This window comes from Rattus rattus, chromosome 2, assembly GCF_011064425.1.
Source record: "Rattus rattus isolate New Zealand chromosome 2, Rrattus_CSIRO_v1, whole genome shotgun sequence".
NCBI lineage: Eukaryota > Metazoa > Chordata > Mammalia > Rodentia > Muridae > Rattus > Rattus rattus.
The window spans coordinates 166250722-166322810 of record NC_046155.1 but is presented as its reverse complement, the minus strand read 5'-3'; the positions used below and the strand labels follow the sequence as shown (position 1 = coordinate 166322810).

The 72089-nt window shown below is 42.2% G+C and overlaps 1 protein-coding gene across 1 annotated transcript; it reads left to right on the top strand.

Annotated features, from left to right (window-relative positions):
* Positions 1-61153: 61153 nt before the first annotated feature.
* On the top strand, positions 61154-66578 carry LOC116892342 (zinc finger protein OZF-like). The gene is made up of 3 exons (XM_032893982.1): positions 61154-61924; positions 62391-62477; positions 62620-66578. Exons 1-3 carry the CDS (start codon positions 61891-61893, stop codon positions 64050-64052), a joined length of 1554 nt encoding a protein of 517 aa, XP_032749873.1. The 5' UTR covers positions 61154-61890; the 3' UTR covers positions 64053-66578.
* Positions 66579-72089: the final 5511 nt, after the last annotated feature.

Genomic DNA, 72089 nt, shown 5'->3' with positions numbered 1-72089 from the left:
TCAGGAAAACATGAGAAAGAAATGAGAGACTGATTTTGTTTTTACTAAAATACATCACATGTATTCAGGAACTAACATGAGATGTTTTAATCCAAGGCGACCTGAGGAGTCCATTCAAAAGTGACTGGTACTGGTACTGACTTCCTTTGCTGAGAGACGGTCAAAAGTCTCTCTTCTAACTCTTTCAAATGTATAGTACATTATCATTGCCTTTTTTTTTTTTAGATTGCTTTAGGTGCTCTGAATTGTTTTAGTTATCAAAATGTATGTGGTTATAAATTTGTTGGTTATGATATTAAAAATCCTCTGGGAGAGAGGCGAAGCTATTAAATTGAATCAATCTATACCTTTGATGATTTCTGGTTACTGCAATTTTGGACATGCAATTTTAGGAGAGAGGCTCTGTGTCATGTCAATAGGAGAGAAGCAAAGATTTTGGACCCCTTCAATGGTAATTATGGATCAGGTTTGACAGGAGAAGACTCCCCGAGGATCCTGGCTACAGAAAAGAAAAATTTGAATGAATCAAACGGGACAGGTAACTTGATTTGCTGATCCCTCCACGTGGGAACAGTTCTATAACTAGCTTAGACATAAAAAAATGTCTCGAGCCAAAATTCAGCTAAAATTAGATGATAACTCTTGTTGGTTGTGGAATCCTTAAGATCCCTTGTGTCATCCCTCACATGACATGAAGATTTATTACAATTGGTTATTGATCAAATGAACTCTTAAGATGTCTTTTACCTGCTCAGACAAGAAACAAAAAAAAATTTCATCCTTAACTGATCTGTGCAGCTTACAAAATCCATATGAATATCTTGATAGTGCTGAGATTTTGCTTGTGAGATTCGTGTATTACAGAATGTACAGCTCTGAAAAGATCTGTCTGTGGGGACAGTGAAATGGCCTGCTGTTTCAGCTACCTGCCTCTCAAAACAGCATCAGGAAGAACTGCTGACTTCTGATAGACTCGATTCATCCAGCCTTTCAGACAGTTCCTGTGAGAACTTCAGTTAAGTCCTGAGCCTTGTAAACAAACAGACTGGATTACAGATGCTAAAGCTAGATTTCTTTCTTTTCTTTTTTTTTTTTTTTTTTGGTTCTTTTTTTTGGAGCTGGGGACCGAACCCAGGGCCTTGCACTTCCTAGGTAAGCGACTTACCACTGAGCTAAATCCCCAGCCCCTAAACCTAGATTTCTTAAGGCTAAACAATTTTTCTAGTTTTCCTACCTCTCCCCACCCCTTTAATAAATTTTGTCACCCCAACTGAGCAGGAAGTTGTGGAGAATCATCATCCCCATTTCTTGGATCTGGATGTTTGGTTATGGTTATTTTGTAGATTATAGATAGTCACTTTCTTTAAGGGATAATTTGGAAATGGTCATAATTTTGAACGGGGGGAAATAGATGGGATGACATGGAAGGCTCTTGGGGTCACTTATAGGAATTTGGCAGGAATTTAACATTGGGCTAGGACAAGGAAGTAGGCTCAAAGTCTTGATCATCTTGATAAGTCCCTGGATACCATGCGACTTTGTTTATTGCTTTGTTTGTTCCTTGATTATTTTTATTTATTGCCTTGTTTGTCCCCTTGACCTAGACCTGACCATATCCTTTCAGTATTTTTTTTTTTTTGGTTCTTTTTTTCGGAGCTGGGGACCGAACCCAGGGCCTTGCGCTTCCTAGGCAAGCGCTCTACCACTGAGCTAAATCCCCAACCCTGACCATATCCTTAGAATGATATAAAAGCAGAGTGGATAAAAATAAACCCACTTCAGCCTCAGCGCTGACTGGAGCCATGTTATAATGTTGTCTAATTGTTGTTTTCCTTTCGATCCTCACTTTCTCCCATGAGACCTAGTTGACTGACCGAGCTGGCTTGGTTAGGATGGATTACTAAATTTATTCCTAAGCAAAGCATTGTATAGCCATAATCTTACATTGATAGAAATCTTTCTAAGTGATGCAAGGTTGAAGTTATAATTTCTAACCTTGTTCCAGAATTTATATATTGATACAGATTCAAGACTTTCATTAGTGTAAATCTTTGTGTAGTGAAAAAAATTGAAATTAATATTGTTACTCTTGGAAAGGCATTGTGTGTAGGAGGTGATTCTGAAGCTAAGGTCTTCTCCAGTCAGTTCTTAATCAATCAATAAAGATGCTAGGGGCCAATTGCTGGCCGGAAGGAAAGAGGCAGGACTTCTGTGTCTCTGCAAAGGGGGTGTAAGGAGATGCAGGGAGAGGAAAGGCAACTTCGCCATGCCTCAGAAGGACAAACGGTGACCAGTCAGGTGAGATCTAGGATGGACTGGCCATTGCCCGTTTCCCCAACTGGCCTAGCAACTAAAGCTGAGGGCTGATTTAGGGTGTTGAGGAAGAGCTCACTAGTTGCAGGAGATTAGATGCACCCAGTAATTGAGCCAAAAAGGCAGGTTGAAAATAAGCTAATGTATGTGTGTCTTTCATCAGTGGATCTGAGAGAACCTGGGTGGGGTTGGTAGCATGGTCCATCCAGAGCTTAAAGCAGGATAGCACATCTACATGCTACAAACATGCCTATGCACTCATTTGATAATACAAGGCTTTGACCCTGTCCTTCTATAGCTGCTATTACAAACTGCTTAGAATGATTAATTAATACAAGGTAAGTAACCCATGGTTATATTAGATTCTGATTTAATTATTATATAATAAAGTGTTTTCAAAATTATTCAAATAGAAATAGCCCAGGTTAGTCAATGTTTAACAGTTCAGATATACTTTACATAGTCTTCAAAAACACCAGAAGTCCAAAGAATATGGCATGTAAATTACTTCATTGTTATTAGATTTTTGATTAAGAGACGTATCTGCCCCAGACAGTACCCCCTTCACAGTTCAAAGAAGACATTGAGCATCATAACCTCCATGTGGAGCTGCTCCAGTTGTGGTAAGGTAGCCACTGGGCAAGAATTGCCCTAATTCATTTACAGACAACAATTACTGTCCAGGAAAAGACACATGATATGTCATATTCAACATATTAGCTCTGCCCAGACTGAGTAGACTGATTCTTCATGGTTTCTGCTTTACTTAGGTTCTTTCAGATGCTTTTAAGCCAGAGACTGAAGACAGATGCTCCAACACTTTGAGTAATGGGGGACTGTCCAGGTAGTCAGCTGTCTCTGCAAATAGGTTAAATTTTGGAAGCTATATTTTTATGCTTTCTATATATTCACTTAATATTTAATTTGTTCCAGGATCTCTGATGGGATCGAAGACTAGTTATAGCCTCACAACCAAACTTAATTTGTTTAGCACTAAGGAAGGTGATCTAGATTTGAAAGGATAGTTTTCAGATGGGAATGCAAGTTAAAATCAGAAAATAATGCAGGTATAGAATTGTAAAGAATTTAAGTTAGGTTAGAAGTTAGAATAATGGCCCTAAATTGACAAAATTGATAAGCTGGACATTATTAGTATGTATCATAATTTATAGTTTACATAACTATTATAACTATGCTCATTGTATATCTGAGAGAAAGGGCCTTTTTAATGGATGAAAAGGGTGAGATGTTGTAGATTTTGTTTATTGCTTATATTATGTTAATTCGGTTCCCAAATTACATGGAAATCTGTATGTCTGTGTGTGAGATGCTGAGGGTTCCTGCTCCCAGTTGGTTCTAATTGATAAATAAAGTTGCCAGCAGCCAGTGGCTAAGCAGGGAGACAGAGATGGGACTTTAGATTTCCTGGGCAAGAAAATAACAGGAAGGAGGAGGTGGTAGGATCACCATGTCAGGAAAGCAGTGGATCAGAATTGAGAGCTGCAGGAGAGAAAGCATCCAGCCATGTAAGAGTCTGGGAAGAACAGCCCCAGGGCCCCTTTCCCCAAATGGGTCTTACATATCAAAAATGTAATATAGATTTAGTAAGCAATAATTTAGGAGTATCAGAAGAGAGAGTGTATTACCCATGGGGAAGTTTGGAAATGCCCAGTCATTGAACTGTTTAAATATTAAAAACAAGGCTGGGGGAGCTGGGATTTAGCTCAGTGGTAGAGCGCTTACCTAGGAAGGCGCAAGGCCTGGGTTCGGTCCCCAGCTCAAAAAAAAAAAAAAAAAAAAAAAAAAAAACAAGGCTGGGTATGTGGGTCTTTCTTTCTGGAATCCAGAACATTTTGGCAGATGGTAAACAATTCATACTGCAGCTGCTGACATTATAATTTGAGTAGCATAATTAATTTATGCGATAGATCTATCTCATGGGTGAGATGATGTGACATTTGTCCGTGTCTTGCTTACTAGGATTCTATGAGAGCTATGGAAAATGACAGGTTTCTGTTGTTTTTGTGGCTGTGTTGTTTTTACTCAGGAGATGCAATGTGTAGATTACCTCCATTTCTTGGCTATTGTGAATACGGCTGAATGAGTACGGGAGTGCTCAGATCTCCTTAATTCAGTGATCTCACTGCAGGCTTGGATTTCCAAAACCTACTTTAATAAGGGTTCTCAAAAGCTTCATCCCTCCTTTCTAGCCTACCATCCAAAGGACTGAATATAAATTTGACTTTTAAACTGATGTCTATGGACTTTTGACCACCATGCTTATTTTGTCTGATTTGTAACCTACCATCCCCATCTTATTTGCACCTGTATAGAATGTTGGTGCCTCTGGAATTGGAGTTCTCTTTACAATACATAGAGGAATCCAATTAGTTCTTTTTATAAGCTGTATATGTTTGCTTATCAGATGTTAGTTTTTAATTTCACCCAAGTAATTACTAAAAGCTCTTTCCCAATTCTTCATTGATCACCCATAAAGAATAATCTCAGCATTTGTAAGAGGTACTACAATTTTGGCTAAATTCGTTCCTGACAATTGGCGTAATCTTATTCTACCTTTTGTAATTAATTCAGAAATCTTTTGCATATATGTCTTCAGTTTTTACTTTGTTCATGATCTTAAGAAATCCATTCCATAATACTATCTTCTCTTTGTATAATGAGCCCGGTAGCAGAATTAATTGAAGGCAAAATGATAAAAATACAATCAAGTTTAAGATCAATTCAATTTGGAAATTCAATTCCTGTCATGTCTTGTTTTTTTGGATCATGGGCACAGCTTGTGATTTTTCCTGATTACCCGTATCAATAACTTCCCCAGGAGGATCTACCAAATTGCACTTAATTTTCTCATTTGTTGCCGCCGGAATTTTAGGAATCTTAATTTGTGTACCTCATTATTGTAAAAGATCCCTTCCCTGTAAATTTATGAGTATGTCAGCCACAGAATGTTTCAACTTCCCTGTTTGCCCTTCTAGTCACACACAATTAACTCAATGGACACTTTGACTTATTATTGATAATTTACCAATTCCTATAAACTGTGTGTAAACTTTCTAAAGTGGCCAATCTGAATTCCAAGATTTTGGGGGAAAGTATCCTAACATCAGCTTTTATATGTATCAAGCCTTATATGTCAAAACCATTCATTTGCACCGTAAATTTTGGTCTTGGATCATTAACCATTGTTTACTCGAACATACATTTTGCATTACTTCCAAAAGACCCTGTCCTTTCTACTGGAGTGGCCTTGCCCTTGATGTAAGGAAATAACAGTTGAGCAATTCTATCCTTTGCATCAATTTGCATCTACTTTCTCAAATATGCCATGATCCAAATTTCTTCCTTGGTATTCCCATCTACTATACTAGGATGCACAATAATCTTTGGGATGTTAGTCCACTTATTCCCAAGATTATTCCCACTGTTGCTGAGGGTAAAGGGCCATACACACCAGTAATCGAATTGTAACATCCAACTTTTGGGGATAGGGTAAGAGGAATATCTATGGCCAGATCCAAAGCTGCACTCCCCTCTGTAGCATGTATAAGGTCAGAAATATTGAATTTGAATTTCTTGTCCACTAGGTACTGCCTGGCTGACAAAAGGAAAATGGCTTGTATTATTGGCTGGGGGGCCTCTACCTGACAGGTCCTTCTGTTCTTGGACCTGCAATCCTTTGACCAATGTTTACCCTTTCCACAGCAGCTACAATACTGTAGCTCATAACAGCCAGAACCTCCTTGTTCTTTTCTATGAATACTGTATTTCCAGAGTATCTGCTATTTTGAACCCTGAATCTTCTAGCTTTACAACCTCTTTGGAAATGGACCAATTCACCACAATTAATGGATTGGGCATTTTTATTTCTGATACATCTAGCTACTGTGTGCTTATGATATTAATTTGATGCTCCTCAAACCAATACTAGCTATATCTCTTAACCATTCATCTATTGGGTCTCCTCATGCTTCAATGGTCTAATTGCTCTCTTACATTCAATTTTCCTGTTTTTAAAGGCCAATATTTGGGCTGGAGAGATGGCTCAGCCGTTAAAGGCTAGGCTCACAACCAAATATATAAAGGCCAATATTTATATCAATGACTGTCTGGTTTCAGGGTTTGATATGGCTCTATTTATAGCTGAACCCAATCTCTGTGAGAAATCAGTGAATGCTTCTGCAGGTCCCTGTATCACCTTAGTAAATGAGATGGATTTTTTTTTCACTGACTCCTCAACCATATCCCAAGATCTTAAATCTGCAAAATGATATTATTCAATTACAATATCATCAGATTGAATATGTACTTGTAGGTCATCTTAACACCCTTCTCCAAGCAGTTGGTCTTTGGCAACATATATCCCCCCTATTGCTATATTGTTCAATTTCTGTGGCTTCATGCCTCCACCAGGACAACCATTGTAATTGTTCTCCAGCCTCTAGTACAGCTGACATCAACCCTTTCCAATCTTGCGGAATAACTCTATGCTGCATAGCAGTTACTTAACATTCTTTAACAAAAGGAGAATGCAATACATACAACATAACAGCCTGTTTAAAATGCTTTAGATCTAGCATTTCTATCAGATACCAGGTCAACATATCTAAGACAGGGCCACCATCATTAGCAGGCATTATGCTGCACAAAGACTGGGAAGGCTGAAGGTGCCTGAGTATGCATAAGCAAAAACTCTGGTGGTACACTTGGCTGAGCACTATCCAGTTGTACCTGTACCATCTCCTGCTCTTCCTGGTCCCTTGTTTCATGAAGGTTCTTTGAGTGATTGGCAGTGAAAGTATGTGGAGAAGGGTGGGGCAGCAGTTTACCTTCCAGCCTATTATGCTACCTTTTTTTATTGTGCAGTACATTTCAAGTCTCAGACATCAAGCCTGAACCTTGTTGTTCTCCTCCCAGTGACATTTTGTTTCCCAAGCACTTCTACCTCTACTCTCTAAGTGCTTATCCAACTCTGCGAGCTTCACTAACATAACAAAATTGTCATCTGTCCCCCAATCTTTTTCAAAAGAATATACATAAAGACCACAAACCAATACCAGAAAACCCCCTTTGGGAACAACATAGAAACCCACCCAGGAGTTGTAGCTGCTATTTTGCCAACCTCCTTTAAAAAAAACATTGATTGTTAACCCCTCATAATCTGTCTTTTCCTCTAACACATTGGAAGCAGAGTTACCTATTATGCCTAAGTCACATTGGCCGCCAAACTGCAGGCTTTGATTTTACAAAACTGACTTTAACAAGGGTTCTCAAAAGCTTCAATACCCCCCCTACCATCCAAAGACAGTGAAGAAAAGATGGTAAATAAGACAAGGGGATGTGGACCTGTGTAGAATTAGTTCTTGGGGGCGATTCCAATCTCTGTCATCAGGATACCAGCAGTCCAGTCCAGTAGTATCAGGATGCTGACAGTCCAGTTCAAAGGTGTCACCAAACATGAATCATCATTGGCAGAACAATCCAGCAGATACAAGCAGACCTCCACTGAACCAACAGGAGTCAACAGGAGCAACCAGAACCAACCAGAAGGCCAGAGAAGGTCTCTGCTGTGCCTCTGTCAATGAAGTGAAGATAAGTGAAGATACAAGACCAAGGACACATTGCATGTTAGCAAAGCAAGCATCCCATCATCCCATTACTGTCCATTGAGACTTACTTATATGTCTCAACACACACACACACACACACACACACACACACACACACATATACAGGCAAAATATCAATGCACATAAAAAAAACATTTTTTAACCATTGAAAATGTACAGACATGAGCCTGGACTTGAGGACCACTTTTGCCCTGAAAGTGACACTTTGAAATTCCAAGTAACTGGCAGAGAAAATCCAGCATGTGCCAAAAGTGAGACCCTGATCACTCGGTCACCCCAAAGTCACATAGAGAACTTTACCTTTGAAGTAAGGTTGTATGGAGAGTAAACTGCCCCCGTTAACCTGGTGTTAAGTCCCTTGGTCCAAAGTCACCTTGTCAAGTTAGTCATGTAAGTGACTGGCAGAAGTTAATCAAATATTTAATTAATCCAAATTAAAATCACACGTAAAAATAAAAATATGTATTTATGTATATTTGTTTTTGAAGGCCTACCTCACTCAGTATTCCTGGGAAGTCTTCCAAGTATTCCAGAGCTGACCCTGCTAGCTTCTGAATTCACATGAGATGGGGTACATTGAGGGCAGTTATGGCCTTAGACAATAATAAATAATTTTTAAAATAGAAGTAGGTTTTTTTTTCTTTCTTTCTTTTTTTTTTTTTTTTTTTTTTTTTTTGTTGGGGGTCCAACCCAGGGCCTTGTGTTTGCTAGGCAAGCGCTCTACCACTGAGCTAAATCCCCACCCCCTAGAAGTAGGTTTTTAACCCAAGAAAATAAATCTAAGAAAAGAGACAAGAAAAAATTAAAATATAAGGTAGGGAAATTAAAGATGTAAAAATTGAAAACTGATCGTTTGTCAACATGACAGGATCTTGAGTAACTTGGAAACAGTGTCAGTGAGAAATTGTCAGGATCAGGCTGGCCCCGGGGGCATGTCTATGAGTGACTCTTGTAGTAACAACAGTAGCCAATGTGGAAAGACCCAGTCCTTGGTGGGCAGCACTATTCTCTAGACTTGGGGGTTCTTGGGTTCTGGGCTATGTAACAAAGGAGATAGAACTGAGTACTGAATATGCACATATTCATTTTTTTCTGTTCTTGACTATGGATGTGACTAGCTGCTTCAGGATCTTGCCTTGAATTCTCTACAATGATGGAGTATAACTTGGACATGTAAGTTAAACCTTTTACTCCAAGTTATCTTTCACTGAAGTATTTTATCACAGTAACCAAAATGAAATTAGGATACACAAGTGAATCAGGAGGTAAATAAAAGCAACAAACAAGTCAATAAACAGATACAAAGTAGTCTTAGACACTAGAATGTCAGGATTAGGGTAAACTGGCTGTTTGGTGAGTCCAAGAAGATAAACCATTGAAATATTAGATATCAAAGAGGTTTTGAAAATAACTAAGTGAAAATGTTGAGCAGGGAGGAAATAGGTGGAATGGATTGTGTACCATAAACTTTAAAAAAATACATTATTTAATGTACATGAGTACACTGTACCTGTCTTCAGACATGCCAGAAGAGGACATCAGATCCCATTAGATGGTTATGAGCCACCATGTGGTTGCTGGGAATTGAACTCAGGACCTCTGGAAGAGCAATCAGTGCTCTTAACTGCTGAGCCATCTCTTTTTGCCCATAATCTAAATTGGTAGAAATCTTTATAATTGATGCAAAGTTGAAGTTATAACTTCTTACATTGGTATAGAATTTATTTTGATATAGATTTAAGGTTTTCATTGATAAGGATTTCTTATATTGATACACAATTTTGAGATTAATATTATTACTCTTGGGCTGGAGAGATGGCTCAGCGGTTAAAAGCACTGACTGATTTTCCAGAGGTTCTGAGTTCAATTCCCAGCAACCACATGGTGGCTCACAACCATCTCTAATGGGATCCGATGCCCTCTTCTGGTGGGTTTGAGGACAGTGTACTCGTATACATAAAATTAAAAAAAAAAATATTGTTACTCTTAGATAACAGCTACACAGCTCATTTAAGAATACAAAGCTTAGACCCAGTCCTTCTAATAATTGCTATTATAAAACTGATTTTAGATGATTAACCAATATGAGTTAAGGGCCAGATAGCAAACTCATAGTTATGTTAGATTCTGACTTAATTATAAAAGAGTGGTTTTGATATACTTCAATTAGAAATAGTTAAAAGTAGTCAAGATTTAACAGTTCAGATTAAATTATATTAAAAACTTCAGAAATCCACAAAATTTGACATTCAATGTTATTTAATCATATGACAATGAGACATATATTCTCCTGACATCACCTCCTTTTTGGTGCAAAGAAGAAATTGAGCATCTTCACCTCCAGGTGAGGTTGCTTATCATGGTTAGGTAGCCATGGGGAAGAAATTGCCTATTTCATCTGCAGACAAAATACTTTCTAGGAAAAGGACACATTATGCAGAATCATCCACTGCTGGCTCTGTCAATACAGGGTAAGCAATCCTTAATAATTCTGTTTTGCAAAAGTCTGGCAGATTATCCTAGGCCATAAGGCTGAAGAATGATGCTCCAATGTTTTTAGGGGGCTGTCCAGGTAGTCAGCTGTTTAAGTTTGAGAAGATATGTGTCTTACTTAGTTAGGGCTTTACTGCTGTGAACAGACACCATGGCCAAGGCAACTCTTATAAGGACAACATTTAATTGGAGCTGGCTTACAGGTTCAGAGGTTCAGTCCATTATCCTCAAAGAAGGAACACGGCAGCATGCAGACAGGTATGGTGCAGACAGAGCTGAGAGAATTGTTACATTTGGTTATTGACAAAATTAACTCATAAAAAAGACAATTGTCTTTCACTTGCTCAAAGAACAACATTTCATCCTTGGCTGATCTGGGCACCTTACATAATCCATATGAAAAACTTAATGGTACTAAAACTTTGTTTGTGAGATTCAGATATTACAGAATGCACAGCTTTGACAAGATTGATCTTCAGAGATGCTGAACGGTCATGCTTGGCCCCTTGCTTCCTGATGCTGTCCAAAATGGCTGCTGATTCCAGATCATCTCACCTTTCAGACCGATCCAGTCAGAACTTCAGTTAAACTCCGAGTCTTCTAAGCATACAGAGACTGAATAACACATTCTAAAGCTAGCTTTCTTAAGTCTAACCAATTTTCTAATTTTCCTACTCTCCTCACCCCTTTAAAGAACTAATCGTCACCCCTAATCAGCAGGGAAGAGCTATGGGGAGTCGTCAGACTAATTCCTCAGGTTTGGGCGTCTGGTTATGGTTATTTTACAAATTGTAGATAGGTTATCATTTTAAGGGATAATTTGGAAATGGTCATAAGCTTGAACACAGTGGAAATAGAATGGATTTCTAAATGTTCTTGAAAAAAACATTGTGTAGCAATAATCTTACATTTCTAGAAATCTTCGTAATTGATGTAAAATTGAAGCTATAATCTCTTCTTACACTGGTACGGAATTTATATATTGATATAGAATTAAGGTTTTCATTAATATGAATCTGTATTTTGATACAAAATTTGAAATTAACATTGGTAGTCTCAGATAGGCATTGTGCCTATACTGGCTGGTTTTGTATGTCAACTTGAACAAGCTGGAGTTATCACAGCCTCAGTTGAGGAAATGCCTCCATGAGATCCAGCCATAAAGCATTTCCTCAATTAGTCATCGAGGGGGAGGGCCAAGCCTATTGTGGGTGGTGCTGTCCCTGAGCTAGTGGTCTTGGGTTCTATAAGAAAACCATCTGAGCAGGTTAGGAAGGCAAGCCAGTAGGCAGCATTCCTCCATAGCTTCTGCATCCACCCCTGCCTCCAAGTTCCTACCCTGTGTGAGTTCCTGTACTAACTTCCTTTGGTGATGAACAGCAATGTAGAAGGGTAAGCTGAATAAACCTTTTCCTCCCCAACTTGTTTCTTAGTCATGATACTCTGTACAGGAATAGAAACCCTGACTAAGACAGTGCCTGTGAAACGCATTTAAGAACAAGATGATTAACACAAGTTAAGGGCCCGATAGTAAACTCATGGTTAGGTTAGATTCTAATTTAATTATAATAAAACACTTCCAATTTACTCAAGTAGAAATGGCTAAGAGTAGCTAAGGCTTAACAACTCAATATATTTTCACACAGATAGATAGTCTTCAAAAACATCAGAAATCCACAGAATATGACATTTAATGTTATTTCATTATTAAGGATCATTTGACAAGGAGACATGTTTGCTCCTGACAATGTCCCCATTCTCCTTCAAAGGTTGCTTATTGTGGCAAGGTAGCCATGGGGCAGAAATTGCCTATTTCATCTATAGACAAAATACTGTCCAAAAAAGGACAAACAGATATGGGATAGTCGACTGCTTAGCTCTGCCAAGACAGGGTAAGCTAGTCCTTCATATTTCCTGCTTCACATAAGGTCTGTCAGATGATCCTGGGTCAGAAGGCTGAAGAAAGATAGACAGAATGCCCCAACATTATAAGAAATTAGGGGGCTGTCCAGGTAGTCAGCTCTCTCTAAAATTATCTAAGTTTGAGAAGCTGCATTTGGTACTTCCTATATACACGGCAATGTTTAATTCATTCTTGGATTTCTGATGGCATTGAAGACTAATTATAGTCTAATAAACAACATAAGTTGTTTAAAATTAAAGTCATGATACAGAGTAGAAAGCATGGTCTTCAAATAGTGTTGCAGGATAAAATCTAAACATAATTCAGGGATAGAATTGTAACTCCTTAAGTTAAGAATGATGGTAGAGGGGGTTGGGGATTTTGCCCAGTGGTAGAGCACTTGCCTAGTAAGCACAAGGCCCTGGGTTCGGTCCCTAGCTCCAAAAAAAAAAAAAAAAAAAAAAAAATTAAAAAAGAATGATGGTAGAGTACTTTATCTAATTGACAAATATAATGGACTAGATTTTAATTTTATATCATACTTGGTAATTTAAATGATAGTTATGGTTCTGCTCAATTTATGTCTGAAAGAAAAGGTGGTTTTTTTTTAATCAAACAGAAAAGATGAGATGTAGAGGGTGGATCTGATGTTTTGATCGAGAATCCATGTTTACTGATGCTGAAGATGCTTGCCCCCAGTTGGTTTTTGATCTATCAATAAAGATGCCAATAGCCAATGGCTGAACATGGGGCAGGACATGGAGAGTTACATGGGTAGGATGAAGAGATAATTGAGAAGACTGGGATAGAGAAAGGGAAGCAGTAGCTAAGGGGATAAAGTCAATCATCGATGTGAGTTTTCAGGTAAGTATCCTCTGGCCACTTGTATTTATTGTAAATAAATATAAGCTCCTGAGTCATTATTCCCAATGGGACCTGGACCTGGGGTGTCAGGGAAACGTTTAGGAGGGCATGGTCATTAAGTTAGCCAAAGCATTTAAGAATAACTGGTGTGTGTGTGTGTGTGTGTGTGTGTGTGTTTTTCTTTTTTTTTTTTTTTTTTTTTTTTTTTCAATTTTTTTTTTTTTATTAACTTGAGTATTTCTTATGTACATTTGGCAACATCCCTTCCCTCCCCCTTCCTTATGGGTGTTCCCCCCGTGTGTGTTTTCTATTCGCAGATCAGAGATAGCTCCTGAATATGTGCATGCAGGACCAGCTAGTAACACAAAAGTAGTGTAGCAATAACACACAACAGATAAATGCATGGGGAAAGAGACAAAGCTGGTATATATATTATATACTGTGTATGTAGACTAATCAAAAGAGTCTCAGGTCAAGGTTGCAAACATTAAATAACAGTAAAACTGATGAACATCATATCAATTATGTCGTAATCAGCTATATTAATCCACTATCAATAATAAGAAAATAAAAAACTATTTACTTGTGGGGGGAGCATGCATGCCATGGTGTTTCTGGGAGATTACAGAACAACTTTTGGAAGTTAGTTTTCCCCTTCTATGAAATCATGGGCCTTTCTATGCACACCCCAGTTCCCAAATAATGACACAGAGGTTTACATTTATTTGTAATGCTGTGGCCTTATCTTAGGCCTGCTCCTCAACTACCTTTTACCTTATCAAACCATTTATACCATTCCATGCCTGCCACATGGCTCATTACCTCTCCTCATTCTCATACATCTGACTTCTTCCAAGTCAGGGAGGTGAATATCCCATGCCTCTCTTTTTCCCAGAGTTTCTTTCTCCGCTGGATGTCCTATCTCAATATCCTGTATTTTGCTATAAGCCATAGGCTTTCTATTTTAACCAATCAGATGGAGCCTTAGGCAGGCAAAGAAGAACAGAGAAACACCATCATACTGTGTATAAATACATCACTCCAACACATCCACAAAGCCCAGAGGATGGGTTCCAGGTTTCTATCCTCAGCAGCAGGTACCCACTGAGCCACCCTGCTGGCTGAAAATGAACACTTTTTGGAGGGATATTTTTAACAGCATCGAGCTCTATAATGGTTTTTAGATAATTTACGTGTATAACTTTAACAAAAATTAAAGAAAACAAATCCATGGAAGTAATAATCTAAAAAGACATTAGTCACATCCTTCTGCTGGTGATTATGGTTGCTGTAGAAGAAAACTCCCCAACATGATGTCACTTCCTTTGGACCTCACTAAGCCTTCGGTGATGAAGTGATGGCTACATCATCTTCACATACAGGTAAAATAGGCAAGCATAGGAGCCACTCCTGGACCTGAGGCCAGACTTCAAAGTCCAGAATCCTCATCGTCTGTTGAAATTTCTTTCTGTTCTGTTCTGTTCTGTTCTGTTCTGTTCTGTTCTGTTCTGTTTCTGTAGTTTATGTCAGTTATCATGTTTGTCCCACACTTCCTTTAGATATCGTGATTTTTTGCAAAATACTGACACTATTTCACCACAATAATTTCAGTCTTAATTAGGATCACACTTTAAAGACCTTGACATAATATACTATGTCCAGTGTCATAACTGGAAAGCAAAATGTACTCGGGTATTTATGAAATATAGCTGATATTTTCCCACCTAATCAGGGTGAGCTCTGCTGGTTTTCATCTATTATAAACTGGTTGAATTATGATTCAAAAAGTTCATAGCATTCCAGACATTTATGTACTAGAGATGAGGATGGCTAAATGCTCTCTAACTGCAAGCATCAGAGGGTTGTTGCCCTGACTTTTCCTTAGCCCTTCATACGTCTTAATTTCAGAAATTCATTTGCATCTATCTGGGGGCTTTATCCATGGATCTATTGAGCAAATATTTACCAGTCACCCTAAGTGGAAATGGAATGGAACAAGAATCAAGATCCCTGCCTGCATCCTAGGGTCCATATTGGAAAACCTGGCATTTTCAACTCTAGCAGGATTGACAGATCCACGGAGATCTCCATGCAGTGTGTTCTACGTGTGTCAGCAATACTTGCTACAGAATCTGCTGTGCCTTTCAGTTTTACTATGGATAAAGTGGAGAATGTCTTTGTAGTCCCTGAGCAGCACATCACTGTCAAACAGTGGAATCTGTCAAAACAGCTGCAACTTCTTTTCCACCTCACCCTACAGCCATGAGGTACCACCACAGGAGTTGTCCACAATGGTGGCACCTTCTCTCTAGCCTACCCAAGTAGGTCAGCAGTAATGGTGCTTCAGCCAAAGTCACCTGTGTCTAGGAAGGTCTTCCTGTCCTAACCCATGAGTCCAATTAAGGAAAGAGGGGGTGAAAAAAGCCACCAATCCCTGAACAAGAAAACTCACCAATCTCTGAACTTTCCACAAAATTCACCAATCTATATGCATGAAAAACCCACCAATCTCTGAACAGGAACCCCCACCAATCTCCAGGCTCTCCAGGATCGGGACTTGAAATCCTACCAATCCTCACTCTGGAAATTTCTGCCTGGAAACCTTTACCCTCTAGGAAATCTTATATAAGCCCTGTCCTTTGTTCAGTTTTCTGCTGTCCACTCCCTGGATTCATTCCTCCAATAAGTCTCTTTTACGAAAGGTGCTGCCTGATGTGACTCTCTTATGGGAAGAAGCCAAGAAACAATGAAGAGAAGAATGTAAGAAGTAGGGCAGGGCTGAGGCTCCTGATCCTCAACTTAGCTGGGGATAGCCTGCAACACCTCTGCTTTAGGAGGCTTCCTCTTAGAGCTATGTGGTTGATGGGCTCTCATGTCTCAAGATGCCTTTCCATTGGGACACTGTCTCACCTCAGAGCTGTGTAATTTCTATGCTCTTGTATCTCAAGATGGCCTTCCATCTAAGCAGGAATACTTACAGTTTTACAAGATCCCTTGATTAGTGAGTTAAATGGAAGGTGGCTAACTGGTACACACTCCAACCATGCACCTATTTGAGGGTGTTGCATAAGGAAATCAGTGATGAGTGGTGTCATGGAACAGACATCAACCATTCAGTCAATCCTATGTAGAATGGCATCTAGACTTTGTATTGGTTACTTCTCTCATTGCTGTGTGTTGTATTTAATCTCACATCGGGGTTTCTTCCCCAACCTTTGACCATTCAGTTCCCAGGTAAAAGACACGACATTTTATATTTACAATTAGTCTTATGCACAAGAGCTGGGAAGATTTCTACTTTCTAAGCTATTAGTTTTTACCTTCCTATCAATAACCTTGATGTATGACTTGCCATGTTCTGATGTTCTGTGTAGACCACTCTTATTCCAATTGTCCAGTCTATATGGCCAGTTTTTACAATTCCTTACTCCATGGAATCTTCCCCTCTCCTTCCTCCTTCTTCCTCATGGCCCTCTTTTAACCCTAAGACCAGGAACCACAAACTCCACCTATCTCTCTTCTGCCCAGCTATAGGCTGTAGGCATCTTTATGCACCAATCGAGGATAATTTGGAGGACAAGGTTAGTCACTTGGGTCTGCATGTGGACTCTCTCATCCCTGGGGCAACCAGGTCATGGGGGCCAAGTATTTAGCATTACAATATATAATAAAAAAAACCAAACCTCAACAATTCCCCTTTTTAGTCCAATAAAAGGCTCTTTTTCTTTCAGATATAAATTGATAGTCTGGCATGGCCTCGATGGGGGTGGAATGACATAGTTCCCTTCCCTGGAACTGGGCCAACAGGCATAGGCTTCCACAAGTGTCGATGGCTGCTGTGGGTGTTAGACCTATTGTATAATTATGTACATATTTTCATGTTCCTCCTTCAAGGAATGTCCTCCATGTTAATGTTAATGTCTCCATAATAATCAGAGACAGCATGAGTCCAGGAGTCAAAGGTGTGGTACTGTTGCTGTAAAATTATAAAAAATAAAATGCTTTCTTTTACCCCCACTAGGTCTGGCACCACAGTGCCCCACGGTATCTGGTAGATATCTTAATCTCAGTCAGCAAAGCCTCTCGTCCACTTTGCTCCATCCCATAATACACTGCCTATGGCCTCTCTCTGAGCCTAACAACAATCCCTGTTCCCATCCAGGTCCCAGAAATATACATCTCAATTCCGTGGTGGCTTAGTGTCCCCATACTCTCTTAAACTTAATTCGCCACAAGAAAGAACACACAACACAATAACCTCTGATCCAATTAATAAGATGTAATTACCCACCTAAATATACAAAGCCCTATACACATCTATGCCTTTAGAAATTCATAACAACTTGTAAAGGTACAGAGTGGAATCTTAACATCCGCCTCCATGTTCTCTCAGCGTCTTCCTCTCCCCGTCTCCTTCTGTTCCAATCTCCTCCTCTTCCCTTAAACTTTTCTCCCACCCATCCTTCTTTCTCGTCCAAAAACAGGCCTTGTTCTATCCTGTACCCGCCCTTACCCGTATGACATCTTACATGGTACTGCCTCAGCAAAATAGTAAACACTGGGATCTTCAGGACAGTTCTTCAGTCTGTGGATAAGAACTCTAAAAACGTAAGTTCAAAAATATATAATTTCTCAGCTATGCAAAATATAAGGATACAATACGAATTATACATAGAGCTTCACAGACCTAAAGGAACTGAGACAGGTATACTATGAATCAGCATGTCAGAATGATACTAAGGAAGGAGATAAAGAGATCTAGGGAGTGATGATCACAGGAGATGCCACCAAGTTTTTTGTTACAAAGGTAGACAGATTCCTGAGTTCAGGGACAATCTGGGACAGAGTAAGTTGTTAGCATGCCAAGGTATGGTAGAAGTGGTAGTTTCATGTCTTGGTCCTACCCAGATAGCTTGTCATCTGTGCTTAACAGAGGCAGGCAGATCTCTGAAGTCTTTTGCAATGTTAAAAAACATGTGCTTGCTATCTCCCAAGAATCAATGGGCTGGGGTCATGGGATGCTGATTGATGGGATAATCAAAAGGGAGCCTGGAGCAAATGACTAGGTTGATATGTAAAATAAAAGACTGGAGTTATGATTTGCAAGAGATGAGCTATCCAGAGAATTTTTTTAGAATAGTAAGAGAGAACTGCTTGGAGAACTGTCTTGAGCAGATGAGAGAAAGACAGAGAGAGAGAGAGAGAGAGAGAGAGAGAGTGAGAGAGAGAGAGAGAAAGAGAGAGAGAGAGCTGTCTGGAGGTCTCCAGCTTGGAGTCATGATTTCACTTATAGTTGTTTTTGCCACTCCCAGCCACCTCTTCTCTCAGAATCCTTCTCCAAGCTGAGGCTTGTCCTTGGCAGAATACAATTACAAAACTTATGAAAACTTTAGGTATGATACACATTTATAATGAATAATAGTCTATATTTAGCAACTTAGATAAAGTATTCTATCATCTAGCCTATCTTGGTGAGTTTAGAGTTCTGTATCTAAATAAGTTTTCTATCCTAACTTGTACTAATGATCTATAAACATCTTGGACCTAGAGCATCTTCTTAAATCCTAAATAATTTAAGCTTGTAGTAAGAATATGACTATCTAGACTTCAACCCCATCAGAGACCAGAAAAGGATTAAATATAACCTGAAAGGAGTTAGGGATTTAGCTCAGCGGTAGAACGCTTGCCTAGCAAGCGCAAGGCCCTGGGTTCGGTCCCCAGCTCTCTCTCTCTCTCTCTCTCTATATATATATATATATATATATATATATATATATATATATATATATAACCTGAGTATGCAGCAATCACAGGAATACAGCTTCCAAATATTATAGACATGACAGAGACGGCTGACTGCCTGGGCAGTCCCCAGTGACCTCGGAAGTGTTAGAGCATCATCTTCAGCCTTCTGATCCAGGTCGTCTGACACACCTCATGTGAAGCAGGAATTATAAAGGACTTGCTTACCCTGTATTGGCAGAGCTTGGAAATCTACTATCCTGCTTTCATTTGTCTTTTTGAACAGCATTTTGTCTCCAGAGGAAATGGGGCGTTTTCTTTGCCCAGTGGCTAGTTTTGTCATAATTGAAGCAACTCCATCTGCAGGTTACTGATGCTTATCATCGTCTCTGTAGGGTTACTGTCAGGAGCAGACCTGTCTCATCATCAAAAGACCTTTTAATAATAATATTAATTTGAGTGCCATATTCTGTGGATCTCTGAGGCTTTGAAGATCATCTATTTATAGCAAATCTGTATTGTCAAAGTATTTATTCTTAGCTATTTACTATCTGAATAACGTTGAAAATATTTTATGTAAATAACTGAATTAGTATCTAATATGAACACAAGTTTGATTATCTGACATTAACTTGCATTACTTAATTATTTTAAAGAGTTTGTAATAGCAGTCATTAAAAAGACTGGTACTAGACCTTGTATTTTTAAAAAGTTTTGCATAGCCATAATACCTATACAATTGTTGAAATATACAAATATTATGTTGTAACAATTAACCTTAAATTTTTTATCAATATACAAAGATTTATACCAATGAAAATCTTAAACCTGTATAAATATACAAGATTTTGTACCAGTGTAACATTATATAGCCTCAATTTTGCATCAAAATATAAAGATATTTACCAATGTAAAATTTTGGCTATACAATGGTTTGCTTTTGGTTTAAGAGTAGATCTACCCATATGTATCTAATTTCCTATAATATTTATATATCCCCTTTTTCTACTCAACCCTCTTTATCTAAGAAAGAAAAGGAATAGAGAAAAAAATGAAAGAGAGAAATCCTAGTTTAAGCTTCTTATTTAGTTTCCTTCCTGTCTAAGACAACAACTATTTGCAAATCATCCCCTAAAATGACAACATATCAATGACTCATAAAATGACCAAAACTATCCACCCCAGCATAAGAGGCGGTATGACAGTCTCCTTATAACTGTTTCCTGCTGAATTGGGGCAAAGGATTTCTGTTTGGAGACCCAGAAATTGGAAAAATGGTTAAGTTAAAAGAAAGCTTAGCTGGCGTCATTTGCTGTTTACTCTCTGTGTGCAGAGAAAGTTCATGGCTTGATTGAAGTCCTGACTGGAACAGACTGAAAGGCTGAATGAACTGAGCAGTTCTTTGTGAAGCTGTTGTAGAAGCAAGTCTCTGGAAACAGCTTCATTTTGAGGCAGGATCAAGCAGGGAGCTGGAACAACAGCTCTCCGCAGGGGTGAAGGGGTCAGGGTCGTTCTCTTCATCTTTCATTCTGCAACATACAAACCTTACAAGAAATATATAGTTCTATAAAGACATTTACATGAAATGTGCAGGGCGTATAGATCAAATAAGGATGAACTTTTTTGTTCCTTGGGCAGGTGAAAGACAACTGTCTTTCTTTTAAAATTAGTTTGATCATATAATCAAGTTGTAATATAAATCTCCATTCATGCCGTCTGAAAGGATGGTATATAATAATAAGTCATGAGAATTCTCTAGCCAATAAGATTTATTGGCCATATAAGCTGAAATTCTGGCTGGAGACATATATATGTCCCAGTCAGTTTCAGGGTTGTTTCAATAGAGGGTTTAGCAATATAATTACCAATGTATTTGGCCCTTTTGATTTTTCCTGTGTGCAGCTGAGATCTTCTGGGATCTCCCTCTCTCAAATCTGATTTTTATTACTTGGAAGGAGTTCAGAGCCTTTTCTTTCCTATTAAAACAAACATGGAGCCTCTCTCCCAACGCAGCATGCCCTCTCTCAGGCAGTCTGACGTCATTAAAAGTATAGATAGTTCCAATTTAGCAGCCCCCCTTTTACCTAGGTTTGCTTTATTTTGATCTCTCGTAGAGGATGTATAATATTATCATAACCACTGAATGTATAACCACCTTCACTTTGATAATATATAACAAAACAATTTTAAACTATTATTATTATTTGTAGTGTTGTTGTTGTTGTTGTTGTTGTTGTTGTTGTATTTATTGAAACAGGGTTTCTCTGTGTAGCCTGGGCTGACTTAGATTTGCTCTGTAGATTAGACTGGCCTCGAACTCAAAAGGAGCCTATCTGTCCCTGCCTTTGTTTCTCAAGTTTTGAGATCAAAGGTCTGGATTGATTGATTGATTGATTGATTGATTGATTTATATCTATGTATTCTTGAAAGCATTTATATCAACTCCCATTTCTTCTCCTTTCTTTAGAGATTAGTATCTTTGATAATTTAAAACAATTACTATCTGTTAAGACAGGGTTTCCCGTATGTAATCCAGGCTAATGTGAATTCGTTCTGTAGATTAGGCTGGTCTCAAACTTACAAGGAGCCTATCTGTCTCTGCCTTCGTCTCCCAAGTATTGAGATCAAAGGCATGCATTTATTTATTTAATGTGTATGTGCCCCCTTTTTCTTAGTTTAATATCCTTCTCTATATTCAATCTCTTTTCTTTTTCTTTTTTTTTTCTTTCCTTTTTTTTTTTTTTTTTTTTTTGGGGTTGGGGACCGAACCCAGGGCCTTGCGCTTGCTAGGCAAGTGCTCCACCACTGAGCTAAATCCCCAACCCTATATTCAACCTCATATTAAATTCTTTTGTTTTTACCATATAAGCATATTCCCAAGTCATCATGTTCAGGTGTCACTCCCAAGCCATCACTTTCGGGTGTCATGTTAGCCATCACCTTTTTCCCTGTGGGGGCCCACACTCAAGAAAACCAGTTACTTAAGGTAGCATTGACACTTTAATTAGTGTTTTTCTCTCTATTTTTTTATCTCAGGAGGCATCCACTCTCTCTGAGTGGTAGAGTTTCGCCTGCTTCTTTGCACAGCAGGGGCTTTCTGCTGCATCTGCCATTTGGAGAGTGACCGGTTTGGGGGTCACTTTGACTCCTGGAATCACACTCACCAAACCAGCATGTATTTCAACCAGTGCTGGAGCTCTGCAAGCTTGGGGGGGAACCCAACCTCGCTAGAACCATGTCTCCCTGCCTTCTTATTCTTAAACTGACAATGTGTGCTTGATTCAAGCGTCTGAAATCACTTTGTTAAAAGTGAGTTCTTGCCACACTTTGGCTCATCAGCTTTTGGTAGCAGATATTTAATCTCAAATTGGTGCCACTTGGGTTTACATGTGGATTCTCTCATCCCTGGGGGCTACCAGACCTTGGAGGCCAATATTGAGCATAACAGTTTAGCAAAAGACCAAAGCTCACAGCTGTGGTCAAATACCTGGCCAAAAGGAACTTAAGGGAATGTTGATTTTTGACTTACAGTTGAGGGGATTCAGCCCATCACATCAAGGAAGGCATGACTGTGGGAGCATGAGGTCATGTTCCTGCCTGGGACAAGAAGTCATGTGATTACCAGGAAACAGAGACTAAATAGGAAGTAGGACTAGACTATCAAATGTCAACGTCCTTACATGCAGTGACTGACTTTCTCCAGTCCCATCTCCCAGAGATTCCACAACTTTATTTTTTCTTTTTTCTTTTTTTTTTTTTTTTTTTTTTTTGGAGCTGGGGACCAACCCAGGGCCTTGCGCTTCTTTGGAAAGCGTTTTCCACTGAGCTAAATTCCCAACCCCGAGATTCCACAACTTTTTAAACTCAGGAGCCTATGGGGGGCATTTCATGAACAAAATGCAATGGGCTAAGCACGTCAGAGTATTTTGAAAGAGGAGCATTGTAAATGGAGTTTAATAAACCCTATTAGTTATTAATATGGCCAGCCCAGCCCCCAATAATTAAGGCAGAGTTCTATGGATTTTTTTTAAAAATCAACTCTAGCACAATTACTGGAGGATTACCCATACTCTTTATTTCTATTTACTAGTCTGCCTACTTCCCAGCTGCATTACTCAAGAAACTTGTTCTCTGAATCTCACCCACGTGACTTCTGCCCCAGGAGTTCATCCTGGGAAGGTATTTTACTTGGTCATGTGCTCCTGGTCCATCACGTCTAATGAAGACATCTTGTTCCTTCCATCTTCTTCCTACTTCATTCTCCTTCCTCCTGCCTGTGACTCCCAGCCAGGTAACTGAAAACCCAGCTACCTCCATTCCCCCCACCCCAGTAATTGTCTGTAGCCATTTTTATTTAACCAATAGTTTTACATTGGAAAACAAGGTTCACACAACAAAAGCTGGTGTGTGTGGGAATGTGCTCACCTTGGGTCAACCAGCTCTTGGGGTACAGAATTTAGCATTTGAACACATAGCAGCACTAGACCAACCCCTGACACTTCCCCCTTTATTGTCTAAATAAAAAGGGCTCTTTCTCTTACAATAATAAATGACATACAGTAGGAACAAATATGAAACAATTATGAACATCTTCAGGAAAGAATTACATTTAAAGTCCAGTCTCTCAGACTTGGCAACTTTGGATAAAGTGTTTATACTGGCTGGTTTTGTGTGTCAACTTGACACAAGCTGAAGTTATCTCAGAAACAGGAGCCTCCCTTGAGGAAATACTTCCATGAGACCCAGCTGTAAGGCATTTTCTCAATTAGTGATCAAGGGGGGAGGAGCCAACCCATTGTGGGTGGTGCCATTCCTGGGCTGGTGATCTTGGATTCTATAAGAGAACAAGCTGAGCAAGGCAGGGGAAGCAAGCCAGTAAGTAACATCCCTCCATGGCCTCTGCATCAGCTCCTGCTTCCTGCCCTGTGTGAGTTCCAGCCCTGACTTCCTTTGGTGATGAACAGCAATGTGAATGTACAAGCTGAATGAACCCTCTCCTCCCCCAACTTGCTTCTTGGTCATGATGTGTGTACAGGAATGGAAACCCCGACTAAGACAGTGTTCTATTGTCTATCCTATTTGGGTGAGTTTACAGTTTCATATCTAAATCATTTTCTATAATAACTTGTATTACTAACTTAAAAACATCTTCTAAGACCTAAAAGCCCCTTCTTAAATCCTCAAGAACTCAAGCTTAATTGTGAGCCTATAATTATCTAGCCATCAGCCCCATCTGAGTCTTGGGAAGGAATAAATATTACCTTAGAATTCAGGAAGTGCAGTCAAGCAGCTTCCAAAACTAAGAAATGTCTGAGGAACTTGCTACCTGAACAGTCCCCCAGAATTTCTCTAAAATATTGGAGCATCTATCTTCAACAACCTGGTCCAAAATATGTGGCAGATCTTCAATGAAGCAGGAATTATGAAGGACCACTTACCCTGTCTTGGCAGAGTTCAGCAGTTGACTTTCCTCCATCACATTTGCCTATTTCAGACAGCATTTTGTCTGCAGTCAGAACAGTGGCAATTTTTGCCTAGTGGCAGCTTTCTGCATCTCAAGCAACTCCATGTGGGGGGTTTCTGATGCCCATGTCTTCTTCCAAGTTGAATGGGTTGCTGCAGGCTTTGATTTTTCAAAACATACTTTAATAATGGTTCTTAAATGGTTTAATCTCACTTCTAGCCCACCACCCACCAGAGGTAGAGGAAACGAAAGGTTAATAGAGCAAAGGGGAATATGGACCTGTTTAGAAATAGTTTTTGGGGGGTAATTTCAATCTTCATTGTCAGGATATCAGCAGTTTAGTTCACTGAATCAGCAGCAGAAGCTCAATCTACTCACAAACACCATTCATAAATCAGCAATGTCAGTTCAATCCAGAAGAAACTGCAAGGCTCTACCAATCAGCCCATGTCTGTGGAAGTGGCAAGAAGCTGCTGGAATATCACAAGAAGTTCTTTGGTGAGTTTCTCTCTACAAAGTCATGGTAATGATGACCAACAAAGAAAGCAAGGCAAAACAATGCCACAGCATCATCAGTGAAGAGCAGCATCAGCAAAGCCCAATGAAGACCAGCAAAGAGTTGCAAGGTAAACCAACATCAGAACATTGTCTACTGTCTGTTGGGTTATAATTATAGCCTTTCCAAACATTATGTGTCTTTTCAAGCATCTGCTCCAGGAAAAACACCACATACCAGCTTTCAGAAAAATTTCCTCCCATGTATCTGCTTCAGCAAAACATCTTCTCAGGTGTCTGCTTCAGCAAATCATTTTCTCCTAAGACAGTCTTCAAAAAAATCACATGACACAACTGAGTCTCCAAAGAAACCAGAAATTTCCACTTCAGGGTGCTGTTAGGAGCTTACATGTCTCAATATCAAAAAGGCCTTACATTAATAATAAGAAAACTTTAAAAGCCATATTCTTTAAGTCTCTGAGGTTTGGGGAGACCATCTACCTATCCGCAGTATATCTAAATAGGCAAACTTTGCATTTAGCTGTTTACTATCCATTCAACCTAGGACACATATTTTGTGATAAACTAGTCTATTATCTAATATGACTATGAGTTTGATTGCCCGATTATCAACTTGTATTTTTTTATGGTTTCATTTTTTTCTCCATCTTTATTAACTTGGGTATTTCATATTTACATTTCAATTGTTATTCCCTTTCCTGGTTTCCAGGCCAACATCCCCCAACCTCTCCCCCTCCCCTTTTAGATGTGTGTTCCCCTCCCCATCCTCCCCCCATTACCACCCTCCCCCCAACAATCCCATTCACTGGGGGTTCCGTCTTAACAGGACCAAGGGCTTCCCTTTCCACTGGTGCTCTTACTAGGCTATTCATTGCTACCTATGCAGTTGGAGCCCAGGGTCAGTCCATGTATAGTCTTTAGGTAGTGGCTTAGTCCCTGGAAGCTCTGGTTGGTTGGCATTGTTGTTCATATGGGGTCTCGAGCCCCTTCAAGCTCTTTTAGTCCTTTCTCTGATTCCTTCAATGGAGGTCCCATTCTCAGTTCAGTGGTTTGCTGCTGGCATTCACCTATGTACTTGCTGTATTCTGACTGTGTCTCTCAGGAGAGATCTACATCCAGTTCCTGTCAGCCTGCACTTCTTTGTTTCATCCATCTTATCTAGTTTGGTGGTTGTATATGTATGGGCCACATGTGAGGCAGGCTCTGAATGGGTGTTCCTTCTGCCTCTGTTCTACACTTTACCTCCCTATTCCCCCCAAGGATATTCTTGTTCCCCTTTTAAAGAAGGAGTGAAGCATTCACATATTGTTCATCCTTGAGTTTCATGTGCTCTGTGCATCTAGGGTAATTCAAGCATTTGGGCTAATATCCACTTATCAATGAGTGCATACCATGTGTGTTTTTCTGTGATTGAGTTACCTCACTCAGGATGATATTTTCCAGTTCCATCCATTTGCCTATGAATTTCATAAAGTTATTGTTTTGATAACTGAGTAGTATTCCATTGTGTAGATGTACCACATTTTCTGTATCCATTTCTCTGTTGAAGGGCATCTGGGTTCTTTCCAGCTTCTGGCTATTATAAATAAGGCTGCAATAAACACAGTGGAGCACATGTCTTTGTTATATGTTGGGGCATCTTTTGGATATATGCCCAAGAAAGGTATAGCTGGGTCCTCAGGTAGTTCAATGTCCAATTTTCTGAGTTACCTCCAGAATGATTTCCAGAATGGTTGTACCAGTCTGCAATCCTACCAACAATGGAGGAGTGTTCCTCTTTCTCCACATCCTTGCCAGCATCTGCTGTCACCTGAGTTTTTTTTGTTTTGTTTTGTTTTTGTTTTTGTTTTGTTTTGTTTTGTTTTGTTTTTTTTTGGTTCTTTTTTTTTTTTGAGCTGGGGACCGAACCCAGGGCCTTGTGCTTCCTAGGCAAGCGCTCTACCACTGAGCTAAATCCCCAAGCCCCTGAGTTTTTGATCTTAGCCATTCTTACTGGTGTGAGGTGGAATCTCAGGATTGTTTTGATTTGCATTTACCTTATGACTAAAGATGTTAACTAAACATTTCTTTAGGTGTTTCTCAGCCATTCGGCATTCCTCAGCTGTGAATTCTTTGTTTAGCTCTGAACCCCATTTTTTAAATAGGGTTATTTGTCTCCCTGCGGTCTAACTTCTTGAGTTCTTTGTATATTTTGGATATAAGCCCTCTATCAGTTGTAGGATTGGTAGAGATCTTTTCCCAATCTGTTGGTTGCTGTTTTGTCCTAACAACAGTGTCCTTTGCCTTACAGAAGCTTTGCAGTTTTATGAGTTCACATTTGTCAATTCTTGATCTTAGAGCATAAGCCATTGGTGTTTTGTTCAGAAAATTTTTTCCAGTGCCCATGTGTTCCAGATGCTTCCCTAGTTTTTCTTCTATTAGTTTGAGTGTGTCTGGTTTGATGTGGAGGTCCTTGATCCACTTGGACTTAAGCTTTGTACAGGGTGATAAGCATGGATCGATCTGCATTCTTCTACATGCTGACCTCCAGTTGAACCAGCACCATTTGCTGAAAATGCTATCTTTTTTCCATTGGATGGTTTTGGCTCCTTTGTCAAAAATCAAGTGACCATAGGTGTGTGGGTTCATTTCTGGGTCTTCAATTCTATTCCACTTGTATATATGTCTGTCTCTGTACCAATACCATGCAGTTTTTATCACTATTGCTCTGTAATACTGCTTGAGTTCAGGGATAATGATTCCCCCTTTGATTGTTGAGGATAGTTTTAGCTATCCTGGGATTTTTGTTATTCCAGATGAATTTGCAAATTGTTCTGTCTAACTCTATGAAGAATTGGGTTGGAATTTTGATAGGGACTGCATTGAATCTGTAGATCCCTTTTGGTAAAATGGCCATTTTTACTATATTAATCCTGACAATCCATGAGCATGGGAGATCTTTCCACCTTCTGAGGTCTTCTTCAATTTCTTTCTTCAGAAGCTTGAAGTTCTTATCATACAGATCTTTCACTTGCTTGGTTAAAGTCACACCGAGGTATTTTATATCATTTGGGATATTATGAAGGGTGTCGTTTCCCTAATTTCTTTCTCAGCTCTTTTCTCTTTTGTGTAGAGGAAGGCTACTGATTTATTTGAGTTAATTTTATACCCAGCCACTTTGCTGAAGGTGTTTATCAGCTGTAGGAGTTCTCTGGTGGAACTTTTGGGATCACTAAGTATACAATCATATCGTCTGCAAATAGCGATATTTTGACTTCTTCCTTTCCAATCTGTATCCCTTTGATCTCCTTTTGTTGTCTGATTGCTCTAGCTAGGACTTAGAGAACTATATTGAATATCAACTTGTATTTTTAATTATCCTGAACTGTTTGTACTAGCAGGTATTTACTTTGGCATACGGTTACAGAAGGAGAGTCCATGGTGGTGGGAGGCATGGTAGCAGGCAGTTGGAGCATGAAACTAGCTGATTATGTAATAGCAGTTTTTAAAAGGACTAGCTTTACATTACACCTTCAATGGAACTGTACAGATCCAATACCTTATATAAGAGTTGAAACATAATATATATTAAGTTATAACAAAAATAACCTAAAATTTTACCAATATATAAAGATCTATACTAATGTATCAAAATATAACCTTAATCTATGTCAATATTTAAAAAAATAATACCAATGTAGTAAAATATGTCCTTAGTATGTTCAATATACAAAGACCTATATCAATGTGACATTATTGGTTATAAAATGTCCTTTGGTTCAAGAGTAGATTCAATAATCGATCCCATTTTCCTATTATTCCTATCCTATTCCTATATCCACCTTTTTTCTTTTCAACCTCTCTTCCCCGATGTAAGAAAGAAGGATAGAGAAAAGAAAAGGAAAGAGACAATCCCTTGAGCCTAACCTCCTATACCTTGTTTTCTCCCTGGTTAGAACCATTTAATAACTAGCAGTCAACCCCTTTATAATGATGAGCACCCATCATCCAATAGAGCAATGAACAATAAAAATCTACCCATCTCACCTTAAGGGAACGGAGTGTTGCTCCCTTAAAACTCCTTCCCTTTGATTTGGGGCAAAGTATTTCTTTTCGAGACCCATGAACCCTGGGAAAATGGTTAGCCTTAAGAAAGCTAGATGCATCATCTATTGTCCAGTCTCTGTATGCCGACAAAGTCTAGATCTACATGAAATTTTGACTGGATCGGTCTGTAAGGCTGCACGGATTGAGATCATCTGGGGTCAGCAGCTTTCTTGGAAGCTGTTCTGGAAACAAGTCTTTGAGGAGACAGTATTGAAGCAGTCTGAGGCAGGATCCGTCAGGAAGCTAGGACAGTAAGCCTCAGCATCTCGAAGGGTGAATCTTGTCAGGGTTGTTTTCCTGGCTTTTGTTTTCTGTGAACATAAAAGTTCTCACAAGTAATACACAGCTTTGTATTGACATGTATATGGCATGTGCAAGGTGTACAGCTCGGTTAACAAAGATTCTTTGTTTGAGGTAAAGGCATCTGTCTTTCTTAAGCTAGTTTGGATTGTATCCAAGGTGCACTGTACACTTTTATGTATGTCATTCCAGAGAATGTCATGATAAGTCCTGAGGGCTTTGTGCCCAACAAGATTTACTGACTACACATAGATATTCATGTCTTAGCTGGTCTCAGAACTACTCCCATATAGAGGAACCAGCATAAACATTTCCTGCATTGTTCCTTTTGATTCTTTTTATTGTTTGTAGCTGAGAGCTTCAGAGGGTCTCCCTCTGTCAAACAATAATTTGGGTGGAAGACATAGCTTTTCCCTTCCTGTCAGAACAGATGTAAAACTCCCCAACATGCCTCCTCTTTTCCATTTTGGGAATTTCTACAGAATTTCTGTAGCTGAATCTAATTCAGCAGTCCTTTCTGAAGTCCATTGCTTTTTAACGGCTGTGGTGCCTGCCTCATGACTTTTAAAAACTTCAAAGTCGGCAGAGTACCACTGACTCTATCCTTGTGATAACCACTGTCCCCACTTTGTTCTATGAGCACCTCCCTTAAATTTTTGTTAGATCTCTCCATAATGGCTTGACCTGTAGGACCGTAAGCTCTGTTTGGAACAGGCGGTATGCTGTAATGTTCATACAACTGCTGTTTTCTACTGGAGACATATGCCTGAGCACCATCAGCTCTGATCAACACAGACATGTCCACGGCAGTCGCCGTCTCTGACGAATGTGTGATCTTGGCGTCAGCTCTCTAGAACTCTGAATACGCATCTATAGAACGATGCTTCAAAGCAAGGACCTATCTCAACTCTCCACACTCTAAAAAGTGAGACACACACTCCATCGTGTGACACCATCTTAAGGTAGCATCATTAGGTAGAATCTGGATTCTTAACTCAATATATTGTATCTTTATGGCTGCTGTATTAATTCTCTAAGTCTTTGTTGACTTTTCTTATCTGGAACTGCCTCTTTGGGTTTCATTGTCAGTTCCAGGCTGGATTCCCCCCCAAAGGTTCCCTATAGAACCTATTATTTTGATTCAAATAATCCTCCAATGTCTGTTCCATGGTTTTCAATCTGGCATTTAATTTCTCAGTCTCTTCTTTGTCTGAGTCTATCCTATTTTTTTCTTTCCCTGATCTCTCAGCCTTTTCTTTAGTCTGATTTTTAAATTTGTAAAAAAGTTCTCTAAGTCTTTTTTCCAAATGTCAATTCTCTCATTTTGCTTTATCTTTGATATTTTGTATTTTCTGTAGTTCAAATTTTCAAAAAAAAATTTTCTAAGACTTTTTCTCTGAGAAGATAGAGAAAGCCCCTAATCTTATTAGGATGAAAATGAGGGTTATAATAAGTAACATGACAGTTTCAGTATCTTTTTCCTTTATTTCCATCTTTGAGCCATTTAAAAGCACATCAGACAAACTGCAGAACCCTCGTGTTAGTGTGTTTCTCTCCATTTTTAACATAAAAAATATTTAAATTTTTCCTTGAGGATTTCGATTTACCAGCTTTAAATGTAATACCTTACTAGTTCAGAGTTTTGGGTTTTTCAGTTCCATTGCAACTCTGGGAAAATGTCCCTCTGTCCTGAGCATTTTTAGGTTCCTCGGGCCAGCATGCATCTATATCTGTTAGTTCTGCCCCTTTGACTCAGTTTACCCTTCACCCCGGGCCTTAGAGTAGTGTGTGTTCCCATGGTTCTCTTGGGCCTGTGTGCCACCCTGGGTTACTGTTTGCCAGCGCATGCCAAGCCTTCCCATATTTTAGGCCCTTGCACAACTGTAGGCTTTCCTGTGGGCATACATTGATTTCCCTTGGGCTGCACCATGCAGGCTGAGGGACCCAGCTGGGTGCTGTTCAGTCCCTCTGCCGTGCCTGGGAAGTGCCTGAGGCTCAGGTTAGCCAGTGTTGGCTTTGTTACTCAGCAGGGGGTCTAACTGGGCTGTGCTCTGAGGCTCAGGTTCCCCAAGCCTCCTGTGGTCCAGAACATTTAGGTAAAACCTGAAACTAATGTCCTAATATTGCTCCATGTTGGGTGTGCCTGGTTCTATCTCCTCTAGTAATTGGCTGTAGCCACCTTTATTTAACCAATAGTTTTAAATTGGGGAGCAAGGTCCACAACAAAATCTGATTGCATGGGGCAATCAGATCTTGGGATACAGAATTTAACATTTGAGTACACAGCAGCACCTGACCAAACACCACAAGCATTCATGTTTGCAACTTGGAAATACATAAAAATGAAATATAGATGGTGCCCTACTTAACTACTGCCAACCTGGCTGGGCTCTGAATGAGAATGATCCCTTTGAGCTCATATGTTTGAATACTTGGTCTGCAGTTGGTGGAACTGTTTGAGAAGGATCAGGAGGTGTGGCCTACTGAAGGAAGTGTGGGCTTCAACACTGGGGGGGGGTGGGCTTAGAGGTTTCAAAAGACTCATACTTCCCAGCATGCCTCCCTCTCTGCCTCCTATTTGCAGGTCCCAATGTGAGAGCTCATAGTTGCTGTTCTGCCCCCGTGCCTTCATTCCACCAATACAGACTCTGAAACTGTAAGCACAGCCCTCTGAGACCACTAGCCAAATTAAATATTTTCTTTCATGTTTTCATATTTTCTTTCTTGCCTTGGTCATGATGTTTCATGCAATCTAAAAGTAACTAAGACACCTAAGTAACTGGCACAACCTAGAGACACCTTTAAAAAATGTCTCAGTTGAGCAATGATCACAGTGATCTGTAGACCTGTGTAGAACAGACTATCTTGGTTTTCTTTTTTTTTTATCTTTATTAACTTGAGTATTTCTTATTTATATTTCAATGTTATTCCCTTTCCCGGTTTCCGGGCCAACATCCCCCTAACCCCTCCCATTCCCCTTCTCTATGGGTGTTCCACTCCCCATCCTACCCCCATTGCCGCCCTCCCCCCAACAATCACGTTCACTGGTGATTCAGTCTTGTCAGGACCAAGGGCTTCCCCTTCCACTGGTGCTCTTACTAGAATATTCATTGCTACCTATGAGGTTGGAGCCCAGGGTCAGTCCATGTGTAGTCTTTGGGTAGTAGCTTAGTCCTGGAAGCTCTGGTTGCTTGGCATTGATGTTGTCTTGGTTTTCTTAATGCGCATTGGTAAGTTTATCCTACTGTATGCAGGGCCATTTCCTCTGAAAATGCTCTTGGACGATGTAAAAGAAACGATATGAATGTGAGCCACAGTGAAAGCCTTCAAGCGTCTTCCTCCGTGGCTCGCACCTTCCGTGAGTGTTACAGTTCTGAGGGGAAAGGCATCCTGGCAGCTGAGAGCCAAAGACCACAAAGCCACACCGCACAGCAAACCTCACATGAGATTTGCTGAGAGGGAAGAACCCAGGAGGGCTGCTTTCTCTGCTCAGGCAAGAAGCAGAGAACTGAGCAGAAGAGAGGACGTCTATAGGATTTCTTGAGGGTGGAATGGGGCAGAGTTTTTCAGGGTAGGGATTTCCAGGGTGGAGGATTGGTGGGATTTTTTTCAGGCTGATGTCTGCCTCGATACTGGGGAGCCAGAGTGCCGCTGACAAACTGCTCAGGGGAGGCAGAACGCAGTCTGTGATGGGGTCCCAGCCCGCGCTTCCCCGGATGAAAAACAGCAAGGTTTGGAATGGATGCTGTGATGCTCCGTCTACCGTGTACCCAGCTGCCAACTGGGTACCTTTGGGAGTTGAGAAGGGGTGGGGGGTCTACAGGTCCATGCTTCCCTAAGCACCAGGCAGAAAGGAGACAGCTAAGCCTGGGAAGGGAATGCAATCTGGTTTGATTCCAAGTGAGTGCAGAGAGCACCAAGAGGCTGGAGTGAGAAGGCCCTTGCCAGAAAATGTAGGCAGACTCTTTATGATGAAGACCTTCCCCGAGTACAGACCCTTGATGAAGGACATGATTCTTGCTTATCCAAATTCTTTATTTGATGGTGGATGTGAATGCATACATTTTACTCTGGATAAATCAGGAATTACATGCCTTTTTCAGGAAGGAATGCCCGGAAAGGGAAGCTCATTGGATAAATACTTGGGGGTTCTATGTAGATACCTTCAGATCAATGAGAGACCCTTGTAGTGAGAATTTTGGAGTTTTGGTTTCTTTAATATATACACACAGACACACATACACACACATACAGAAACAGAGACACAGAAACACACACATACACACATACACACACACAGAAACACAGACACAGACACACACAAAGACACACAGACACACACAGACACAGACACACACACAGACACAGGCACACACACAGACACAGGCACACAGACACACAGACACACACACAGACATACACACACAGACACACAGACATACACACATAGACACACAGACATACACACATAGACACACAGACACAGACACACAGACACAGACACACAAACATACACATGCACACAGACACAGACACACATACACACACACACACACACACACACATTATAGGAATATGCTTTCATTTTAATCCCAGGTGTGGGAATTGGAGGCTGCTTCAGACTGTCCATAGCAGCTGACTCTGATTTGCCTCATGCTCTAGTAGGGTACAGTTTTGCCAGTGGCAGATAGTTTCCTTGATTGTGTGATGTTTGGAATTCTGGGAACTTTTCAGAGGGTGTATAAACCCTAGGTCGCCAGGGGGGTGGTGGGTTGTAGGTCTGTTGTTGTTGGTCACAGTTTATTAAGTAGTCATGAGTAGAGAAGAAATAACAAGAAGAAATTAGATATTGAAGTCCCAGAACTGCTCACTGAAAAAGCCATCAAGGTGGTGGCCAGCCCCTCCTTCCTGCCCCAGTTTATGGCTGCCACCAAAAGATGTCCCACAGGAGCTGACAAAATGGCAGGACCTCAAGACAGCCTGCAGCAGTCATGAGGAGCTGTCCACAATGGTGACGTCTTTCCTGTCTCAGGCTGCAGCCACCATGAGGTACCATCACAGGAGCTGTCCATGTGGGCAGCACCTGATCTCCAGCCTCCCTGAGCAGCTCCATGGGGATGGGACCTCTGGACTTCCCATCCTAATCCACACAGGGGAAAGGAGGTGAAAAACAAAAAGGCAGCAATCCCTGAGCTCCCCGAGTCCAGGACTTGAAACCCCACCATCCTCTATAGTGGTGAATTAGTTAAACCGCTTTGGCTCCCAGCGGGTCACACACGTGCACTGAACTCACCCAGGAGCCATCTGTATCCTCAAATGAAAGATATACACATGCCAGGTAATTTAGATATGCCTTGACTAGCTCAATGGATGGGAATTTCTAAACCTCCCGCACCTAGCACACATTTCCCTCTGGTAGTCCTGGCTTAACACCTTCTAAATGTATGTTTTTCTAAATGTATGTTTTATCTTTGCTGCCCTGTGACCTTCTGGGCAGCCCCTCCCCCCCGATATGGCCTCTTTCCCTTTCCACCTACATTGTGGGATGATTTTTCTTCTGAAGCTCTTAAATCTGATCCCTCTCCCTCCAAGTCATGGTGCTTATCCTCTTCTCCCCTCTCTTCTAAGTCCCTTCCCTGCACAATCTGAAAGTCCCACCCCATCTCCCTGCCCCACTGTGATGGGTTGTATATACTTGACCCAGGGAGTGGCTCTATTACGCGGTGTGGCCATGGTGGAGTAGGTGTGTCACTGTGGAGTGGGCTTAAGACCCTCATCCTGGTTTCCTGGAAGTCAGTCTTCCACTAGCAGCCTTTAGATGAAGATGTAGAACTCTCAGCTCCTCCTGTACCATGCCTGCCATGTTCCCACCTTGATGATAATGGACTGAACCTCTGAACCTGTAAGCCAGCCCCAATTAAATGCTGTCCTTCATAAGACTTGCCTTGGTCATGGTGTCTGTTCACAGCAATAAAACCCTAACTATGACACCCACCAATGGCTCTATGGCAATTCTTTATTATCAACTGAAGCCAGCTGGGGGCAGGGAACCTTAGGTCTGAAAGTGTGGTTCTTGGGAGCTAAAATAAGACAGAGAATTAAAACCAAATCCCAACCATCCTCAATCTGGAGATCTCTGCTCTAAGAAGCTTAATCCCCTCAGATATCCTAAGCCTTGCCCTTTGTCCAATTTCCTGCTGTCCTCTCCTGGAAGCAGAGGGAAGCTATCTATTGGATGTATCTATTCTTCTTCCTGTTGGAGTCCTTCCTCAATTAAATTTCTTTTGCGAGACATATTCTCTAGTGGGACTCATCAGAAGAGGCCAAGAACAAAGAAGAAGAGAAGACTCAAAGAAGGATTGGAGTTGAGACTTCTAAGCTCCCCAGCTTAGTCAGGGATATTCTCCTCTGAAAGCTGCAATGCCTCTGCTAAGGAGGCTTCCTCTCAGAAATATGTGTACCTGGGCTTCCCTGTCTCAGGATGCCCTTCCCTTAGGACACTATCCCACCTCAGAGCTGTGTGACTCCTGGACCCCTTCTACTGGGATACCTTTTCCCATCTCAGAGCTGTGTGGTTCCTGGGCTCCAGAGCCCCATAACACCTTTCCATCTGAGCAGGAACACTTACAGATGGCCCGACAGTGAACTTGCCCCAAGAAGCTAGATGCCCCTCATCAGCTGGAAATAGTCTAATCAATAACATCTCCCCCTATATGACCTCTGGTTTTATTCAGGCATCTCTTTCCTTTCTCTTTATCTGTTATTCTTTCTTATCTGGTGTTAGGGGGTTGAAAGGGTGGAATAAAGAAGAACCCACAAACTAGTAACAGGACAACCACAGACACAGGGCTGACTTCAGACTTGCAGCAATCTTTCTACCTCATCCTCACAAGTACTTTGATGACAGATGTATGGTTGTATGCTTCGTTGCCAATATTGTTTTATTTATATGGTAAAGCTTATTGAGGTTTGATCTGTTGCTAGGTATTGTAATGCTAAATACTGACCCCTGAAATCTGATTGCCCCCTGGCGAGGAGATCCTCATGTACACCAAGCAATGCTATGTAACATTGCTTGTTAATTTAAAACTATTCGTTGCCTATAGGCTGGGCAGAAGAGGCGTAGGTAGGGGTTCAGTTTTTGGGGTTGAGGACTGACACAGAGACTGTGGAGAGCTTTTGGGGCCACTTGCCAAGAATTTGACATTGGGCCAGGATAAGAAAGTAGACTTCAGGCAGGAATCTGATAATGGGCTAGAACAAAAAAAGTAGGCTTCAGGCAAGAGTTTGACTTTGGACTAGGACAGGGAAGTAGTAGACTTGGTCAGCCTGAGAAAGCCCTAGAAACAGTGATCACAGGACTTTGTTTATTGCCTTGCTTTTCCTTGATTATTTGTGTTTATTGTCTTACTTGTTTAAAATCACATCTCATGATGATAGAGGACTTTAGAAAGGACATAAATAATTCCCTTAAAGAAATACAGGAGACCACAGTAAACAGGTAGAAAACCTTAAAGAGGAAACACAACAATCCCTTAAAGAGTTATAGGAAAACATAACCAAACAGGTGAAGAAATTAAACAAAGCCATCTAGGATCTAAAAATGGAAATAGAAACAATAAAGAAATCACAAAGGGAAACAACCCTGGAGTTAGAAAACCTAGGAAAGAGATGAGTAGTCATACATGCAAGCATCACCAACAGAATACAAAAGATAGAAGAAAGAATCTCAGGGGCAGAAGATACCATAGAAAACATTGGCACAACGGTCAAAGAAAATGAAAAAATGCAAAAAACAAAAAAACCCTCCTAACCCAAAACATCCAGAAAACATTCAGGAAACCCAAGACACAATGAGAAGACCAAATCTAAGGATAATAGGTATAGAAGAGTGTGAAGATTCCCAACTTAAAGGGCTAGTAAATATCTTCAACAAAATTATAGAAAAAACTTCCCTAGAGATGCACATGAACACCCGAGAAGCCTACAGAACTCCAAATAGACTAGACCAGAAAAAATCCTTCCATCACATAATAATAAAGACACCAAATGCACAAAACAAAGAAAGAATATTAAAAGCAACATATAAAGTAATAAAGGCAGACACCTATCAGAATTGCACCAGACTTCTCATCAGAAACTATAAAGCCAGAAGATCCTGGGAAGATGTTATACAGACCCTAAGAGAACACAAATGCCAGCACAAGCTACTATACCCAGCAAAACTCTCAATTAACATAGATGGAGAAACCAAGATATTCCATGATGAAACCAAATTTACCCAATATCTTTCTACAAATCCAGCCCTACAAAGGATAATGGAAAACTCTAACACAAAGAGGGAAACTACACCCTAGAAAAAACAAGAAAGTAATCTTCTTGCAACAAACCCAGAAGATAGCTAAACAAACATAATTCCACCTCTAACAACAATAATAACAGGAAGCAACAATCACTTTCCTTAATATCTCTTAACAACAATGGACTCCATTCCTCAACAAAAGCACATAGGCTAACTGGATATGTAAACCCAGCATTTTGCTGCATACAGGAAACACACCTCAGTGACAAAGACAGACACTACCTCAGAGTAAAAGGCTGGAAAACAATATTTCTAGCAAATGGTCCCAAGAAACAAGCTGAAGTAGCTGTTTTAATATAGAATAAAATTGACTTTCAACCAAAAGTTATCAAAAAAGATAAGAAAGGACACTTCATATTCATCAAAGGAAAAATCCACCAAGATGAACTCTAAATTCTGAACATCTATGCTCCAAACGCAAGGGAACCCACATTTATAAAGGAAACTTTACTAAAGCTCAAAGCACATATTGCACCACACACAATAATAGTGGGAGATTTCAAAACCCTACTCTCATCAATGGACAGATCATGTAAACAGAAACTAAACAGAGACACAGTTAAACTAAAAGTTATGAAGTTATGAACTAAATTGATTTAACAGATATTTATAGAACATTTCATCCTAAAAAGAAATACCTTCTTCTCAGCACCTCATGTTACCTTCTCCAAAACTGACCATAGAATTAGTCACAAAACAGGTCTCAATAGACGCAAAAAGATTGAAATAATCCCTTGGGGATTTAGCTCAGTGGTAGAGCGCTTGCCTAGCAAGCGCAAGGCCCTGGGTTTGGTCCCCAGCTCCAGAAAAAAGAAAAAAAAAAAGAAAGAAAGAATCCCTTGCATCCTATCAGATCACCAGGGAGTAAGACTGGTCTTCAACAACAACAAAAACAACAGAAAGCTCACATACACATGGAAGCTGAACAACACTTTACTCAATGATAACCTGGTCAAGGAAGGAAGAGAGAAAGAAATTAAAGACTTTATAGAATTTAATGAAAATGAAGGCACAACATACCCAAACTTACGGGACACAATGAAAACAGTGCTAAGAGGAAAACTCATAGCTCTGAGTACCTCCAGAAAGAAACTGGAAAGAGCATATACTAGCATCTTGACATCACACCTGAAAGCTCTAGAACAAAAAGGAGCAAATGCACCCAAGAAGAGTAGAAGGCAGGAAATAATCAAAGTCAGGGCTGAAATCAGCCAACTAGAACAAAAGAAAACTATACAAAGAATCAACAAATCCAGGAGCTGGTTTTTTTGTTTGTTTGTTTGTTTGTTTTTTTGTTTGTTTGTTTGTATTGAGAAAATCAACAAGCTACATAAACCCTTAGCCAGACTAACCAAAGGATACAGAGACAGTATCCAAATTAACAAAACCAGAAATGAAAGGGGAGACATAACAACAGAAACTGAAGAAATTTTAAAAAAATTATCAGATCCTACTACAAAAACCTATATTCAACAAAACTGGAAAATCTGATTAAAATGGACAATTTTCTAGATAGACACCAGGCACCAAAGTTAAATCAGGATCATATAAACCATCTAAACAGTCCCATAACCCCTAAAGAAATAGAAGCAGGGGTTGGGGATTTAGCTCAGTAGTAGAGTGCTTGCCTAGCAAGCACAAGGTCCTGGGTTTGGTCCCCAGGTCCAAAAAAAAGAAAAAAAAAAAGAAATAGAAGCAGTCATTAAAAGTCTCCCAACCAAAAAAAGCCCAGGACCAGATGGGTTTAGTGCAGAATTCTATCAGATCTTCAAAGAAGGCCTAATACCAATACTCTTCAAACTATTCCACAAAATATAAACAGAGGGAAAACTACCCAATTTGTTCTAGAAGCCCCAATTGTGCTTATACCTAAACCACAACAAAGAAAGAGAATTTCAGACCAATTTCTCTTATGAATATCGATGCAAAAATACTCAATAAAATTCTCGCTAACTGTCTTGGTTAAGGTTTTATTGCTGTGAACAGATACCACAACCAAGGCAAGACTTATAAAGAATACCATTTAATTGGGACTGGCCTACAGGTTCAGAGGGTCAGTCCATTATCATCAAGGCAAAAACGTAGCAGCATCCAGGCAGGCATTGTGCAGGAGGAGCTGAGTTCTACATCTTCACCTGAAGGAAGCCAAGAACAGACTGAGCATCCTCAGGCAGCTAGGAGAAGTGTCTCCAAGCCTATCCCCACAGTGACACACTTCCTCCAAAGAGGCCACACCTTCTAATAGTGCCAATCTCTGGGCCAAACATATGCAAACTATCACACAAACCAAATCCAAGAACATATCAAAATGATCGTCCATCATGATCAAGTAGGCTTCATCCCAGAGATGCAGGGATGGTTCAATATATGTAAATCCATCAACATACACATACAACATAATTCAAGGTCCATACCTAAACATAGTAAAAGCAATACACAGTGAACCAGTAGCCAACATCAAACTAAATGGAGAGAAACACAAAGCAATCCTACTAAAATCGGGGACTAGACAAGGCTGCCCGCTTTCTCCCTATCTATTCAATATAGTACTCAAAGTCCTAGCCAAAGCTGTAAGACAACAAAAAAGAGGTTAAAAGGATACAGATTGGAAAGGAAGAAATCAAAATATTGCTATTTGCAGATGATATGATAGTATGCTTAAGTGACTCCAAAAATTCCACCAGAAACTCCTATGGCTGATAAACAACTTCAACAAAGTGGCTGGATATAAAATTAACTCAAACAAATCAGTAGCCTTCATCTACTCAAAGGTCAAACAGGCTGAGAAAGAAATTAGGGAAACAACACCCTTCACAATAGTCACAAATAATATAAAATACCTTGGTGTGACTCTGTAAGACTGGAAGTGAGTTGTAACTATCTAGAGACCTCCCCAAGTGAGTTTGATGCAAACGCAAGAGGTTTATTTTCCAGCACGTCAGGGTCAACCCTCAATCAGCCCCTCATGTCGAGTGACTAGAAGGCGACCCTGAATGGCTTTTAACAAGCAGACAAGCAGTTTTTATACTTTTTAGGGTTACAGGTAACATCAGCAAGGTTACAGTTTAAACTTATTGGCTAAGCATATTGACCTTTGAATCTATTGGCTAGTAAGTATGGCAGCTTATGAGATGCATTCAATCTCTATCTGGGACCAGAGGGTCAGGTGACTGTCAGTCAGTACATTCTGCAGTTTTTCAAGAGTGTTCCTGATCCTCCAGAGAACTGTGGGTGGAGAATGGAACTAGGCCTAGCCTTGACCTGAGGTGGGTGGGTGTAAGATTGATGAAAGTCTCTAGGATCCTTCAACTCTAACCAAGCAACTGAAAGATTTGAATGACAAGAATTTCAAGTCTCTGAAGAAAGAAACTGAAGAAGATCTCAGAAGATGAAAAGATCTCCCACGCCCATGAATGGGCAAGATCAATATAGTAAAAACGTCCATCTTGCGGAAAGCAGTCTACAGATTCAATGCAATCCCCATCAAAATCCCAAGTCAATTCTTCACAGAGTTAGAAAGAGCAATTTGCAAATTTATTTGGAATAACAAAAAACAAACAGGATAACGAAAACTATTCTCAACAATAAAAGAACTTCTGGGGGAATCACCATTCCTAAACTCCAGCTGTATCACAGAGCAATCGTGATAAAAACTGTATAGTATTGATACAGAGACAGGCAGGTAGATCAATGGGATAGAATTGAAGACCCAGAAGTGAACCCACAAACCTATGGTAACTTGATTTTTGACAATGGAGCTAAAACCATCCAGTGGAAAAAAGACAGTATTTTCAACAAATGATACTGTCTCAACTGTTGGTCAGCATGCAGAAGAATTCAAGTCAATTCATTCTCATCACCTTGTACAAAACTCAAGTCCAAGTGGATCAAGGACCCCCACATAAAACCAGATACACTCAAACTAATGGAAGAGAAAGTGGGGGAAGAGCCTCAAATAGATGGGCACAGGGGAAATTTTCCTGAACAGAACACCAATGACTTATGCTCTAAGATCAACAATACACAAATGTGACTTCATAAAATTGCAAAGCTTCTGTAAGGCAAAAGACACTGTCATTAAGACAAAATAGCAACCAATAGGTTGGGAAAAGATCTTTACCAATCCTACACCGATAGAGGGCTGATGTCCAATATATACAAAGAACTCAAGAAGTTAGACTTCAGAGAATCAAATAACCCTATTAAAAATGGAGTACAGAGCTTAAGAAAGAATTCTTAGCTGAGGATTATTGAATGGCTGAGAAGCACCTAAAGAAATGTTCAACATCTTTAGTCATCAGGGAAATGCAAATCAAAACAACCCTGAGATTTCACCTCACACCAGTCAGAATGGCTAAGATCAAAAACTCAGGTGACAGATATGCTGGTGAGGATCTGGAGAAAGAGAAACACTCCTCCATTGTTGATGGGATTGCAAACTGGTACAACCACTCTGGGAATCAGAAAATTGGACACACTACTTCCTGAGGACTCGGCTATACCACTCCTGGGCATATACCTAAAAGATTCCCCAACATAACAAGAACACATGTTCCACTATGTCCATAGCAACCTTATTTATAATAGCCAGAAGCTGGAAAGAACCCAGATGTCTCTCAACAGAGGAATGGATACAGAAAATGTGGTACATATGCACAGTGGAGTACTCTCAGCTATTAAAAGCAATGACTACATGAAATTCATAGGCAAATGGATGGAACTGGAAAGTATCATCCTGAGTGAGGTAACCCAGTCACAAAAGAAAACACATGATATGCACTCCCTAAGTGGATATTAGCCCAGAAGCTCAGAATACCCAAGATACAATTTACAGACCACATGAAGCTCAGGAAGAAGAAAGACCAAAGTGTGGATGCTTCAGTACTTCCTAGAAGGGGGAACAAAATACACACAGGAGGAAATACGGAGCCAAAATGTGGAGCAGAGACTGAAAGAAAGGCTATCCAGAGACTGCCACACGTGGGGATCCCTCCCACATACAGTCACCAAACCCAGTCACTATTGGGGATGTCAAGAGGTGCATGCTGACAGGAGCCTGATATAGCTGTCTCCTGAGAATCTGCCAGAACCTGACAAATACAGAGGTGGATCCTCACAGCCAACCATTGGATTGAGAATGAGGTCTCCAGTAGAGGAGTTAGAGAAAGGACTAAAGGAGCTGAAGGGGTTTGCAACCTCATAGGAAGATCAACAATATCAACCAACCAGATACCCCAAAGCTCCCAGAGACTAAACCGCCAACCAAAGAGTACACATGGAGCGACCCATGGCTCCAGCTGTATATGTATATGCCTGGTGGGGCATCAATGGGAGGAAAGGCCTTTGGTGCTGTGAAGGCTCGATGCCCCAGTGTAGGGGAATGCCAGGGCGAGGAGGCAGGAGGGAATGGGTGAATGGGTGGGGGAGAACCCTCATGGAGCCAGGGGGTAGGGAGATGGGATGGAGGTTTCTGGAGAGGAAACTGGGAAGGGGGATAATATTTGAATATAGATAAAGAAAGTACTCAATAAAAAAAATGAAGGGGTTGGGGATTTAGCTCAGTGGTAGAGCACTTGCCTAGGAAGCGCAAGGCCCTGGGTTTGGTCCCCAGCTCCAAAAAATAGAAAAGAAAAAAAAATGAAAAAAGTTGACTATCATAAAGCACTACTCCATGTTCCTCTTTTATAAATTTGTTTTGCATAAATCTTCTTTAAAAGAATTATTTATTTATTATATATGAGTACACAGTAGTACCTGTCTTCAGACACACCAGAAGATGGCATCAGGTCCCATTACAGATGGCTGTGAGCCACCATGTGGTTGCTGGGAATTGAACTCAGAATCTCTGGAAGAGCAGTCAGTGCTCTTAACCACTGAGCCATCTCTCCAGCACTTGCATAAATCTTTTATTGTAGGTTTAGATTTTTTTTAAACCTACTTTTAATAAGGGTTTTGCGTTTTTTTGGGGTTTTTTTTTTCCAGAGCTGAGGACCAAACCCAGGGCCTTGTGCTTGCTAGGCAAGTGCTCTACCACTGAGCTAAATCCCCTACTTAATAAGGGTTCTTAAATCCTTTAACCTCCCTTCTCCCACCACCCACCAGAGATAGTGGAAAAGAAAGGTTATCAGGAGATGGGGGAATGTGTTGTCAGGATATCGGAAGTTTAGTTCACACGAATCAGCATCGGCAGTTCAATCCAGAAGTCTCTCTTTTTTATTTTTTTTTTTTTTTTTTCTTTTTTTTTTCTTTTTTTTTTTTTTTTTTTTTTTTTTTTGGAGCTGGGGACCAACCCAGGGCCTTAAGCTTGCTAGGCAAGTGCTCTACCACTGAGCTAAATCCCCAACCCCTTTTTTTTTTTAATCCAGAAGTCTCAAGGCTCTGTTATATGCTGTTTAAAAGTAGTTCTTTGGGGCATTTTTAATCTCTAATCGTCAGGACACCAGCAGTTAAATTTAGTAGTGTTAGGATAGTAAGCATGGATTAGCGGTAGTGACACAGCCAAGCACTAACAGCCAGGCCTCCACCAAATCTGCACGAGTCAGCAGGGCTGACCAGGACCAACAGTGACGCCAAGAGAAGTTCTCTTCCATGCCTCTCTCAAGGAAGTGAAGGTCAGTGAAGACCAACGGGGCATTGTAAAGCTCTCTGTGCGGCCCCATCACTGACTGTTGAGTTCTATTTATGCTCTCTCCAAACATGACGTGTCCTCCACGGGTCTTACCTCAGCAAACTCCACGTGCGTCTGTATTAGCTGATGTATCCAGAAACTTCCATTTCCTGCTGCCAATTAGTTCAAGTCTACAGAAGGGGCAAGAAGCGGTCAGAGCGGCACCAGAAGTTTTACCGTGCATTTCTTTCTATGAAGTCATGAAAAAATCTGACCATTAAAGAATGGCAGGGTGGACCAATACCATCCAGGGTCGTCCACCATGTTGGATTCTTCTTAACATCACGTGTCCTTTCACCCGTGTGCCTCGGCAAAACATCATTTGACATAATTGACTTTCCAATGAAACCAGAAGTTTCCACTTCCTGTCCCCCTTTCTGTTTAAGAATTTTCATTTCCTCTAACATTAATAATCTATACACAATAGAAGTCATTATAAGAGGGTTGGGGATTTAGCTCAGTGGTAGAGCGCTTGCCTAGCAAGCGCAAGGCCCTGGGTTCGGTCCCCAGCTTCGAAAAAAAAAAGGAAAAAAAAAAAAAAAAAAGAAGTCATTATAAGAACCATCACATTTTTTTAAAAAATGGCTTATGTACAACATAGTCAAACAACAGTGCAAAAAAATAACCTTAAATTTCTATCAATATACAATAATTCTTAAAACTTTATTTTTCTATCAATATGCAATAATTAAAAAAACATTAAATTTCTATCTATATACAATAATTAAACAAAATTACTTTAAATTTTTCTTAACCCCTTGTTGCATGTAATATTAAAAAAATAGTCCACACTATCGCCAGCTACACTCTAGTAACGTTTCCCCTCCCCTATTGGGAGCTGCAAGCTGCAGTCTTCCCTTTTTTGGTTCTCCTGCCTCTGAACTGCTGCATCTTCCCAGCCATCCGCCCCCTGCGGCTAACTGTCACAAATCCCTGTAATCCAGAGAAATCAAAACTCTAGAGGCTTGCAATTTATCAGTCAGATTTGTATCAGTGAATTCTCAACCCACAAAACACCCACACAATGAACTCAGAGCCAAATGATATTGATACAAGCTGCCCACCTAGACTGGACAAATTGCCCTGTACTATCTATCCCTTCTATGATATTCATAGCTACCTGTGGCTATTAAATGCCACGTGGATCTGGTTCTTCCACTTCCTCCATCTTCTCTGGCCTACTTTCCTCTCTGTCCCCTGTCCTCTGTCTCTGAAACTCTCAGCTCCGCCTTCCTTTTTCATTGCCCAATCACAGACTCTAGTCTTATATTATAGCTGCCCTCACCTGCATATTGACAGCAATCTATAATCCCCATTATAACCAATAGCAACGTTCCACCTTAGATGATAACAACCATAACACATCAAGCAACCAAACCCCCAACTTAAGGGATTGGGACAATAGTCTTCTCATATTTATTTGCTTCCTGCTGAATTGGGGAGAATTCCTGTTTGGGGGCCCCTAAGGAAAAAATGGTTAGTCTGAAAAAAGCTCTATCTATAGCATTTATTGCCCAGCCTTTGTGTTTGTCCAGTTCTGTATTGTCTGTCCAGTCTCTGGGTTTCAGGGTCTAATATGGCTCTATTCACAGCTGAACCTGACATCTGTAAGAATTGTACAATGGCTTCTCCAAAAACCTGCATTCTTTTAGTAAATGTGGTGGAGTCCCCTCCCACTCCCACCCCAGGACCCTCAACCATACACCAGGCTCTTAAAGCAGCAACACGACATTGTTCAATTACGCCATCATCAGATTAGATTTGTTCTTGTAAGTCAGCATAAGACCCTTCGCCAAGCAGCTGCTCTCTTGTAACATTTATTCCCCTTGCTACATTTTGTTACCCTAGTTTTGCCGCTTTGTGCCTCCACCATGACAGCCATTGTAATTGTGTCCAGCTTCTAGCACAGCTGACACCAATCCCTTCCGATCCTGTGGGATAACCCTATGCTGTTTATTTAGCACTCAGCACTTATTCAACCTTTCTTTAACAAAAGGAGAGTGTAAGCTATATCATATAACAACCTCTGTGAACTGCTTTAGATCTAGCATTTCTATCGGATGCCAGGTCAACTCATGATAGACAGGAGCACAATCATTAGCAGGTACACGCCACACAAAGACTGGGAAAACTGAAGGTCCAAGCAAATCCTCTGGTGGAGCCCTTGGCTGAACCCTATCCCACTACCTTCCCAGTCTCCTGCTCTTCCTGGTCCCTAGTTTTGTGGCAGTGCACTGGGCTCCTGGCAGGGAAAGTGCATGGAGCCAGGCCAGGGCAGCAGTTGATCTTCCAGCCTAGTTTGCTTCCAGCTTTCATTGTGCAGAAATTCCCATTCTCATTCACCAAGCCTGAACTATTTTCTCTTCCCATTAGCCCTTTGTTTGCCAAGCACTTCTACCTCTATCAGCAAACTCTCTGAGTGCATAGCCAACTCTGCCATCTTCTCTAACAGAAGAGGACTGTTGGATTTCTCCTTAACGTTTTCCAAAATAGTATCCATGAAAACAATAAGGCAAAACCAAAAACCAAACCTCCTTCTGGGAGCAAGGCAGGAGACCACCCAGCAGCAGGAGCAGCCATTTTACCAATTTCCTTAAGAAACATTGCTAACCCCTCATAATCTACCATTTCCTCTACATTAGAAGCAGGGTTACCCATTGTGCCTAAGCCATGTTGGGCACCACCTGTTGGGTCCATTTAAAAAATACCCAATTTTTAATAACCGCTCTTCTAACCCATCACCCACCAGAGGTAGTAGAAAAGAAATGTTATTTGGATATGGGGGAAGTGGACCTGTTTAGAAATAGTTTTTTGAGCAGATCTAATCTGCTCCATCAGGATATATCTTAGCAGTCCAGGTCAGTAGTGTCAGAATAGCAAACACATATCAGGAGCTTTGGCACAACCCAGCAGAAAGAGCCAAGCCTCAGCCAAATCCGCACAAGTCAGCAGGAGCCACCAGGACCAGCAGAGACGCTAGAAGCTCTCTGCCATGCTGCTCTCGATGAAGTGAAGATCAGCAAAGCCTCAAGGCCAGTGAAGTGTTGCAAAGCCAGCGATGCAAGCCCCTCTCACAGTCCATTGAGCCCTATTCATACTTCCTCCACACATCACATGTCCTCCCACAGGTCTTGCCTCAGCAAAACACCTCACGGGTCTGTCTTAGCAAAAGTCCCAGTGAGTCTGCATCAGCTGACATCACTCTGCCCAAGTCAGAGGAAGTAACAAGAAGCTGCCAGAACACCACCAGAAGTTTGTGTTGCATTTCTACGAAGACCTAAAATGAAAAAAATATATATATATTGGGCCAGGTCCAAAGGCTCTCTCACATTTCCTCTATGCTTAGATTTTCCCAGATGCACCAATTCTTCAATGTACTTTAAGGGGTGAGCCGTGTCTGCAGGACCTTCCATGCTGACAGCGCATGTGACGTTTCTTACCAGCGTGGATTCTCTTCCGTTAAGCAACGATGGAAGCAGACTGAAAGCCTTCCCAAATCCTTTACGTTTGAAATGTTTTTTTACTAGTATGAATTTCCTGGTGTTGTGTAAGATGATGTGCCCTCCCACCCCCGGAAGCTGTCAAGCATGACAGCTTTTATCACAATTGTGGGATCACACATTTCCTCAGTCTGTAGACGTCACAGGAGCTGTCTGCAGTGACACATCTCCTTTCCAGTCTCGGCAGGAGGGGAAATTCTTATGAAAGAGATTGATTGGAGGGCCTGGGATATGGAGGGAGAAATCTAGAATGGATGCCTCTGCTTCTGGGAGTGGGCAGTAGAGAATTGGACAACGGGCAGGGCTTATATAGGATATCTGAGGGGGTGGAGCTTATCAGGGCAGAGTTTTCCAGAGTGAGGATTGGTGGGATTTCAAGTCCTAAGCTTGGGGAGCTCAGGGATTGGAGGGTTTTCCTGTTCAGGGATTGGTGAGTTTATTTTCACTCCCTTTTCCCTGAATGATCCCATGGGCTGGGGTGGGAAGTCCCTCCTGGTTGCAGGCTTTGGCTGAGGTTCCATCTCTATGGATCTGCTCCGGGAGGCTGGGGAGGAGATCCTGCCACTGTGGACAGCTCCTGTAGTATTTCTCCAGGGCTGTAGGCTGAGACAGGAAAAGAGGTGTCACCACCATGGACAGCTCCTGGAGGCTGAGGAAGCTGGATCTCACCTCCAAAGAACTATTTCTAAACAGATTCACTTCCCCCATATCCTAATAACTTTTCTCTTCCACTACCTCTGCTGAGGTGTGGGCTAAAGGAGAGGTTGAAATTATTAATATTTCAACGATTATTAAAATAGGCTGCAAAATATTTACACCTACAACCCCATCGGGGGTCGAATGACCCTTTCACAGATGTTGCCTAAGAATGTTTGAAAATACAGACGTTTACTTTAAGATTCATAACAAGGTTAAATGTAAAAGTCATTTTATGGTTGGAGATCACCACCATGTGAGGAAGTGTATTAAAGGGTTACAACATTAGGAAGGTTTGAGAACCACTATTCTAAAATGTTGAGAGTCTGAGGCCTCTGGTATACAGTGAGATCCCATCTCAAACAACAATAAAACAAACAAACAAAAAACAAAAACAAAAAACGAACTGGCTTTAGAGGCTTGATTAGTTCCTCAGCAAATACTTAGGTTTGTTTTGTTTTTCCAAGACAGTTTCTCTGTGAGCTTTGGCATTCTGGAACTCACTATGTAGACACAGAGACCCACCTGCCTCTGCCTCTGCCTCCTGGGGGCTGGGATTAAAGGCATGTGCCACCAACTGGTGGTAGGCTTTATCTCTTAATGGCAGCCAGCTGCTCTAGTGTCCCCAGAGAGGTAGCTTCAGCCTTACACCCCCAACCCCTCATCACAACACTGCCTTCTGGGAACCCTAGTCATCAGCTAAGAGTGCCTATTGCTTCTTCAGAGGATCTGAATTCAGTGAACGAAAAACGGGACTGAAACTGTGTTGTGGAATTTGTGACCCCTGGGAAAGACGCAATCCAATTATAATTAAAAGATTTATTGATTACAGGCTAATCTCTGAGCCAAACTTGAGATCGCCTTGAGGAAAGAGTAAAGGGTCAGGATTTTATAAGGGGGAAAAGCCACACACAAGTAAAAACTTCCGTTCTACCAAGTTAAGTGATTAAGGCAAGTCAGAACAGTCTTTGGGTACCGGCGTAAGCAAGTTACAGAAAGTAAAAAAGAAAAAGAAAAGCAGTATCACTGAGTCAGGGTTAACGAGAACTTATCTGCTAGGGACTGGAGTCAGAGACAACTGGTTGGTGGGTACAAGATGGATGCACAGTATAAAATGGAACTTCTTTAGCCATAACAACTGGATGCTGTGTTCAGGTTTACACACCACTCTGAGACTTGTACGGAACTGATACTTGATTTCAAAGACCATCAACACCAACACCAACAACACCAACACCAACACCAACACCGCCTGCCCCCACTGTTAAAAATGTTGTCTTCTTGCTGAAGAACTTCTAGGAATCAGCTTGTGACTTCCCTCTCACAGACCTTTGAGTGTCAGCCCCGAGTAGTCTGAGGAGAAAGAGTGGTGAAAACAGCAAGGAACCTAGGTGGGTCATTGATAGGTGGAATTACACAGTCCAAGCAAAGTAAGGGACCTGCATCTCACAGCCTGTGATGCCACGCACAGCCATATAGTCGCCAGACGCAGCTTCTCACTGTGCTTCCTATTCAGGAGAAATATTCCAGCCCTTCCAGACACAGCCCTCTTCCCCAACATCCGCTGTCTCTCCCTCTTTCCTCTGTCTCTGTCTCTGTCTCTCTTTCTCTCCCCCATCTCTCTCTCTCAACACCTGCTGTCTCTCCCTCCTCTCCCTCTCCCCCTCCCTTCCCCCTGCCCCTCCCCTCCCCCTCTTTCAACCCCTTCTCCCCCCTTCAAGCACACACGCATGCACGTAAGCGCGCTCCCACACATTCCTTCACACGGATACACAATGCAATCTTCACAAACGCAGAGGCCTCACATTCCAGTAACAACTAGCGGCTCCTCTATGTCCAAATCAGGAGCTCGAAATTCGAGACGTTTGTCTAGAGTCCTCCTCCACTGCCCTTGGACTTTGGCTGAATTCATTTTGCGAAGCACTGAGACCCCTGTTGGGGAGGGGTGGTATTTGTGGACTGGGACTGGACTGTAAATTGCCTGCACCCGTTGTTTTCTGGGAAATGTAGTTCAAAGCGAGGGTTCCAAGCCGCCGTGACTTGTGGGAAGAATAAGCAAGAGGCCCAAATCCTCCTTCGCGTAACACCTGCCACAATATCTACTCTAAGCCGGTTCACGGAGAATTCCTCTGGGGTAGATGTCTAGAAAGGGTCCAAGGAGGTCCCGAAAAGACCATGAACCTAGAAATCGAAAAAGCAGAATCTGGATTTCAGGCTGCCGGTGAACCCCCCCCTCCCTCCCTCTGTCTTTCCCCCACCCCCGGGAGACAGGGTTTCTCTGTGTAGTTTTGGCATCCTGAAACTCTCTCTGTAGACCAGGCTGATTTCAAACTCACGGAGATCTGCCTGTCTCTGCCTTCCGACTGCTGGAATTAAAGGTGTGCACCACCAACTGCGGGCTACATCTTATCTCTTAATGACAGAATAGCTGCTCTAGTGTCCCCGGAGGTAGCTTCAGCCTTTTACATGGTAGTCAAGTATTATACGGCTGTGTGCATCCCTAGCCAAAAGTACTGCTCTTTTCCTGGGGCTGGAGGAATGAGACACAATTACCTGTCATTTTAATTTAACTATTACACGAGACGTCCAAATGCATATGTAGGACTGCTAGTAAGAGGTACAGCGATTAAAATATTTAAAGGTCATTATTTTTAGATATGATTTGAATTAGATATTATATTAATAGAACAGTCCCCGTTTCAAATTTTATGGTGGATGTCTGGCATACACACCTGTAGTACCAGGCATACACACCTGTAGTACAATGGGAAGATTGAGGTAGAAATATGGAAACAGGGGTTGGGGATTTGGCTCAGTGGTAGAGCGCTTGCCTACAGGCCCTGGGTTCGGTCCCCAGCTCCGGAAAAAAAGAAAAAAAAAAGAAAGATGGAAACATTAAGGATTGCCTAGGCAACAAATCTTGCCTCAAAAAGCAATAGGAAAAATTAAAAAGTAAAATATCACAAGTCCATTGGAAAACATAAATTTATGAATTCAAGACTTACTGCTAGATATGATGGCTCAGGTCTGTAATCCCAGGAGGCTGAGACAATTAGTCCAAGTTCCAGGTAAGAGCTTGTCTCAAAAACAAACAAACAAACAGCAAAGTCATCGTAGCATGGTGGCATGTCCCTTTAATTCCAGCACTTGGAATGCCAAAGCAGGAGGATCTCTATGAGTAAGAGGCCAGCCTGATCTACATAGCAATCAAGCTCCAGGCCAGACCACCAGCCAAGTCTACCTAATAAGACTCGCTTCTGCAACAACGAAATCAACCAACAATAACCAAGACTTGTGGCACGGTGATGCATACTTTTATCATAGCAAACAAGAGGCAGAGACATTGGGATCTCAGGGTTTGAGGCCAGTATGATCGACATTGAATTTTCGGTATATTAGTGTGAAAAATTAAAAAAAAAAAAAAAAAAAAAAAAGGCACGCCGTAAAATTTAATCCAACATAAGTGGTCATGATTGGCCCTAACATGAGTGCGTGGAACCGAACAGAACGTGCTCTTAAGCGCTGAACCATCTCCTTTTTTTTTTTTTTTTTTTTGGTTCTTTTTTTTTTTTTTCGAGCTGGGGACCGAACCCAGAGCCTTGCGAACCATCTCCTTTTTGGACACAGGTTCTTAGGTCACTTTGGCTTCAAACTTGATTTGTAACCGAGGCTAGCATTAAAGTGCCTGATTCTCCTGCCTCTACCTCCTGCGTGCTGGATTTACAAACATGCAGTGCTCATCCCAGTCTAAGGCAGCACATTTAAATTAGTGGCTATCAAGTGTAAGTAGATTAAATGTTCCAGGGAGAGGGGAGGGGATGGGGGCTTTTGGACAGGAAACCGGGAAGGGGAATAACATTTGAAATGTAAGTAAAGAAATATATCTAATAAAAAATTTTAAAAAATAGGGCGATCTTTGCCCTATCCAGTCATCCCCAGTCCTAATGGCCTTGTTTCGTTGCTCCAGGGGCCTTGGGACACCACACTGGAAAAATTCTTACACTTCGACAGTCAAGAGCAGGATGAGTTCTTTACTGAGAACGCTGTCCGTGATGGCTTCTGGGAAATGTAGTCCTAAACTGGGTCATTTTCTTGGGTTCTTGCCTCACTTCTGTAGCTGGAATCAAGATACAACCCACCGTAGAGCCGAAGCTGCTTAAGTTTCAGAGGCTTCAATCACTGGATCCTTGAGAAATTCCCCCTTTAGAAAACTAATCGTACGTTCTCTTGTTCCAGTATTCAACTTCCTCTCTCGGACATTGAAACTCTCCTGAGGACTCTAGAGCAGCACATCCTTCTGGGAAATGTAGTTCACTATAAAAGCTCAGACACATGGCGGAAGTGGCTGGAGAAAGGTTGTTCCGGATCATCTCTGTGCCCTACCCGACCTAACCCGGTACTGTCCTGGTTGGTATTCGCCTGTCTTCCGAGTTCGAAGCCGTGAAGACTCAGTTTATACTTCTGAGGTGAGTCTACCCTTGGTTTTAGGTACTTTGTGTATGGGGCCTTAAGGCCTGTTATTTTTGGTCGCTGGCTGCAGGCTGACTCTAGGGGACCCACCCGGTTTCCGGGATGGGGCTAGAGGTTTAAAGAGGTCTCCTCCTCAGGGACTAAGGCGGCGCGAGTGTGACTGCTTGGGCGAAAAGATTTTTGGAGGATGTGGATTGTACAGGAGGGTGAGAGAGCGTGCGCGAGGTCATCAGAACATGGGTGATAGGTGGTCACCTGATCCTCTAGTCTTCCAACGCAAAGTCGGGAAGGGGGATGGATTAGGGGCAGCGAAATATGTCTACTCCTCCTTTTATGTCAAGTTAACTTGAAAAATTGGAGAGAAAAAAAAAAAAGAAAGCTAAATAGTAGAGACGGTAAGGATTTCTGTGCTCATCAGTTTACCAACCAGCGTGACTTTTAACTGTAGTTAGGAGTTAGATATGTTGACCCACATCTATAAATTCAGCACTATTGAGGACAACCATCGGAACTTAGTGAGTTCCAGGCTCCTGGGAGCCTCATAGTGAAATCCTGTCTCAGAAACGTATGAGTGTGTAGAAATTGTATTTGAAAATACTCAAATTTAGTAGGGAGTCCTACTTTTGTGTCAAACCCTCCGAGTAGGTTAGGAGCCTTGTTTAGGGAACTCTTAGAGAATCTGTAAGTCTCTGTTGACTGCCATTAGAGAAATCAGAATTTGAAGTTCATGATTCTGGGTGATCCACTTGAGGTTCTAAAAAGACAACTTCCTCAGCCCCAGGCTTTTACGTCAGGAAACAGACATAGTGAGCACCCTGCACACTTGTACCCCCATCGTCACCCTGTCCAGATTATAGTTACAAACCTAGTCCTCAGTATGGTGGGTTTAGAAGGTGGGGGCTTTTTGAAGGTAATTATATGGGAGCAGTGTCCTGGCTCCCGGAGCTCCGGTGAGAACGCAGTACAGAAATTCCATCTGTGGACGGGGAAATCGGTTTTCACCAGACACCAAATCTGTCAGTGCCAAAATGGAGATTGCTTTGCCACCACGACTGAGAACTAAATTTGTTGTTTATAAGCTTTGTCTCTGGTACTCTGGTATTTTGTTATAGCAGCTTAAATGGGCTAAAATGGACTCTGATACTGCACCTGCCCAGTTCAGAAACTATTTGAAGATCCTGAAATGTACTTTGTTTTTTTTGTTTTGTTTTTTTTATGGTTTCCAGAGAGATCAAGTTCCTCTTTTTTTTTTTTTTTTTTTTTTTTTAATTTGCTCGAGTAGAGGAATCCACAGAAAAGCCGTTCTTCATGACATGAGGAACACTTTCTACTGTCCCAGTCAAAGAAAGAGTGGGATGAGATAGAGTTGGGGGATGATTAATCCTGGGGTGAGGTGGGGTGGATGTGGAGGTTTTGAAAATTCTTGAGCCTGTTGATGATGGGAATACTGAAGCAGCCTGGAGCCACAGCTTTGATCTTTGGACAGAATTTCATTTTATTTCTTATGTTATTTTTTTGTATTACTGGGCTGAGCCTGAGCCTTTCAATGTCAGGCGAGATTTCTGCTACTGAGCCCCCATGAAAAGCCCTTAGATGTGGAGAGGGATCCCAAGTCAGGAAGAGTCGGCAGAAACAGGGATTTCCTTGTGGTTCATTTGGGAACTCTGGGGAGAAAACTATGTTCTGAGATGCTCACCAAGGTCTCAGCTATCCAAGTCTCCTGAAAGAGCCTAGCCATTGTGGAAATAGAAGCTCCACTCACAGTGGCGGGACAGATGGCTCAATGGTTAGGACCACTGGCTACTCCTCCAGAGTCTGAGTTCAGTTCCTGGCACCCACATAGCTACTCACAGCCATCCATAACTCTAGTTCCAGCAGATACAGTTCTTTCTTTGTGACCTCTCAGGGCACCCGGCATACGCACGGTACTCGGACATACATGCAGGTGAAACACCCTCAAACGTAAAGTAAATCTTTTTCAAAAACAATTCTGAGCATAAACTCTCAGGCAGAAGCTTTATTGGGGGAAGAAAAGGAAATAAAAGGCGCTCGTCTGGAGAGGCTCAAGCGATCTGCAAGGAAAAGAAAAGGAGCAGGTGTTTTCCTGGGTTCTTAAGGGGCCTAGGGCATCAGTTGTGGACGTAGCATGTTTTTAAAAATTAGAGGCTGGTCATGGTGGTGCACACCTTTAATCCTGGCACTCAGGAGGCAGAGACAGGTGGATCTCTGTGAGTTTGAGACTAGCCTGGTCTACATATTTTCAGAATAGCCAGAGCTACACAGTGAGACCCTATTCAAAATTAATTAATTAATTAATTAAAATAGAAATTAAAAAGTTAAAAAAAAAAAAACAGGAGGAAACAAAAATAAAGGAGCCAGGTGTATAGTACATTTCAAATTCCAGTACTTGGGAGGCAGAGGCAAGTGGATCTTTGACTAGGAGACTAGCCTGGTGTACTTAGTGGGACCCCATCTTTAAAAAAAGAAAAATCTCCTTATGTTTGTAAGAAGGTTTTGCCATGTATGCTTACAGATGCACGACAAGTTTGTCCCTTGGAACATTAATCCTGTAGCTGGTGGGTTATCCCCTTGTGGTAAGGGAATATCAAAAGGTATATTCCTCACCCTATTAATGAGGTAGGATTAATGGGTGGGTCACAGGCCTTACAAACTGAAGGAACGAGGGTCTGTCTTAGTCCCTGTGAGTATCTCTCGGGAATATTTCAGTTGTCATTATTGTTGTTTGTTAGTTTCTGAGGTAGAGTCTCACTGTGTAGCAGCCCTGGCTAGCCCGGAACTCTCTGTGTGTAGACCGTGCTGGCCTTGAACTCACAGAGCTCTCCCACAGACTTTCCTACCACATGAAGAGCAAATGCACCTTAACATTCATCTGTCAGCGCAGTCTGAGGGCATGGGAAAACAGGTCCTGGGATGCTTGACCTAGTCTCTCCCAAAGCCATCTTCCTTCTTCAGTTCTGCAGTTTTCCCAAAGTGCCTGGAAGACCAGAGAAGCATGGCCGTTGTGGATGTCAACACCGTGTTCAAGGTGAGGTGAAATTTCTCCTGTCAGCTATCTTCTGGTTCCTGAAATGGAATTGTAGCCACATTGTCATGGTAACCATGAAAGGTTTGAGCTTCACCAGCTTAATTCTTTCTCCAGTATATGTGAACTGTAAGGGACTGTCTGGGTTTGTTTTTCTTTTCTTTTCTTTTCTTTTCTTTCTTTCTTTCTTACTTTCTTTTTCTTTCATAATTTTTTATTTTATTTTATGTGCATTCGTATGTGGGTGTCAGATCCCCCAGAACTAGAGTTATAGACAGTTGTGAGCTGCCAATGTGGGCACTGGGAATCGAACCTGGAGCCTTTGGAAGAACAACCAGTGCTCTTAACCACTGAGCCATCTCTCCAGCTCTTTTTTTTTTTTTTTTTTTTTTTTTTTTAATTCAAGTACTTCCAGGCCATATAAGGAACCCCAGTGCTTATCTGTTCATGAATTTATTTTCCTATTCCTCTGTTTCCTCATCTGAAAGTGGAGGAAATAATAGCATTTCCTTTAATTAGTTTTGACTAAATTGATACATGTAACATGTTGAGGGCCAGCTTCTTTCAACGTATCAGGGTCTGAAGAGGAGGGGTAGAGTTGGCCGAACACATGAATAGTTCAGACAGGTTCTCTTACTTTATTTTTGGTGGGGTCTAGGAGTCACCCCATAAACCACACAAACACTGATCTCAGTCAGACAGGGATGGTTTATTGAATGCACACCCTAAGACTGACCAATCAAGCCCGTTGCTCAGAATTCAGGGGCTGAGGCTGCAACGCCAAACACTTTTCTGTGTCCATTTATAAAGGCTAAAGCTGCAAAAACCACAATGAACTCATACACAGGTGCTGGAAGGGCTGCCCAGTGGTTAGCCCTGACTCAAACCAATTTATGCTTAACAGTTCACAATGACCTTTAATTTGATGAGTCCAAAGTGAAGCTTGTAGTTGAAGAATTTATTAAAATTAACAAACCTCATAATCTACAGAACCTAACAGGATAGATGGTCAGCATGTCCCTGCTCTGAGTCAAGTTACTTTTCTGTGTCAGTGACTGGCGGGCGTGTTAAAGCAGCAAGATGAAATAGCTGGGGGGTGTGAAACAAAATGGCTGCAGCTATGCTAAGGGGGCAGACCTCAAAAGGTATCCTTCTGAGCTTATATCCCCAGCAAAATCTTTCAGGAAATGCATAGGCTACAATGTGGCTACATTCTGTTTTTCTTCAAGTGAATAATTACAAAGAGTACAAGGAAAAGGCCAGCATGTTCCCCAATACTTTTACATGGTTAAACATTTTAGTATTGCGGGTGAAAACCAATTGATCCCTAGGACCCACATGCATTCCTGTCTAAGCAGCTTGTTACAGATTAACAGGGTAAGCAGGCAAGAGAGCCTCATCCAGTGCTCTTAAGGCAGGCCGCACTTTCATGGTTACACAGAAAGGCTCGATCACTTTTATTATTTATCTTTGGATCGAACATTTTATTATGTGTCTCAGAAAGTAATCTTATATAAAAATCTTAATCATAAATCTAAACTTTTATATAAAAAAAAGTCATTCCACTTTAATTCTTTTCAAGCCTTCAGGATGTATACCTACTCACTAAATTTGTTATGAAAGCATAGAATCAGAAAGCCGAGGGCATAAACGGCTATAAGAAGTTAATCATGGCCCTTAATCAGGACCCAGCTTTATCAAGAACGTCTCACCAGCTAGTTATTACCAGGCTGCCATCGTTGCTGTTCCCTGACCTCACGGAGTCCCTCGCTCAACTTTCAAAAATGAACCTTTCTGAACTTTAAATTCTTGCCCAAGATTTTCTGAATCAAAGCCACTAACAAAAACATCTTAACCTAACTTTACTAACAATATACATCTCCAAATTATTTCCAGGGGTTATGGTCATTACTAACTATCTATCTACTTCCCTCGGAGGTCTTTTCTTTTTTCTTTTTTCTTTTTTTTTTTTTCGGAGCTGGGGACCGAACCCAGGGCCTTGCACTTGCTAGGCAAGCGTTCTACCACTGAGCTAAATCCCCAACCCCTCTGAGGTCTTTTCTAAGGGAGGTAGTTGAGTCTTTAATCTGCTCCAGCAGCAATGCTTGGGAAAGATGAAGCACTGTTATCGTAAGTGCCAGTGACACTGGGTAGGGAGGGACTGAAGAGTTTTCATACAACCCATAGGATTTGAGGGCCACTCAGTAACAGCATGAGGCACACCCAGCATGGTTATGCCAGCCAGTGGGTCATCCTCTCTGAGTTCTAAAGTTGCTTGCTCTTCTTCTCACTGTAAATCCAAGGCCACTCCATGCCACCTTGTAAGTTCCAAGCTCACTACATGAGCCATGTCTCAAAAAACAACAACAACAACAACAAGATTCCACAAAGAAAAATGTTGGTAGATACTTGCAAATAAAGAAAAATGCTGTTGCTTTTAAATTCTCAGGTCTTTACATTTTATTTTGCTCAATCATTTAATTGTGCAGAGTCTTATTACATCTGCAGCTTGCTGTGTAGATTACTCTGGCCTTGAATCCATAGCGATCTGCCTGCTTCTGCCTCAGCAAAGGCTGAGATTAAAGCCTGGCTGTTTATTAGGTTATGAGTCATAACTCAGGCTAGCTTTGAACTCAGATTAGAGCCAAAGATGGACGTGAACTCAGGATCTTTCTGCTCTCACCTCGTTTATTGGTTGCACATCCTTTGATCACCCCTCCTCCGAGAACAGACGTATAATCTTCTTTTTCATGATTCCCATCAGAAACCCTGTCCTTTTTTTTTTTTCTGTTCTGCTCAATAACTTTCCACCTAGAAAACCAAGTGCTTTAAAAAAAAAAAAAAAGATATTTTTATTATTTTAAAGTATGTGTGTGTGTGAGTCTGTATGTGGGTACGCACGTGTGAGAGAGGGTGCCTGGATTGCAGAGGAGTTCTGTCTCTCTGGAGCTGGAGTTACATGTGGTTGTGAGGCACCTGACATGGTTGCTGGGAATAGAGACACCAAAACTGTTGACCTGTGGTGCCTACACCCCTATGGTGTTCCGCTTTGGAAGGAAGGAGATAGCCTCGGCAGACATTGCTGGCGTTGTCTTGAGCGGTCCTCACGCCTGCTTGCAGAGGTCTGCTGGTAGCCCAGTGCAGAGGGGACAGATGCAAAGGGGGCAGGGACTCAGCTGTTCCGCTTACTTCAGTTCTCTTAAGGACACAGTGCTGTTTGATTTCCTAAATGCCTTCTGTGTCTCTTCTGCCCGGGAGTATGCCCATAGCTATTTTGTGTCTCTTCTCCCCTGGAGTATGCCCATGGCTATTTTGTGTCTCTTCTCCCCAGGTATGCCCATGGCTACTTTGTGTCTCCCTATTACTATTTTAACCATAACCCAAATGCTTCCACTGGAGCGTGTCAAGTTCGGAACAGGTGGCCTCTGCAAGAATGGCTCCATCCTTCCGGGCAGCTGATGTAATTATACTGAGACAATTACATTCCCTAGCTCTGGGCCTCTCGAAGGGCCCCAGTGCAGTGCTGGATGCCTCTTACCCTCAACTGCAGTACCTCATGGGGGGTGGGGGGAGGTGTTGAGTTTGTTCTCTTTTTTCCTCCTTGAGATAGGGTGTCATTGTGTAGCCTGGGCATCCTGGTTAGTGTTTATGCCAATTTGGCACAAACTAGACTGATCCGAAAGGAGGGAACCTCAGTTGAGGAAATGCCTCCATAAGGTTAGAATGTAGGCAGGCCAGCGGGGCATTCTTTTAATGATCAATGGCGAAGGGCCCAGCCCTTTGCGGGTGGGGCCATCCCTGGGGCTGGTGGTCCTGGGTTCTATAAGACAGCAGGCTGAGCAAGCCATGGGAAGCAAGCCAGTAAGCATCGGCCCTCCGTGGGGTCTGTATCACAGCTCCTGCCCTGGCTTCCCCCAGTGATGGACAGGTACCTGGAAGCCATCAGGAATACACACCTTCCCCCCAAAATGCTTTGGCTTTGATGTTTCATCACAGTCATGTGTAACACGGCTATTTTCGAACAGTAACCAGTTCTCTTAACTCCCTGCCAGCCCTCCTCCCAGTTTCCAGCCCAGCCCCTTCCGCTGTTTCTCCAGCCGTTCCTCCCTCAGTTCCAAACAGTGCTCTTCGACCGTCTCTCCTCCCGGTTTCCCCAGTACTAGCAGCTCCAAACTGTAACAGCCGTTCCAGCCTCTCTGCTCAGCTCAGTCTCCTAACATTTTCTCCACTAACTCTTCTCTTCTCACTCTGCCAGCCCCATTCCTTTTTTCTATGCCTCAGATGGATTTTTTTTTTTTTTTTTTTTCTTTTTTTTCAGAGCTGGGGACCGAACCAGGGCCTTGCGCTTCCTAGGCAAGCGCTCTACCACTGAGCTAAATCCCCAACCATGGATTTTTTTTATAACCTACCCTGTTCCCACAAATCTGAGAGTCAACCAAGCCTAAAGGTCATAAGGTCAAGCAGTTTTAACAACTAAGAGTTCTTTTTTTAAAATTGTATTTACTTAGAAGCATTCAGAATGTCAACAAAAACAGCTGCATTTTTTTTCTTTTGCAATTACAGAGTGGTATTCAGTTAACATAACAATTATCTTCATAGAAGCTGCATTAGACACAACTGAAGATGAAAAATAAAAAAAACCCAAAAATAAAACCAAAATTAAAAAACAAAACCCAAACTCCTGTCCCCATACATAACTAATTTGTGCTGTGCAGCAACAAGAACCTGCTTTAATTTCCATGCCAGTTTCCACCCCCAGACTGTACCAGGCAAGGTTAGTGGCTATGGAAGACACCACCAGGACAGGGCTAGCTAAAGACACACTCGGTAGTGTGTTAACTGTACATGAAAAGACACCGTGCAGCTTACAAACAAATCTGACACAGCATTACATTTCAATTATTTTCTTTAAAAGATGTGTGTTGTGAACAGGGGTTGAATGCTTTATACACAAGAAAAAAACTGTGCTAGAACCAACTTTTCTTCATCATCTTCCTCCTCTTGCTCCTCCTCTCCATCCTCCTCCTCATCTTCCTCTTCTTTTTCCTGCTCTCCTCAGCCTTGACCACCCCCCTTTTGCTGCATCAGGCTCTCCTTCAGCTCTGTAGGCAGCAATGTCCTTCTCGTACTTCTCCTTCAGCGTGGCGGCCTTCTTCTGGCTAGACTGGAGTGATTCTTTGGTTGAATTTCCAAGATGGAGAGAAGCAGCTCTCCTCAAACTTATGAATTTATTCCCAAAGAAGGCAAATTGGGAGAGAGAAGTTTGCCAAGGACAAAGTCTACATTTGTGTCATCCTGGTGGGAGCCTAGAGACAGGCTTAATTCTCCCAGCCATGATGTGAGACAGCATGTAGACTGTGTGGCCAACAAAGGACGCTTGACTATGCCCTTTCCTCTGGAGTTTTTGTTGTGAGTACCTGCTCAGCCACATCTCATCTATGTTACTGACTCTGCGGCCTCCTAGAAGTCAAGCTGGGACAGGCCAAGGTGTCAGGCATACAGTAAAAAACAACAAAAAACAAAACCCCAAAAACCGCACCTCATCAGACTGGACACTCCAGGGCTCCGGTTTCTCAGGGGCCCAAGGCTGCTGCTTTGAAATGCTCAGTTTCCCTGCTTTGGAAAGGGATATATATGCCTTGTGCTGGCACCCCTGAAAAAGGAGTTTTAACATTTCCCTGAAGTTACCCTCTTCCCGGTAGTGTGTGTTACCTAACGCTTTCATTTCAGGAGTTGGTGGTGTTCAGGGATGTGGCTGTTGAGTTCGGTAAGGAGGAATGGGAGTGCCTGGGCCCTGAGCAGAGGTCGCTATACAGAGACGTGATGCTGGAGAACTACAGCCACTTTGTGTCCCTGGGTAAGTCCGTCCCTCTGTACCTCATAGTTGAGAAAATGGTTTCCGTAAGGGCTACGGCTGAAGACCTGTGGGAGCTAAGTCCACCACATGCAGCCTGGAACTATTGAGCCTTCTCTCCATCCCTACAGCTGTTGCCCCACAGCGGCTGCCCCACAGCTGCACAACCGATAAACAGCTGCCTTTGAAGTCCTTTGCTACGCTTCGATACATACTCTCTCAAGCAGAAACTTTCCTGCTTCTTTTAATTTTCATCAAGCAACAATATTTACTAAGGTGTTGCTAAATGGTGGCTCCCTGATTCAGTCAATCATTCATTCATTCATTCATTCATTCATTCATTCGTTCATTTAAAATGGCAGTCATTCTGAGGATCTGCGATTTGCTTTAGGTTCAATTAGCTCTGTAATGAATGCCTTTTGCTATTGTGCCTTGTCTCTCTCTATTTACGTTCTCTTTCTTCGAGTAGGACTTGCCATTTCTAAGCCATCAGTAATTTCACTACTGGAGCAAGGCAAAGAACCCTGGAGAGTGGAGCAAGCCGGGTGGTATCCAGGTGAGGAGCGATGCTTGCACAGGGTGCACAGATAAACATGTGACAAAACTCTGATGCATGTTAAAGATGAGAAAACGCACATCACTTTGTTTGTTTCTGATCTTTCGTGTCTTCTAGCGCTAATGGACTTACTTTCTTTCAGATTTGCTGTCTGTAAATGAAGCTAAGAATTTGTCTCTGAAGCATGGCATCTTTGGGAAGGAATCATTAAAATGGAAAGTAACAGAAAGAGTTGGGAGTTCCTGCCTCGAGGAATCTCGTTTTGGAGATGATTGGAAATGCAGGGGGCTCCTTGAAACAAAACTGGAATCTCCAGATGAATATTTACAAGGAGTGGCAGCCCCGTTGGAAAAAACGTCGACCGAATTCATTCAGCCTGCACCCATCGCTCTGAGTGAAATGACTCGCTCTGAAAGGAAGCAGTCTGAGCAGGAAGCAGGTGAAACCATTACTCAGCAAGTACGAATTCCCACCAGCGACAAACTTAATGAAATGTACGAGAGCGCCTTTATCTATTACACAGATGAGATGAAGCGTCAGCAGGCTTTTGCTGGGGACAGATGTGATGAACTAAAGGGATGTAGCAGAGGATTTGCCTATGACTTCCAGCTCGCCCCGTATCAGATCAATAAGAAGCCCTACCAGTGTGAAATCTGTGGTAAGATCTTTGAGAAGCATGCTTACCTTGTTCAGCACAACCGCTTTCACACGGGGGAGAAGCCGTGCGAATGTAAGGAGTGTGGGAAAGCCTTTACCAACTGCTCCCTGCTGGTCCAGCACCAGAGAGTGCACACGGACGAGAAGCCCTATGAGTGCAAGCATTGTGGGAAGGCCTTCCTCTACTTCTCCACGTTTTTTCAGCATCAGAGAACCCACACCAACGAGAAGCCGTACGAGTGCCACAAATGTCAGAAGGCCTTTAACAAGAGCGCCAACCTCACCAGACATCAAAGGATCCACAGCGGCGAGAAACCCTACGAGTGTAACTTGTGCGGAAAGACCTTCACTTGGGCTTCCAACCTGAATGACCACCAAAAGATTCACACCGGTGAAAAGCCTTATGAGTGTAACTACTGCGAAAAGGCCTTTCTCTGTCACTCGGCCTTCATGAAGCACTACAGAACTCACACGAACGAGAAGCCCTATGAGTGCCAGGAGTGTATGAAGGCCTTCAGGCAGAAAGCCCATCTCATCCAACACCAGAGGGTTCACACTGGCGAGAAACCGTACGAATGTAAGGAGTGTGGGAAGGCCTTCGCGTGTCCGTCGTACTTTAACAGACATCAGAGAATTCACACCGGAGAGAGGCCTTATGAATGTAAAGAGTGTGGGAAGGCTTTTATTGATTGTAAAACCCTTATTCTGCACCAGAGGATCCACACTGGCGAGAAGCCCTTCCAGTGCCAGCAGTGCAGCAAGGCCTTTAGGCAGAGGTCCCACCTCACGCAGCATCAGAGAATCCACACCGGCGAGAAGCCCTACGAGTGCAAGGAGTGCGGACAGGCCTTCACTCGGCTCTTACAGGTGAAGAAGCACCAGAGAGTGCACACAGTGGGGGAGATCCTGTGTATTTGAACACTACCCTCTATTTATTGAAAAGCCCCGTTGAGCATCCGCACCAACGTACAGAAGATAAACATTGATAAATCAGAAATATGGGAAAGCCTGTATGTGTCCCCCAACTAAGCAGACTGCTGGGGAGAGCCTTCTGGAAGCGAGGCGTGTGGAACGCCTCTCATACCGTGCTTCACACTGTGTAACTTACACTGTGTTCAGAGTGGGAAACCCTCATCACTCTCCGCCGTTCATCATGGAACAAGAGTCTGTCAGAAGCATCTGATGACTGGACTCTTTTTTTTCTTTATAACCTACTTTTTATTGAGTATTAACTCACATAGGAAAAATAAAAATTAAATTATGAATAGGAATCCTAATTCCTCACCAGTCAGTGGGTTCTATTTAAGGATAGCTATGAAAAGTACCACACAGAGAACAATGGTATGCGTGTTGTTAGTGTAGAAGCCTCACGTGCATCGTTTGCTGACTGTAGTTTACTAAGTTGACCTCAGCCCTGCCTCCGATTGCTGCCTTGTTACCTGGTAGTTCAGTTATTTTGAGGATGGGAAGAGTCAGTAAGCGGGGCCTTTCATGTAGCCTCCACACAGAAGCCACAATCAGGAAGGGTTTGGAATCATCCTCTTTATGACGCTCTCTGTTACTATTTTTGGAACATTCATATCCATTTTATTAATGACATCTGTCAGTGCTTGTCCCATGCCAAAGCTTTCAAAAGGAGTCCCGGAGTGACAGCGATTGAAACAGAACCTGAGCAGATTTCCACTTTGACGTCATTTGAATCAGAAAGTCGACCCTAGCCAGGCCACATGGACTCACTGCTCAAAGCGCCCTCCACAGCAGAGGCACCGTGACTTCCTACTCAGAACAGTCGGATCTGCACAGGACAGGAACTGGAACAAACCTGTAATCTACCACCATCACCATGTGACTGTTGGGTCACATGCAAATGCAGTCTGAAAATACAGCTTTGCTTCAGTGTGGAAGAATGGCGGCTGTACACACTAAAACCAATGCGGTTCATTTGAGTAGATGCTATCAAATATCCCCCACCCCCAAACAAGCAATAAATCTTAGCGTTGACAGCAGAAATACATGTTATGTACAATAAGTGTTAATGAATTTAAAGAAGTTCCTAAAAACCATCAATAAAGTGGATTTTAAAGCCTTTTCCAAACCATAGACTAGATTCCCCAGGCCTTAAGGACACATTTGAAAGACACAAACACAGCAGTCAGTGCTCATGGGAAGTAGAACATTCTTAGAAATATGTTTGTTCAGTTGGCTTTGGTGGGTTTTCAAGACAGGGTCTCTTAAACGTGTGGCAATCCTCCTGCTTCAACCCATTGAGTGCTGGGATTAGAAGCGGGTGCCACCACACTGGCTTGAACTCGGAGATTTGAGCCTGCTCGGCTGGTTCTGTCCTGAGCTTTAACCCCAGCCTCTTTATTCTGAGACAGGGTCTTGCTGAATTGCCTAGGCAGGCCCTGAACTCATGATCCCCTTACATTAGCCTTTCAAATAGCTGGGACTATCGAGCTCCGTCACCAGGTACAGCTAGAAAGTTTTACTGCTATAAAATAGTGTATTCATTATTATATCAGATAAATTTGAAGTGTTTGGCGTAAATTCTGTGGGAATGTATGAATTTTTTTTTGATTGGCTCATAAACCTATAGGAAATTCGAATAAAGCCTGGCTCCTCTTCAAGAAAATAGAAAAATGTGTTGTTACCATATGTGAAGCATGTGGTAGTGTTTATTTGAGATCGGGCCTTATGTGGCCCAGGTTAGCCTCAGTCTCATATCGTTAGCTTCCCAAGTGCCGGTGTATCAGATACCAAGGAAATTTGAAACAGATTATCAACAACGCATTTGCCAATCCGTCCTTTTTACTGAGAAGAAAGGTCACAAACCACCAGAGTATATTGGTTCATGTAATCCCAGCCCAGGGAAGGCAGATGCAGGAAAATTAGAACTGTTCAAGCCCAAAATGGGCCACGTGAGACCCTGCCGTATGCTAGAATACTCAAGAAGGTGTATAAAAACCAGCCAGATTTCAAAAGCAGGCGGCAAGCAAAGGCAGAACATGGACTCTGCCGGCGGTAGAATGGTCGGCATGAATTGTACCAGTAACTCCAGTAACTATTTGGGTGGGCTATTGCCATAGCTGAAAGCGAGTCTTTCCTTATTTAAATGGATACTAGGTTGGCGAGGGACATATCTGGAATCGTATCCCTGGCGAGGCGAAGATAAGATTGCTGTTGCTTCAGATTAGCCCGGGGGCCACAGAGCAGCCCCATCTCAAAAATGGAGAAAGACAAACAGACAATGCTATGGAAAGATTGAAACTGAGGGATGGGGCGAAAAACCCATGCTGTTGAGAGATTAACCAAAAGAATCGCCTGAAACCAGGAAAGGGAATAACAATTGAAATGTAAATAAGAAATACCCAATTTAATAAAGATGGAGAAAAAAAGAATCACCTGAGTTCAAGAAGAAATAACAAAAAATGGCTTACCAAAAAATTAGGGAAAAAAACCATGATGTCCAATGACTCATTAAAAGGATCGGGATATTTTTATTTGTATATTACCAATAGCACAAATGAAAAGCAAAAGTTAATCAAAACTACCAAGGGAAAAGCCGGCTTGGATTTTAACATGCCTGCCATGCAAAATCAGGACAGAACATGTGGACGTAAACGATTGAAAGGTCTAACACGCACATGGCCTCTCCCAAATTTACAAAATAGTCTTTTATATAAGAAATCATTTTCAGGGTTGGGGATTTAGCTCAGCGGTAGAGCGCTTGCCTAGCGAGCGCAAGGCCCTGGGTTTGGTCCCCAGCTCCGGAAAAAAAAAAAAAATTATTTTCTGTGTCTTGAACTTCAAGTCTGAATAAGTATCAGTCAGTTCAAATTTTATATAATGCTTTCTTACTTAGGCCCAGAGATGTCATTCCAGATATTTGGAAATATAATTTTAAATAACCTCAAAACAACCATTAGTTAAACAAAACTTAATGGGGCTGAGGTGGGGAGTGATAATTTATGGAATGTAGTTGTGTGTAGCCGGCAGGGTTTCCAGGAAACAAGCGGGTGAGGAGTTCATTATCTCAAGATGATGGAGAATTTCGAAAGACGGAAGCAAACGTAATACATTAGGAAGTTAGTGGGAAGCAAAAAGTGATACAAGTTTTTAAAATGATCGACACATTCTGGGATAATCTTTAGCCATTAAGAAGGAATTACTGACGTCGGTAGTGATGTCTCTCACATCTTTAGTTCTAGCCTTTAGGAGACAGAATTTAGATGCTCTCTGAGTTCTAGGCCAGCCTGGTCTACATTAGCAAGACACTGTCTGGGGGAAGAAAAAGAAAAGTGGGGGCCGTGGGGATCATAGGGCCTAGTTCCTAAGGCCTGCATTCCAGCACTAGGGGTGTAGGCCCTGGGCAGCCTTGGCTACCTAGCAAGACTCCTTCTCAACACTGAAACAATCTACACATTAGTGAAGAATGAGTCCCTTCGTGCTTCTGAGTGTAGAAAGTGGACTATGTTAGAAAATAAAGACTAACAGCTTCATTCACAGTCCTTGTCTGTGTAGTGGGGTTTTGGCCTTAACCATGGTTGGTTGAATCAGTCCCTTTCTGAGGTGTACAGAGGCCCCTTTCTCCCCTGGAGTAGAGAGTGAGGTGATGACCTTTGTACATATTAGCTCCCATATGCAGATACATATTAGAGGTCCCTCCCTGGGTTGGATTCGCTACTTTCCAGTATATGAACACTTACAAAAGGCCAATGTTCCTAGCGTTTGGTTCTTTCTCCTGTGTCATATAGCGCCCCTGTCCAATACCTTTGCTGACACCTTTTTGTTCCTTAAAGCTTTGATCTCACTACTCCGTTTAAGTGAAAAGTATTATGACAGTTTTAGTTTGCATTTTTCCTGCTGTACGTAACTTGCATCTAATGCCATATTTTCCTATTCTCAAATATTACATCTTCTGTGGAACGTCTCAATACCATTTTCTGTTGAATGACTGTTTTCCTGATGGCTGTGTAAGACTTACAATCCTCTAGACTATGGTCTTATCAGTTTTCTTTCGTTATGCCTGGTTTGAATTTGTAAACTTTGCAATTCACAGTTGGAAGGCATCTGTCTTGGTGTTAATGCCTGTAAATCATTTCTTTCCATTCCAATATATTTTCCAAAACCCCATGCTTTCCTCTCATGGTTTATGATTTAAAATGTAAATGCAGGACTCCGGGCAGCTTGGGCTGTGTCGAGTTAGGCGGGGGACACCGTGTTACTCTTCATTGACGGTGACTTGGTGGTCTGAACACTTGATCCTGTCGTTAAGCACAAACTCACAAGCTGGGTTCCTGTGTTTTTGGACGTATCCCCTCCCCTTTAAAATCCGTTTTCCTTTTGAGATAAGTCCTGCTATTTAGCCGAGGCTAGCCTTCACCTCCCGATCCTCCTGTTGGTCTCCCATGTGTTGGAATTACAGGTGTAACCCACCACACCCAGTTGAACCTCCATCTGTCTGATTTATTGCCTCCCTTCCTCTCCCTCTGCTCCCTGCTCTTCTCCCCATCCCCCACTCCTCTTTTTAAGACTTAATTTGATCTGGACATGGTGCGCACACCTTTAATCTCAGAGCTCAGGATGCAGAGGCGGGTGGATCTCTGTGTGTCGAAGGGGAGCTTGGTCTACACAGAGTTCCAGGCCAGCCAGGCCCTTGTAGTGAGAGTCTGCAGTCTGGTGTGTCTGCGGTCTGTGCCTATGAGGGCAGGGGCCTTCAAAGACTTAGGTGGCACCAGAGGCATCAGCTTGCCTGGCACTGGAGTTTAGATGGTTGTCAGGCAGGCACAGGGATGTTAGGAACCGGGAACTGGACTGCGGTCCTCTGCAAAGCATGCTCTTAAGCACTGAGCCGTCCCCTCAGCCCCCTCTTTTCTTTTAAAACTCATTCTGCGGCTTGTTTTGCATTTTACATGTATGAGTATTATGCTTGCATGCATTGCCTAGTGCCCAAAGAAACGAGAGGAAGGCATTGTATCTCTGGGATTGGAGTGACAAATTGTGAACCACCATATTGGTGCTGAGAGTTGAACCTGGGTCCTCTAGAAGAGCAGTCAGTTCTTAAGTATTGAGCTAGACGCCTCAAGTATTAAATGCCATAATATTTTCAATAATAATAATAATAATAATAATAATAATAATAATAATAAAATCAGTGTTAGAAACCTATCAGAAGACAAACTATCCAGTAACCCAGTGTGGTGTCTAATACCTACACTTCCAGCAGAAGGGAGAGACTGAACCACAGGAATCACAAGTTCCAAGGCAGCCCGGGCTGTCGTTCAAATGAACAGAGCCCACAAACCGGGACTCCCACAAACCAAAACTTGGAAAAAATAGGCATTAGAATGAAAGAAAGAAATTATAACTCATTAAGACTCTGTGCACACGTGCTGTTAGACTGAAGGGAAACTCTTCCTCACGTACGAACTCTCGTAGGGTTTCACTGCTGTGAGGAGACACCATGACCAGGGCAACTTTTATAAAGGAAATCATCTCATGGGGGCGGGCTTTCAGAGGTTCAGTCCGTTGTCATCATGCGGGAAAGGTGGAGGCATGCAGGCAGCCGTTGTGTACCTTGAGCATGGCCTCAAAGCCCTGCCTTCACAGCGATACACTTCCTCGAATAAGGCCACACACCAGATCGCTACTCCGTGTGGCCAAGCATGCAAATACATGAATCTACAGTAGCCACACCTATTCAAACCACCACAAGAGCATAAGAATACCGCGAAAACCAATCAATTATTCTTTCAGAGACACCCACACCTATGATTTCAGGTACTGTCATTCTGAGCCGCTCTCCTAACCCTCATGCTGAAGCCTATATTAAACCCCAAGCCTGCTTCATTAAAAGAAATCCACACCTTCAAATTCTACCACCACAGAAACAAAGGCAGGTGGGGGTCCCTGAGTTCGAGGCCAGCCTGGTCTACACAGATTGCAGGCTAGCAAGGGCTGCATAGAGTTGGTCTCTACTAGATATTTAAGAAAGAGAAAGAAAGAAAGAAAGAAAGAAAGAAAGAAAGAAAGAAAGAAAGAAAGAAAGAAAGAAAGAAAGAAAGAAAGAAAGAAAGAAAGGAAGGAAGGAAGGAAGGAAGGAAGGAAGGAAGGAAGAAAGAAAGAAAGGAAGGAAGGAAGAAAAGGAAAGAAAAGAAAAACTGGTAAAAACTGGCTCAGGTAGAAGGTGAGGTGTGATGGTTTGTGCACTTAATGCCCACATTCCGGAAGCTTGCTGGAGGAGCAATTCAAGTCCAAGGTCAGCCTGTGGTCACAGAGAAATCAGGGTCATTTAGGGAAACCACGTCTTAAAAAACAAACAATAGATGTCCAAACTAGTGTAAGGGACGTGGTTCAGCAAGTGCTCCATGCTGGACCTCAAAGCATCAGGGAGTCAGTTTGTCCAACGCCAGAGTTACTGCTCTAAGCCTAAAGACTTGGCCATTTCGGCCCAACCCTGGAACCTGGAGTCAAACTCCCTCTGTCTCCCTCAGTCCAGGCCCGCACAAGATGCCACTGAAACCGCCCTCCTCCCTGCGGTTCCCTTGTGCGCATGCGCACTGCTGCAGAGACGCACACAAGCCCTCCCACCCCTTGCCCCAGTCCTTGAGCTGGGGTCCTGGCTCTGGAAGCCCAGAACCCAGTCAAAGCTAGTGGCTCTCAGTCTCTGGTTTGAGATCTGATGTCCCAGCGCCTTCAGTATCACCACCCATAGCACATTGGTGCCACGGCGGCAGCGCTGAGAGGCCCGGATCACCGCTGCTGCCCGGCCAGCGCACTCGCAAACCACCCTTCGGGGACGTCCGTCACGGGGGTGGTCCCCGTGCTTCTGCGGCCTACGCTCTTCTCCGGGGACCCTTTCTGAGGATCCCTGGGACTCGGGTGGCGGTTCGTGGGTGCGGTTGACGTGCTGCACCTAAACCCGGGCCTGGTTGAGGACCGAGAAGGCGGGGGCCGCGATTTGCATCTTGGAGATACCCAGTGCAGAACCTCAGATTCCCCGCAGGCCTGAGGAGCTGAAAGCCGGGAACACATCTGACCTTGTGGCCGGGCAGCCCCCAGAGTGGTAACCCGGGGAAGCAGGGTGGCCGAAGCAGCAAACTCGGGCACGATGACCGTGGGCTGCTGCAGTCTGTCTCGCTTGCTGGGATACATACCAGTGGGGTCAGCCGGGACCCCTGACGCGAGGAAGGGGGTTCTGATCAAGTTCAGAAAAGCGTAGGGGTGAAGCCAGAGGGCGTGGTGGCACACCTGTCGCCTCAGGATTTGGGAGGTAGAGGCAGGAGGAGAAGGCGCTCAAGGTCATCCTCTGCTGCCTAATATTGGGTTGCAAGAGACCCCTCTGAAAGAAAAAAGAAACAAGGCCTGGAGTGTCTTCAATTCACTCTGCCAGTCTTCAGAAGAGGCAGCCACGACTTCTGTTTATAAGCGAGTTATGTGTGAGTTTCTAGTGCTTCTGTGTTGCTGTGAAATATGCTTAGGGTTTTGGGGAGGTTTTGGGTTTTTGTTTTTTGTTTTTTGGGTTTTGTTTTTTTTTTTTGAACATGAGTTTGTTTAATTAACTTCTTTTTGAAAGCCGTCTGTGAACATGTTTCATTCAGCTGTTAGTGGTATCGCTGCTGCTCAGGCATTCGAGGCCAGCCTAAGTTACACTGAGACCCTGTCACTGCTTTGGGTCTGAGAATTTCCCTTCATTTTCAGCGGCAGAGACCTCGTTTAGCGTGCAGTGCCTGTGGTTCTATGGTGATGCAGCACCCACGTGCTACACACTTAGTTGCCCCGTTTTTCTTAGGGTTCTCTAACACAGAAATACCTCTGCTAAAGGCTGATGTGTGATTTGTTAAGGACTAGCATGCTATGTAAATGTTCGAGTTGGTGCTGGAGGGACCCCTGAGGCACTTCCTCAGGTCACCTGCACCTGGAGTAACAAATGGTTGTAAGGACCACGTGGGTACT

Coding starts and splice junctions, on each gene's coding strand:
- LOC116892342 (XM_032893982.1), top strand. CDS start 61,891: ATGCTGGAGAACTACAGCCACTTTGTGTCCCTGG. Junction 61,925..62,390: donor CAGCCACTTTGTGTCCCTGG/GTAAGTCCGTCC, acceptor TTCTTCGAGTAG/GACTTGCCATTTCTAAGCCA. Junction 62,478..62,619: donor GCAAGCCGGGTGGTATCCAG/GTGAGGAGCGAT, acceptor ACTTTCTTTCAG/ATTTGCTGTCTGTAAATGAA.